The sequence below is a fragment of the Alligator mississippiensis genome, chromosome 15, assembly GCF_030867095.1.
Source record: "Alligator mississippiensis isolate rAllMis1 chromosome 15, rAllMis1, whole genome shotgun sequence".
Lineage (NCBI taxonomy): Eukaryota > Metazoa > Chordata > Crocodylia > Alligatoridae > Alligator > Alligator mississippiensis.
This window is the reverse complement of record NC_081838.1, coordinates 33479149-33551013: the sequence shown is the minus strand read 5'-3', so window position 1 is coordinate 33551013 and position 71865 is coordinate 33479149. Positions and strand designations below refer to the sequence as shown.

The window sequence follows — 71865 nt, the reverse complement described above, 5'->3', positions numbered from 1 at the left end:
AGGTTGTACACTATAGTATGAAGACAATAATTTCATCAGTTAATTATAAAAGAAACGTAAGTAAACCAAAATCATGAAACAAAGATGGGCATATTAGTTTTGGAGAGGATCATCCCATGCCTTTCACTTGGTTTTGTCACTTGGGGTGCCTATAGACATGCAGCAAGGCATGTGGGAACAGACTTGAGTCTGCTAGAGCTTGGCAAATACCATGCTCCAGGAGACTCCAGAATCACGTGTATCCTTGTCCCTACACTGAAAAATGGTGGCCAGGGTGCTTTAACAAAAGCTCTTTCAATGAGCCGTAGTTAAAGCACCCCTGTTGCACAAACTGCTAGTTTTGTGCCCCTGGAGGCTTGTCCAATTTACCTCAAGGAGAGGGTCACACACACAGCCTGGGTCCAACTCGAGTTTATTGTTTGCAAACAGATCGACAAGGGAGCTTAGTTACTCAAAGCCGAGTCGACCCCTAGCCACGCCCAAAGTTACATTTTTATACCTCTCATGAACAAGATTCCATTGTGGCAAACTGTGATTGGCTGTAGTTTTTTGTAAAGTTTAGTACATGCGTAGTCCTAAAACGGGCAAGTAACAAGGGTTGAAAAATTTATGTGCAAAGCAGGCAATAACTAATCTTTGTGTTCCCACAGGAATCTGAGCCTTATCACAAACCAAACATTTGTTCGAACTGTTCCTTACCATGCTACTGATTATCTAATGCAGGAAGAAAGAAGAGAAAAAGAAACAACTTACAGTTCTCAGCTGTGAGGCCCTTTGTGTAGTGAGATCATGAGACATTTTTGCCACACCCCCACTGCCATTTTTCAGCATGGGACACAAATTATAACTCCCAGAGCATCACATGCATCAGAATGGCTCTTGAAGCTTTGCGGGGCAGGGGGGGGGGGGGGGCTAGTGCTTGAGTTAAACACTCATGGTTTTGTCTCACACACTGCTGGACATCTTGCACACGCTACACGGACTTTGGCAGAGATGGCCAGGCTAGCCTCTGCCTTGTGCAAGACGGGGTTGTCTTGTCCTGGTCTCTCCAGCCTCGGGCACTGGGCACTATCAGGGATAGGATACAGGATATGCTGGACTAGATGGTGAAGGGGCTGCTACAGGCAGGGGATGAGTCCACCTGGGTGAGGCAGACCGTGAGCTCACAGGCATGAGTCGGTAGGAGATCAGCCATTGGGCCAGAGGGCAGTGACCTCATAGAGGGCTGACATCAGCCTGCACAACCAGTTCCAGAGCCCCAGGCCAGAGGCTCAGACCTGAACACACCTTCGTGGTGGCAGGTCTTCCTGGCTGAAGCTGATACAGGTGAGGGAGAATCTGATTCCTATTTCTAGTTGCAGGGCAACCCGTCTTATCTGCCCATCCCTCCTGCCCCACAGGTGCCACCCCAGAAGTTCTCAGGTTTGGGCCAAGCGGTGCAGTTGGGCCCCTCTCTCTTCTTGGTCCCAAACCCTTCCTCTGGGTTAATGAGTTCAGGGCTGTGGCCCTTCTCAGTCACAGGCTGTAATTCAGACCCAGATCACAGGGCCCTGGCACGCAAAAACACGAGAGTAACTTTGGTGTAAGAGCCAGTTATGAACTCTGCCAAATCTCAGCCAGTTCAGGCCCCCTGAAATGTTTGGACAGGGGATGAAATCCCTAGTTGTCCCCTTTGAATGGGTGGGAGCTTTGATCCCCATATTCCCCTGCAGCTCTTTCCATCTGCCCAGCTGTCTGCCACTGACTTGGAGCAAACCTTTAGTTTTCAGTACAGCAGTGTAGCAGAAAGCCCCCTTTTCCTCTTGCCTGCAGTTGCTCTCCCGTCTTTGGATATGTTTCTCCTCTTCTACCTTTTCTTCCTTCCTCTCTCTTTCACTTTAAGATAAGGAATTGTGTTTTAAAATTTATGTGTGTGCATTTTGTATCTCCCCTTGTATTTTGGTATTTTTATCTATTTGTGTGCCATGGCATTTGTAGCTTATATTTTATACTCCTCACCTTTCAACTTTCAACTGAATGTATTTAGTTTCATAAGTAAGTTATACATTGTAACAATGTTAACATGGGCACGAATCAAACTGCCCTTCCCTGTATCAGCCTGGCCCCTGAAAGAGCGAGTGAATCAGTGATTGAATGTGTAACACTGTAGCAGCAGGCAGCAATTAAAACCTGGGAAGCTGCAAATCAGCCAAGGGACGAACTCAATAGAAGACAATGTAACAACCAGGAAATCTCTAAACATCACTGATCAAGGGCTAGAAGCCCTGGCCTGAGTTAATCAACGCCGGGGACCAAATTTTGGGCTGAATATCTCCAGATAGGCCGCTCCCAGAGCCGTATTCAAAATTCATCAACGGACTCCAAAAATTGCACATACATGCGGATGAGCCCTGGGGCTGACAGATGCTGTCCAGTGGACACCAAGGCGGGGAAGTCCCACGAGGGTCAATGACCCCTGGATTGGGCAAACCAGAAAACTGGGGATTCACCAAAGTCTGCCAAGGACAGATAAAGGCAGTGAAAAGTGACCCTCACTGGTGCCTTCTTGATCTCCAACTCAACAAGACCTGTCCAGCCAGAAGGACCAGCCGGTGACCCCCTTAGATTCATAGATTCATAGATGTTAGGGTCGGAAGGGACCTCAAGAGATCATTGAGTCCGACCCCCTGCATAGACAGGAAAGAGTGCTTGGTCTAGATGACCCCAGCTAGATGCTTATCTAACCTCCTCTTGAAGACCCCCAGGGTAGGGGAGAGCACCACCTACCTTGGGAGCCCGTTCCAGACCTTGGCCACTCAAACTGTGAAGAAGTTCCTCCTAATGTCCAATCTAAATCTGCTCTCTGCTAGCTTGTGGCCATTGTTTCTTGTAACCCCCGGGGGCGCCTTGGTGAATAAATACTCACCAAGTCCCTTCTGTGCCCCCGTGATGAACTTATAGGCAGCCACAAGGTCGCCTCTCAACCTTCGCTTGCGGAGGCTGAAAAGGTCAACTTTATCTAGTCTCTCGTCGTAGGGCTTGGTCTGCAAGCCCTTAACCATATGAGTGGCCCTTCTCTGGACCCTCTCCAGGTTATCCGGAACCTTCTTGAATTGTGGTGCCCAGAATTGCACGCAATACTCCAACTGCGGTCTGACCAGCGCCCGATAGAGGGGAAGTATCACCTCCTTGAACCTATTCGTCATGCATCTGCTGATGCACGATAAAGTGCCATTGCCTTTTCAGATGGCTTCATCACACTGCTGACTCATGTTCATTTTGGAGTCCACTAGGACTCCTAGATACCTTTCCACTTCCGTGCCACCCAGCAGGTCATTCCCTAGGCTGTAGGTGTGCTGGACATTTTTCCTCCCTAGGTGTAGCACTTTGCATTTCTCCTTGTTGAACTGTATTCTGTTGTTTTCTGCACACTTGTCCAACCTGTCCAGATCTGCTTGCAGCTGTTCCCTGCCCTCCGGCGTGTCCACTTCTCCCCATAGCTTTGTGTCATCTGCAAACTTGGACAGAGTACATTTGACTCCCTCGTCCAAGTCACTGATGAAGACATTAAAGAGTATCGGTCAAAGGACCGAGCCCTGCGGGACCCCACTGCCCACACCCTTCCAGGTTGAAGCCGACCTATCCACCACGACCCTCTGGGTGTGACCCTTCAGCCAATTTGCCACCTACCGGACTGTGTAGTCATCCAAGTCACAACCTCTTAACTTGTTCACTAGTATGGTGTGGGATACCGTATCGAAGGCCTTCCTGAAGTCTAAGTATACGACATCGACCCCTCCTCCTCTGTCCAGGCATTTCGTAACCTGGTCATAAAAAGAGACTAGATTGGTCAGGCACGATCTGCCTGCCATGAACCTGTGCTGGTTTCCCCTCAGCATAATTTGTCCTGCCGGGCTCTCGCATATGTGAGCCTTGATAATTTTTTCAAAGACTTTGCCAAGGATAGAAGTGAGACTGACTGGCCTATAGTTGCCAGGGTCCTCCTTCCTCCCCTACTTGAAAATGGGGACCACATTGGCCCCTTTCCAGTCCTCTGGGCCTTGGCCCGTGTGCCACGAGCGTTCGACTATTCCCACCAGTGGCTCTGCAATGATGTCGGCCAGTGCCTTCATCACCCTCGGATGGAGCTCATCCGGGCCTGCCGACTTAAAGGCATCCAGTTCTTCCAAGTGACTCTGCACCATCTCAGGGTCTATGCATGGAAGCTGGCACCTTGCTGCTGCCTCTCTACAATCCCAGTGAGAGACTTGTCGTGCCCCTCACTTAGGAACACTGAGGCAAAGGACTCATTGAGGAGTTCAGCCTTGTCCCCCCTGTCCGTCACTAATTGTTTCTGCCCATTTAGCAGGGGTCCTATTCCTCCCTCGGTCTTCCTTTTACTCCCTATATATCTAAAAAACAATTTCTTGTTGTCCTTTACTTCGGATGCCATCCTCAGCTCCATGGTAGCTTTGGCCTGTCTAACTGCCTCCCTACAAGCACAAGCAGAGGAGGTATATTTGTCTTTGGTGATCTCTCCTTGTTTCCACTTTGTGTGCTCCCCTTTTGGCCCTTAGGCTGCCCTGGATTTCTGCGGTCAGCCAGAGAAGCCTCCTGGCCCCTTTCCCTCTTTTACCCCGCATGGGGATCGTCTCCCTTTGTGCCTGAAGGATCGTTTCCTTAAGGCACAGCCACCCATCTTGGGCTCCCATCCCTTCAAAGCTCCTACTCTGCATTGCGTCCTTGACTAATCACCTGAGTTCATTGAAATCAGCTTTCCTAAATTCTAGCACTTTCACCCTACTAGTTACCTTACCCACTCGACGTCTTATGGTGAATTCTATTATTAGGTGATCACTGTCCCCCAGATGGCTACCAATCTGTAGGTCCCCTACCATGTCATCCCCTGTTGCCAATACCAGATCCAGTATGGCATTCCCCCTAGTGGGACCATGTACCTCCTGTGTCAGGTGGAGGTCCTGTACACAGGTTAGAAACCTGCGTGAGCGGTGGGTCTTTGCCGTCTCCGTATCCCAGCAGATGTCTGGGTAGTTTAGGTCCCCCATGACTACCGCCTCTTTAGCTTTTATGGTCTCTGAGAGCTGCCTCAGGAGCCCCGCATCTATTTCTTCCCCTTGATGTGGGGGTCTGTAGCAGACCCCTACCACCAAATCCCTTTCTCCTTGCAGCCCATGTAGCCTAACCCACAATCCTTCTACTTCCTCATCCTTGGATTCCATCTTGCTGAGGGTTGACGTATATTGCTCATTGACATAGTGCGCAACCACTCCCCCTTTTTTCCCCACCCTGTCCTTTTTGTACAATCTATAACCCTCAATATGTACCACCCAGTCATGGGACGAATCCCACCAGGTTTCTGTTAGCCCTACTAAGTCATAGGTGTTTTGTGCAAGCAGGAGCGCTAGTTCATCCTGCTTGTTTCCCATGCTCCTAGCATTAGTATATAGGCACTTGAGCCCTGCGACAGGTGCCTTTGCTGCCCCCCAGCTCTGAGTCCCAAGGGGCCCCTTATTTCTTACCTTCTCATTTCTTACCTGTGCCATAGTGCTGGCCGCCCCGCATCTTGCAGGTTCCCGATGTTCTCTTTCTTCAGGCTGGGCTGTCCTTGTGGGTGCCACATGGTTTGGTGGTCCACAGCTTCCCCTGCCCTCATCTTCCCCTCCCCCCGGTGAGCCTAGTTTAAAGCCCGCCGGAGGAGATCCGCCAACCTAGAAGAAAACACACACTTACCTTTGGGGGACAGGTGAAGCCCATCCCAGCAGAGCATGTCCCTTGTCGTGATGTGCGAGTCATTGTCCAGGAAGCCGAAGCCTGCCTCGAGACACCAATGCCGAAGCCGCCAGTTGGTGTCTCGGATGCAGTTCTCATGCCGTCTTCTGCATCTGTTTACTGGTAGGATGGAAGAGAATACCACCTGTGCACCGAACTCCCTCAGCACACCGCCCAGAGCACTGTAGTCCGCCATCAGGTGATCGGGGATTCTCCTGGCCGCATCATTAGTACCCACATGGACTAGGACCATGGGGTAATAATCGGTGGCCTTGATCCTGGCCTGGATTACCTCCTTCACATCCCAAATCTTTGCTCCGGGCAGGCAGTATACCTCTCATGTTGAGGGGTCCTGGCGACAGATGGGCCCTTCCATACCTCTCAGGATGGAGTCGCCTATGACGAGCACTCGTCGCCTCCTCCTCTGGGTCCGCTTGGATCTCTTGACCTGTTCGGAATGTGAAGAGTGCGGTGTTTCTTCCTGCCCAAGGGTTTCCTCCTCCCCTTCCATCTCCTGCAGGGCCGCCAGGGCCTCGTACCTGTTCTCCAGTTGGACTGGAGGAACTGGTACCTGTTCGCTGAGAGCAGCTCCGGTCCTGGATGTGACCATCTGCCACTCTGCTGTGGAGGGCATTCCCTGGGCTGCTTCTTCCTTGGGTGCCTGGTCCTGCAGGGAAAGGAAATAGCTGTCAATTTCATCCTCCACCTCTCTGATCCCCCTCAGCCTGCTAACTTCCTCCCAGAGCTCCCTCACCTGTGCCTCCAGATCCCTAAGACGGGTACCTGCTGGACAGGTGTGGGGGCCCCCAATCTCTGCCCCCCCGGCCCTGCTGGGGAACCCCCACAGGCCAGGAGGTAGGGGGACATCAGCTCCCCCATGGGCTCGGTCTGGGTGGAGGCCTCAGACCAGCCCCGGTTAGCCTTGTCCCCCTGGGCAGAGGCCCTAGCAGCACTCCTTGTCGACACCATTCTAAGCTGCTGTTTGTAGATCTGTGTGGTGTCTACGCCCTACCCGTACAGTCTCTCTCCTGACCCTTCCTGCCCGCCCGCCTTCTGGAAGATAACACCACACTGAAAGAAGCCTCAATGACAGACTCCAGCGCTTGTAGGATAGGTGTACCTGACTCTGTAGCCTGCTACTGTGTGTGTGTATGTGTGTGCATGTGTGTGTGTGGGGACCAGCCCCAAGGTTTATGATTACAGTGTTTCAATACACCTAATAAACTAGAATTTTAAGGATCCCGAGTTGGACATTTGTAGCCAAAAGCAGCACCGGAGTCAGACTGCTGCACATTGAGCAAGAGCTCCCCCCACTCTCCTCTGACATCCACAGGGGCCTTTCCACCCTGCCTTACTTCTCCCTTCCCTTCTCTTCCTGCATCCTCTAGTCCTACCCCTGGTTGTGCAGAGCAGCTGTGCTGTGCTTGAAGGGATCTGGGGGGACTGGGAGGGCTCAGGTGGGTGGGCAGGAAGGAGAAGGGATGGCCAGGAGGAGGAGGGGGTGAGGAAGTCAAGCATGTGGCTAGGGACTCTGTCTCTCTGTGCCTGACACAGGCAGTGCAAGTGAGAAGGAAGAGGGTGGTGGGGTCACTTTTGGGGGTGACTTTTATTGGACCAGGTGTCAAATTTGGGAGTAATGTTAGACAAAAACACAGAAGAAAGGCACCTGGTGCCCAGAAACTTCTCTAACTAAGCAAAAAGACTGCAACAAAGAGAAAAACATGGCAGAAAAAATATAAATTGAAGTGGGGAATACTTTCCCAACTATATGGTGGTTCCAAGAAAAGATGTCACTAAAATCACTTTGATCCTTGCATATTGCCCAGACCACCATGGCTACAACAGTACTCCAACCCTACTGGGAGGAAGGATACGGCCTTTATTCAAATAAGTCAGGTGTAGTCAATCATGGGGCAGATCATTTGATGCTAGGAGACAGTGACCAGGGGGTTGCTTAGCGCAAGGTGATTGTGACCCAATAGGCTGTCCACCAGTTTAGAGAGAGGTGTGGGGATGGGGGGGACACACTTTATGAGTAAGGCTCACAGAAATTTGCTGAGAGCACAAGAGTGGGGAGTCTCATGGATATTCAGGAGTCTGAAGAGGGCTTCACTCGAGTGACCCCACGGCCCTGTGCACATTCTTTGCCCCCAACATGCCTGACCTCTGCTTTGGGGTCCCCTCCAACTTGACCTAGTCCCACTGCCATTTTTCCTCATTCCTGGCTCCCTGCCCAGCATCCAAGCACTCAGTTGGATAGCTCAGAACCCACTGCAAGGCATTACTATAAAATGGATGCAGAAGGTGACCTAGAACATCTCCTAGAGAAGAAAGAGATGGAGCGTGCTCCCCGTCCTGGCTCATCAGGGGAAGAGGCATCCTTCCCCTCTCATTATGCCTTTGCAAAGGCAGGACATGGCCCATGTTTATTCATCAGCAATACACTCCACTGTAACAGTTTACCAACCTCCAACCTCTGGTTCACAAATGGTATCAGCAACTTCTTGGAATCTGTTAAAAAAATCCACAATCCCTTTAGCAAAAAGAAACCCAGGTAAACGGAGGAGTGGAGCAGACACTGATTGCAGCACAAGTGATAGTAACCCACCATTTTTGTGTTTCTCAGCAGATTCAGCCAGGGTTTTGACGGAGTACAAAAAACTCAAAAGCTTCTCAGAAAAAAACTTTCAGATGGACGGACCTAAAAAACAACAAAACAAAAAAACCCACAACGTGCTTTGTAAAGCAAGGAAGGTTAGAAACAAAGCCACAGTACAATTTACATATATATGTGTAGATATCATATATACCTTAACAAGGTGAGCAGTAAATGGCTAGAGTCAATAGTAGCCTATGGGTCTGCTGGCAGTTCTATCTAGACAGTCACAAAAAAGTTGATGACTCCAGCCCCAAGCTAACAAGATGCACGTGCCTTATTTCAAGCATGTCTGTGATCCCAGGGAGCTCAACAGGACTGCTCCATGCTTGCTTCTTAGCAAGGTGCATCAATGTTTGCAGGATTAGGGTCCAACACAGAGCCAAATGGGCCCTGGTGGTTTTTAAATTTGATGCGCAGAGTGCTACAATGCTCCAAGGTCCTGATCTCCTGGTATTGTCTCCACTGTTGCATCTGTCTTTTCACTGTCTTTCCATTAAAATGGTTATGTACCTCGGGCAAAACTCTGGCTATGCCAAAGTCACTGTCAAAACTCCCATTTAATTCAGTAGGGCCAAGCTTTTACCCTTACTCACCCCCAGAGTTGGGCTTTTATAGCAGAGCCTGCGACACAAATTCCAAGACCTGCAAGCAGTTTACACTCAACAGTTCGGACTGTCCTAGACTGTACTGTTTTTCATGCCAGGTAACCAGCAGCCTCGATTTGTGCCAATTGCTAATAAAGGCACAAACAAAAGATCCTCCTCCCAGGTAAGAAGTCAGGGCATGGGGAGATGTCAGAACTGGAAGATTACCTGCACCTGCCATGAAATGTATTGTTGTGCAGGATTCCCCCGCCCAAATGGTATTGTTCCCCACAATCTTCCACGCTCTATTCAGAAACAGATGAGCAGGATATAATGCTAGAAGATGTGTGGTGTTGGGATGGGTTGTGTGAGAGATACCCTTTGCTTAACACCAAGGGAAACAATGGTGTGACCAAACTACCAAAGGCACTACAGCCCGCTGGCCACAGATTAATAGATAGTGGAACTGGGTCAAAGCTGTTAAGTGCAAAATGGGGGCAAAACTATGGTCTTCCTGTACTGAAGTGAGGGTGCTCATTAACAAAAGCCTGTGCCATCCTTGAAAAAAAAAAAAAAAGCTGCACAGCAGACAGTGTTTAGATGCCTCATCATGAGGAAGAGGAGGGGGCAGCACTGCCCAGGCAGAGCACAGCCTTTGAGTTTTGGTAGGAGATGGATTAAACGTCTGCAAATTAATTGATTCTTTTTCCATAAGGAGAAGCAAGCTAGCTGATAAGTACTTTCTCGGTGGAGGGGGTGTGGGTGAAAATTAAGTCATCTCTTGGTTCCTGTGGGGGAACCCTGGCCCTGCCAAAATCAGTGACAAACCTCCCCTGGCTGGCCTTCAAGATGGTCAGCATTTTCTTCCATGGTCTTCATGTCAGCCCTTCAGAAACAAGCTCAAGGAGAAGCAATGCTGACCCTAGTTGGTCCTTCACTGATCTTTCCTGAACTGGCTCTTTCTTTATTTCCTATATTTATTCTGTTAGATTTATATCCCACCCTGACCCCAGTGCTCTTTGCTGCATGGGCAGGGGGTCGGACTCGGTGATCGGTTGAGGTCCCTTCCGACACAAGCTTCTATGAATTGAGGTTGCTTTTCATGGGGGGCTATAATTATTTATCCTAAAAGTTTGAATTGCACCCAGGAGAGCGCTGTTGTCCTGTGCAGAAGGGAGAATGAAGGAATTAATTAACACTTTATTGTCCTTGCTCATTTGTTCCTGCTACAGAAAAACAAGACCAAAGAAATGGCCGATGCAGGTACAAATATAATGACATGGTTTATGGATGAGGTAACAAATATCCTCTATCCAGCCATAATGGAATATGAAAAGAGAAAAATAACCGAGAGAGATATGAGAGACAAGGAGGCCAGTGCCAAAAAGTGCGTCTGCACAGGCAGAAAGATAGCACCCGGCAGCTCACCAGGATGTGGGAAGAAAGGGAGTAGAGGAAAATTAACCTCACTTTTTTCTCAGCACGCACCTGGCCTGTCTCCAGGTCTTGGCAGAGAGGTTTGGGAAGACAACCTTCCTGAGCCTGAACCGGCAGCACTACCTCCTCATCTGGCTAATCATCTCTCCCATTTGCGTAGGGACAGTGCGTGCAGGGGAGCTCGGCTTGAGCATCCCAGGCAGACTTTCCAAGCTGAGCGATTTCCTCGTGGCCAAAGGTACTTTCAATACAAACTGACACAAAAAGATGGCCTATTAGAAACCCATCTCATTAGGGAAGATATTTCCTCTGATGTCGCACAAGATCGCCCTAAGACAGGCATGCTTAGAAAGTTATTCTCACCGATCAATGCCCAGGAACGAGTGCTCGGTTCCGGGGAACAGGTCCAAAGGGCCGGGCAAATGCCATGACAGGTTCAGGTCCCCGAGCTTGCAAACCCCCTCTCAGGGGGCATCAGCAAGGTGTGTTACCATGCAGGAGCTCTGGGGCTCAAACCTTCTCCATCCCCCCAGGATGTACTCATCAAGCCAAGGGCAGTCTGTTCCGGCACGACTCTACTCCAGTTCGGCAAACAGCTTCTGAGAAAGCCCTGTTTGTCATCATGCAGAAAAATATTCCCTGAAGAGGAAGCACCACTGCCAAGATACACCATTGAGCCTCAGCCCTGGCACTCACCTGCCAGTATCTATGCCGACACCTTTTTCCACAACACATATGATGACCTCATGAACAAAAGTGTCCCTTCCCAAAACTTCCTTGCTCAGGACAACGCGATCCGTGGAAGCGATCCTTCACGTTTCAGTACAGAGCTGGTCGATTCGGTCTTAAGTAAGCTGTCTGGATGTCAGGCCACAGCCCGGCAGCCTTCGGAGGATCAGGGTCTCTTCCCTGACATAGATACCTTGACAGCCCAAATTATTCACTCCAGTTTGTCTGACCTTCGGCATGAAAGTGCTCCTAAAGTCACAGCTGGTGAAAACAGGAAAAGCAACAGGAGTGTGTCAGCAGAGGGGTTAAGTGTTTTGCGAAGGAGAGAAATTACTGATCACCAACGCTTAGCGAAAGCACCCCCTCCAGCTCAGTACAAACCTCTAGAGCCTGGGAAAATGGATGAGAAGCATTTTGAGGATGCTACCAAAAGCACCTCCCAATGCCAAAGTCCCATACCATCTAATCTGGAGGTCTGGCTCAGATATTTGGAAGATATAATCAGCAGGCTTTTCTCTGATATTCTCCCTGCCACTGCCAGCACATCTTCCCCAAAAGAAAAGAAAACAGAGCTTGCAGGATTTGACTTGCTTCCCCTGAAGGTAATCAGACAAGTGATGGCAAAAATCTCTGAAGACGATAACTCTTGTAGCCAGCACACTGACCATCCTCATGCCAGAGAGGATGCTGTGATTCAAACCACTGCTGATTCGGTTTACGACAAGCTTTTAGCACAGTTTCAGTCTCAAGTCAGCATGCAGAACTGCTTAAGAAATGGGTGCCTGGTTCTTTCCGAAGCTCTTTGTGACTTGGTCTTCCAAGAGGTTTCCGGGAGTCCACTGCAGAGCTCTCTTTCTGGGGAATCACCACTTCGCCACCGTGCTGAAGCAGACAATATTGTTGGAGATACACCCAGAGATATTTCTGAGCCTCTGAAGAACCCAAACACCGTACCATCGGACCTGAGTAAAATAGTTCCTCTTATCGTCAAAAAACTAGCAGGAAATCTGTCCATGTTTTCATCCCTCTTTCCCATTGCAGAGATGGATGCAGAAAAGACTTCCTTGCTGAAGGATGCAACTGCTGGCAGAAGCTCACAGCACCAGAGACATTTATTAAGGGCCGAAGTGAGCGTACTTGCTGAGAACCTGAACCAGGCTGTGGAAGAACGCCTGTCCAGACATCAAATCAGCCTTGTGCCGGCTACAGGGGAAGAGCCACCGCGAAGTCCAGAGCAGGAAGGAGCACTTATTCCTGGAGATCAAAAGTACTACCTGATTATACCACAACAATCTAGATCTGAGCAAGACCTGTACAATGATGTAACCGGTTTTGATGCACATCTTCCACAAGAAGTGGTTACCGTCATAATTGAGGAACTCTCCGATTGCCCCCTTTTACTGGTGGTGAGCGACTGACTGAGCCAAAGCACGACTGTGGCGGTGAAGCACCCCCACAGGTGAGTGAGGGGGAGAAGAGGGGACCCACAGACCCTAGACCCCGAGAGCAAGCCCCCAGAAGGGCATACGTACCGGCAGAGGGGCAGCAGGAGGAAGAGCTGCAGCCGCGCGAGCCGCCATTACGCCGGCTCTGGCAACAGCTGTTTCCTGCGCGGCGAACAGCTGAGCCAATCCCAGCGGCCGGAGCGGCCGCTGCGGGAGGATTTAAAAATGCCGGCAGGACAGGGAGAGAGGGAGAGCCAGGGGGAGAGAGTACGGGTGCACGGCCCGTACTGCAGGCTCTCGCACGGAGCGTCGAGGACCCCGCCTGCGGGTCTCAAGCAGGCAGTGTAGGCAGGAGCGGGAAGCCTTTCGCCAGCAGCCAGGTGAGAGGCAGTCAGAGAGTGCACGCCGAGGCACTCTCTCTGCTGCGTCCTGAAGCGGCAGACGCACAGGAAGCAGGGGAGTGCCCTGCGGACTGGAGGAAAGGGGAGACAGCGGAGGCCCCAGGAGGGGGCTGGAACCAGGGGAAGCACCCACCAGCTCCCCCTGGTCCAGAGGAGTATTATCTATAAGGGAGGAGAGAGGAGAAACCCCTCTCTGCAGGAGGGAGGACGACCGAGAACCGGGGAACCAGTCAGAGGCCATCATACTGGGCCTGGCAATATCTGGAAGACATCGCCCAGTGGCTGGCATGTGGATGGGGTGTAGGGGAGGCGGAGCCCCGTGGATCACCGCATCCGATAACCGTGAGTACCACCGCCTATCGGGAGGCCCCACCCAGGATAAAGAGCTCCACTGGAGACCCCTCCAAAGGTAATTGAGTACATCCAAGTCGTGGCAGGCGAGTTGAGGGGAGGGGCCACACCCCGATAGGCCAGACGGAGCGAGGCGCAGGCTCCACAACGACACACCCAGACAGGCTTGCCAACGAGGCTCTTTCCCATGAGTCTATTAGTTCAGAGTCTAAGTCATGGCGTGATTAAGAGGCAGTCCTAGGAACAACTGCAGACAAGACCCCAACAGGGACAGAGGAGTTAGCCACACTGAGAGCTCTTCAGCCCAAGGTGGACCTCCTCGCACAACTGGCAGCTCACTACACTGAAGATGAGGAGGGAGAGGAGAGGGTGGAAGATGATCTTGAATCAGAGCAGCAGTGGGAGGGGGAAGAAGAGCTGCAGCAGATCAAGGAGATCACTCCAGTCAAATCCTCTCCGTATTTGTGGAGCCCGTTGGGTTCATTCACAGACACTGAACCATCAAGGTAACCAGCTGCTTCCAACTGTTTAGTTTGAAACATTGAATGTGTGGAATCAGAAAAAAATATATGCTTTAAACTTTGATTATTTTAGTTATAAGATGACATAACCGCTTTGTGGAGAATTGCTGGCTCTGTATAATAGAACAGATAAGGGAAAGTGTTTGTTCTTTGTAACTCCTCTGCAACTGCTTCGCTCAAAGCGGCCTTGAAGATAGCAAAAAGTATGTACAACTCTGATTTCCAGGTGCAAGAAGGAGGTTTGTGAACTAACGAGAGCCCAACAGGACAAATTATGCTGAGGGGAAACTAGCACGGGTTTGTGGCAGGCAGATCGTGCCTGACCAATCTAGTTTCTTTTTATGACCAGGTTATGAAACGCCTGGACACAGGAGGAGGGGTGGATGTCGTATACTTAGACTTCAGGAAGGCTTTCGATACGGTATCCCACACCATACTGGTGAACAAGTTAAGAGGCTGTGACTTGGATGACTACACAGTCCGGTGGGTGGCGAATTGACTGGAGGGTCGCACCCAGAGAGTCATGGTGGATGGGTCGGTTTCGACCTGGAAGGGTGTGGGCAGTGGGGTCCCGCAGGGCTCGGTCCTTGGACCGATACTCCTTAATGTCTTCATCAGTGACTTGGACGAGGGAGTGAAATGTACTCTGTCCAAGTTTGCAGATGACACAAAGCTATGGGGAGAAGTGGACATGCCGGAGGGCAGGGAACAGCTGCAAGCAGATCTGGACAGGTTGGACAAGTGCGCAGAAAACAACAGGATGCAGTTCAACAAGGAGAAATGCAAAGTGCTGCACCTAGGGAGGAAAAATGTCCAGCACACCTACAGCCTAGGGAATGACCTGCTGGGTGGCACAGAAGTGAAAAGGGATCTTGGAGTCCTAGTGGACTCCAAGATGAACATGAGTCAGCAGTGTGATGAAGCCATCAAAAAAGCCAATGGCACTTTATCGTGCATCAGCAGATGCATGACGAATAGGTCCAGGGAGGTGATACTTCCCCTCTATCGGGTGCTGGTCAGACCACAGTTGGAGTACTGCATGCAATTGTGGGCGCTGCAATTCAAGAGGGATGCGGATAACCTGGAGAGGGTCCAGAGAAGGGCCACTCGTATGGTTAAGGGCCTGCAGACCAAGCCCTACGAGGAGAGACTAGAGAAACTGGACCTTTTCAGCCTCCGCAAGAGAAGGTTGAGAGGCGACCTTGTGGCTGCCTATAAGTTCATCACGGGGGCACAGAAGGGAATTGGTGAGGATTTATTCACCAAGGCGCCCCCGGGGGTTACAAGAAATAATGGCCACAAGCTAGCAGAGAGCAGATTTAGACTGGACATTAGGAAGAACTTCTTCACAGTTCGAGTGGCCAAGGTCTGGAACGGGCTCCCAAGGGAGGTGGTGCTCTCCCCTACCCTGGGGGTCTTCAAGAGGAGGTTAGACGAGTATCTAGCTGGGGTCATTTAGACCCAGCACTCTTTCCTGCTTATGCAGGGGGTCGGACTTGATGATCTATTGAGGTCCCTTCCGACCCTAACATCTATGAATCTATGAATCTATAAGAAGGTTGACAGGTGCACAGGGGCTAAGAAGAAAGGCATGATTTTTAGACAAAGGGCCAATAGAGATGGAGACAGGTTCAGAGATGGGATGTGGGATAGGTTGTCCGCCTATACCAACAGCATTTACAGTTTCAGGAGAATGAGGTAGGAAAGGAAACTCAGTAGCCTTTAGCGTGGAGCGGGACGCTCCGGTGTCGACAAGACAGGAGACAGGTTTACCAGAAATAAGGCATTCAACAAACGGACCAGATTGGTCAGTAGCAAGCAAAGGAGCGATGATGTCACTGTCCCTCAGGCTGTCCTATTCAACACTGGGAAAAATGACAGGAAGAGGAGGTGGGGGCTGGGGGCTGGGTCCTTGGCCGGGGCGGTTGGGACATTCTGATTTCCAATGTCCTTCTTGCTTGCAATAATGACATTGGTTCCCATAGCCTGGGTTTTGTGGGCCTGAGGATCTATCTCTTCCCCTGAATCTACCCGGGCCTCCCCTTCCCCATCCTCGTCCCCTTCCTCTACCTGGACCCTGCAACTGGGAAATCTGTAAGGCCATTAACTGAAACTCGGCATTGTCTTTAGACCGTTCCAATTTGTTATGAAAATGGTTAGCTGCAGCAAGGACTTCAGTCAAATCTTTAGTTTCCCAGCCAATAATTACTGTTTGAATTTTCTTAGCAATTTTAGGGTTAAGTCCCTGGACAAATGCTGCCACTATTGCTTGTTTAGCATTTCCGACCAGGTCATCCATTCCTGAATATCATTCAAATTCCTGTTTGAGGTGTTTCAAATAGTCACTAGGGTGTTCATTTTTGTTTTGTTTACAGGTATTTATTTTGGTCCAGTCTGCCTTTTTTGGGCAAATTGTGAGAACTGCCTGAACCAAAGCATTTCTATTGTCAATAAAGTCTTGGCCAATCCCTGGGTTTTGATCTGGCCAAGTACAGGCAGCGTACAGACGTAGCATAGTTTCCTTGGGCAAAATCGATCACATGAGCTGATTAATGTCAGCCCATGTTGGATTATAACAATGTATAACAGTCTGCAATTCTTCCTGAAATTTTTCTGAGTCTTCCCTGATTTTGGGGAATTTTTTAGTTAAATTGTAGAGATCACCTGGAGTCCAGGGTGCATGCACAGTTACTATATTTTGTTCATCGGTGCCAATGCCTGGCATTTGTCTTAGGGGGTAAACTTGTGCAACTCGAGATCTAAGATTGATGGGAGATCTTTCCGTGCCCAGTCCCATTCTTCTAAATACACCTGTGGTGGGTTGTGACCCAGAAGTAAATTGCCACACTGGTGATGATTGAGTGGCAGATATGGTGGATGAGTCTGGACTATTAAGCTCCATGGATGAATTTACCGAAGGAGCTTTAGCTAATGGGTTACTAGCCTGGGCTGCAGCTTGATGTTGAACAGGTTGTTGCTGATGTGGGAGTCCCAGGAGAGCAGGGTTTGAACAAAGGTCAAGAATATTCTCTGCTGGCTCCGGCGGTGGGGGCGCCCCGGGCAATGCTGGATACATCGGAGTGGTGGCCGGCGTGTAATTTGGGGGAGCAGCCAATTTCTCCCAAACAGCTTTTAACTGCTGTTTTAATTTTTCTTGAGAGTCTTTTAGACTTCTAGTTTGAGATTCTGTCCGCCTTTTGGACATTTCATCATACCAATAAAAGAACGTGTCCCACTGGTTTTGTGGTGTTTTGGATCCACGGGACTCTAAAGCCCCTCTTAAGTGCACTATTTTATCCTGATCAAATGTTCATTCCTATAGAAAATGCTTCACAGGATCATCCCTAGTATACCAGTTCCACTTATCCAGGTACTTGCAAGCCTCGGGAGAATAGTGTGTGTACATAAAGTACACCGGAGTCCCCTTAGGGGGGACAGGAACTTGTTTAGACTGACTTGTTCCCATTTTCAGTCACACAGGGAGACGTAGGAGAGGCTTATTTAGGATGTCCGGGCCGCTCAGTGCCTTGCCCCACAGTTTTTCACTGCCCAGACAAAAGGGTTCTGACCCAACATCAGCTCATAAAGTGGAAATGGGGAGGGAAACACAAGAGGGATCCTTTCACTCATGCTCTCAGCAGAAGCTACTGGGACAAGGGATTTGGAAAAGACAAAATCATTCAGACGCCCTGTCCACTGGGTCACGAGGTTTCAGCTGGGCTCCCTTGCTTTCAACGCTACCTTTTTAGGCAGAATCGGGGCTGCTAGACCCAGCCTTAGTCTCAAACCTGGTCAGTGGCTCATTTTTCTAAATACACACACACACATTCATTCAATAGCCAGATAGAAAAAGACAAAATCACTTGGAAGCCCTGTCCACTGGGTCACGAGGTTCCAGTTGGGCCCCCTTGCTTTCAAAACTGCCCTGTCAGGCAGAATTGGGGCAGCTGAACCCAACCATAGTCTCAGACCTGGTCAGTTGCTCATATTTCTAAATGCACACACATGCGGATTCATTCAGTCAGCCAGACCTCCTCCCCCACACCGCCTTAGTTAATTAACTACAAGCCCGATGTGCTGTTGGATGAAGGTGCCTCAAACAGATTCTCCCTGAATAAAACGTACGTTACCAGACACAAAATTGGATCCTTTACAAGACAGAAAATTCTAGCCGGCAGTAAGGTTCAGACTGACCTGTTTTAAAAAGGTTCAGATCCAGTTACCACAGCCAAGTTGGGAGTCTACTGGCAGTCCTCCTCTGAAACTCCAATAGAGATTTTGAATTAGGTCTCTTACCTCTCCAGTTTGGCGCCTCGGGGTTCGCGGGGGGGGGGGGGGCAGTCTGCGGTCCTCCTTCCTCAACACGTGTTCTGGATCTGAGTCACGACACTAGGAACTGTCGTGGAAGCACAAGCAGCATACTTTTGGGTCAGGTCAGCAGAAGCTTTTATTCAAAAGAAACTACAGCTGTAGGGGGGATTACAAAGTGACATGGATTTCCCAAGCACTTGGAAGGGGTCACCCCACAAGAGCAAAATCAGGAGGCTTATATACTTTTTAACAGTTGCTTACAACTCATGTGATCATATAGTGAAATTAGCATGAAAAGCAGCTATAATATTACTTCATTACTTCTTTGCTGTAATCAGGATGGGAACTTATGGGGGAGGCGAGGTTATTCATAGATTCATAGATGTTAGGGTCGGAAGGGACCTCAATAGATCATCGAGTCCGACCCCCTGCATAAGCAGGAAAGAATGCTGGGACTAGATGACCCCAGCAAGGTGCAAATCTAACCTCCTCTTGAAGACCACCGGGGTAGGGGAGAGCACCACCTCCCTTGGGAGCCCGTTCCAGACCTTGGCCACTCGAACTGTGAAGAAGTTCTTCCTAATGTCCAGTCTAAATCTGCTCTCTGCTAGCTTGTGGCCATTATTTCTTGTAACCCCTGGGGGCGCCTGGGTGAATAAATACTCACCAATTCCCTTCTGTGCCCCCGTGATGAACTTGCAGGCGGCCACAAGGTCGCCTCTCAACCTTCTCTTGCAGAGGCTGAAAAGGTCCAGTTTCTCTAGTCTCTCCTCGTAGGACTTGGTCTGCAGGCCCTTGACCATACGAGTTGCCCTTCTCTGGACCCTCTCCAGGTTATCCACATCCTTCTTGAAGTGTGGCGCCCAGAATTGCACGCAGTACTCCAACTGCGGTCTGACCAACGCCCTATAGAGGGGAAGTATCACCTCCCTGGACCTATTTGTCATGCATCTGCTGATGCACGATAAAGTGCCATTGGCTTTTCTGATGGCTTCGTCACACTGCCGGCTCATGTTCAACTTGGAGTCCACTAGGACTCCAAGATCCCTTTCCACCTCCGTGCCACCCAGCAGGTCATTCCCTAGGCTGTAGGTGTGCTGGACATTTTTCCTCCCTAGGTGCAGCACTTTGCATTTCTCCTTGTTGAACTGCATCCTGTTGTTTTCTGCCCACTTGTCCAGCCTATCCAGGTCTGCCTGCAGCTGTTCCCTGCCCTCCGGCGTGTCCACTTCTCCCCATAGCTTTGTGTCATCTGCAAACTTGGACAGAGCACATTTCACTCCCACGTCCAAGTCGCTGATGAAGACATTAAAGAGTATTGGTCCAAGGACCGAACCCTGCGGGACCCCACTGCCCACACCCTTCCAGGTCGAGACCAACCCATCTACCACGACTTTTTGGGTGCGACCCTCTAGCCAATTCGCCACCCACCGGACTGTGCAGTCATCCACATCACAGCCTCTTAATTTGTTCACCAGTATGGGGTGGGATACCGTATCGAAGGCCTTCCTGAAGTCCAGGTATACAACATCCACCCCTCCTCCTGTGTCCAGGCTTTTCGTAACCTGGTCATAGAAAGAGACTAGGTTGGTCAGGCACGATCTGCCCGCCACAAACCCATGCTGGTTTCCCCTCAGCATAATTTTTCCTGCCGGGCTCTCACAAATGTGAGCCTTGATAATTTTTTCAAATACTTTACCAAGGATGGAGGTGAGACTGACCGGCCTATAGTTGCCCGGGTCCTCCTTCCTCCCCTTTTTGAAAATGGGGACCACGTTAGCCCTTTTCCAGTCCTCCGGGACTTGGCCTGTGCGCCATGAGCATTCAAATATTCCCACCAGTGGCTCTGCAATGACGTCGGCCAGTGCCTTCAGCACCCTGGGATGGAGCCCATCCGGGCCTGCCGACTTAAAGGCATCCAGTTCTTCCAAATGACTCTGCACCACCTCAGGATCTACGCATGGAAGTCTGGCGCCTTGCTTCTGCCTCTCTACAACCCCAGTGAGAGACTTGTCGTGCCCCTCGCTTAGGAACACTGAGGCAAAGAACTCATTGAGGAGTTCAGCCTTGTCCCCTCTATCTGTCACCAATTGCTTCTGCCCATTTAGCAGGGGTCCTATTCTTCCCTGGGCCTTCCTTTTACTCCCTATGTATCTAAAAAACAATTTCTTGTTGTCCTTTACTTGGGTTGCCATCCTCAGCTCCATGGTAAGCTTCTTGGTAAGGCTTTGCTGTGTAAACTGGGATGCGTGATTTATTGTAGCCCAGATGGTGTTTACCTTGAGGTACCGGAACATAGGGAAACCGAGCTTGTGGCTTTGCTAACCCAGGAGTACTCTGATCCTGACACTTCCTACTTGCAAGAGGAACTGTTGGCACGAGTACCTCCACAAATGTTTCTCGCTGCAGAACAGCAGACCTTCCTGGGTGCATCTGTCCCAGCACACATCGGCATCCCTAGCAGCATTGTCCGTGGGGCAGCACTCGGCCAACAGGCAGGCCACACCTGGGGTTTCTCCGCTTCTGACTGCAATACGGCTAGGACTGGGAGCAAACCCGAGGTTGATCTGCCCCTGCTTACCAGAAGGGCATTAACTGGTGTGCCCCCTTGCCCAGGAAGCAGCAGACATGGGTCTGAAGTCCTGCCGACCCAGAAACAGCTTGAACCTGCTTCGGCTTTTCCCAGCACCATGCTCTAACCACTAAGTCATAATCCAGGCCTTGCTTAGAGCTCTCCCCATCTCTCTTCTCCAAACTTGCTCCATTGGCAGCCAAAACAGGGAGGTAAGTGGGGATATGAGATGGTCCAAGGTTTTATCCTGGTTCCCAATGCAATGAAGAAACCCAGGTGTTATGTAGCCATTTCAGCCACCAAATGTGAAGCTAAGTTCAAAGGGCAGTCCTATTCCACCGCTGAGAATTACAGTCCCAAACCGCATAAGGGGGAAGCAATGCCATTTCACAGGTGAACAGTACATTGGACTGGGCCTACGAGACCTGTGAGATGAAGTGCATCACCCAAGACCACCCAGCAAAGCAGTGGCAGAGACTCAGGCAGCTTTCCAGCCTCTACGTCCCCAGCCATGTAGTATTTCAGCAGGACAGTGCCTTCACCTCCTGTTTCTAAAGCACGTCTTTGTGCTGAGCACGTTGTCAGTGTGGAGATCAAGAAACAAAGATGAAAAATACTATTGAAATGCTAATGTTACGGCCCTTTACTCTTGCTCGTTTCTAAATCCAAATGACTCTTTCCTTTTGTTTTTAGTGTGGCTGTTGGAGGACTATCAGCATCACTGGAAACACAGACATCACTTGAATGTATGCAATTAGCATTTTTTTTAGGATTTCATTTATTTCCCTTAATGTCTCTACAATTGTCTATCACTTCTTTCATTCCTTTCATCTCAGCGATCATTTGGCTGGTGAAAGACCATCTCCAAATACAGTAGTCTAGAGGATAGTTATGCTACCCATGTGGGGGATTTGTCCAGCACAGACTTTTTCTGGCAAAGGGAGTCATGTTTGAAAGGGAAGCTCGTCACACTTTCCACACGGTTTTCCTTCTGTCTGGCAGTTCCCTGCACAAACATCCCCACTAACAGCCTGCACAACGAATCTGAAGTTGTACCTGATCTGTGGGTGTGGAACAACCAGCTCATTCATATGGCATCCTCCACATGTGCATCTCTGTTAGGACAGCACAGCGGGGCCCTTGCTTCCAGGCACTAGGCAGTATACAAGCATGCCCCAGAGGTAGCACCAAAACACGTGAAAACAGAGACAAACCTGCTCCAGAAAAAAAAGAGAGCACGCACTGTTTCCTCCTAAGCAGTGGCCATGCCTGTGTGCTTCAGTACTGCACCAGGGATCGCCAGTCAGGTGAGCTGACTGTGGATGTATCTTGGTTTACAGGGATGTCTGTGGACACGTGGCCAGCCTGGGACAGAGAAGACTCATTAGACACAGCTGTGGTAAGGATCCTGTCAAGCCTCGGGTAACAACCCTGGGACACTGGCCTGCAAAAGGTCTTTTGGCTCCCCCAGCGGACCCCTTGCCTTTCGCAGGCTCCTCACTCTTTCATTCACTTCTGGTATCTTTTCTGTCATCTCTATGCAGAGGTTGCCTCTAACCATGCAGCGGAGTCTGTTCTCCAGCCCGATTGCTCCAAACTTGCTATCCCTGAAGTCAAGGAGTCTTTTTCCACTGGTTTCAATAGGAGTAGGGCTGAGTGCCTTTTGCTAATCTCGATCCTAACAGCAATTTGAGTGTGGGCCAAAAGTACCTCTATGTACAGAAAGTTTCTAATTGGTAAAGGCTTTTAAATCTTGCAGAGAACGCAGTGACTGGAAGGTGCATCTGGGCAGACTCATTCGAGGAATACGGTGCCCCCTATTTTCTTGTTACACACCAGGTTATTAACCACAGGAGCAACTTACCCGGGCGGGGGTATGATGAATTGTCCCTCACCTGAGGTCCTGAAATAAAGGCTGGGTCTCTGTAAAAGACAGGCTAGAGCATGACCTGAAATGAAGGATATCTGCACTGCCTCCCCTCTGCTCAGGCTGGCTGGTTGTGCTGGATTACTGTGGAGTATCTTCCCTTCCATGCAATCTGCAGCTCTAAGCCCTACAATACAATGGGTAGCTGGGATCTGCTTCCTTAGTGCTGCTCACAGCAATGCCAAGTGCCACACTTCATTGCTCAGGTGCCACATTCAAGAATTAATTGTGGGGGTCGAGCAATACTTCCTGACCCTGGTGATGCCAGCCCTGCCACCCTGGACACGCACAGAAAGGTGCAGAGAGGAGCTAGCAGAGCTCTTCTGGTAGGGAATGGAGGGTGGGCAGCAAAAGCAGTGATTGACCTACAAAGCATTTTCAGTGGGGGCTAGCGAGCGCAGCGGGAGTAAGCAAGAGAAATCCTGAGGAGCGCGGATCAAAGAGGACCTCGCCTGACTTTTCTTTTTTCCCCTCTTTCCATGGAACAGTTCAAGACACCATCTGAAGATGCTGGACCTGCCATACCAGATGACATGGGGGTTGACACAGGTATGCATGGGGAAGCAACACTGCCTAAGTTAGGTGATGGTGATGCTCTCAAGGTCACGCAGGAAGTCTGTAGTGAGACCAGGGAGTGACTCAAGGCCTCCTGAATCTGCATTCATTGAACTCCCAGAGACCATCATTGCTTCCGTACCCCCATCTCCCATGCAGCACTGCAGGAAAGAGATAGCTAGCACCTGACCTTCAAACATGAAAGTCTGCAGAGCTTGGATCCAGTCACGCTGGTGATCAGTGCCCCATCCTAACACACACCTTCCTAGCACACATGGCTTGTTCACTCTGCTTGTAGACGCCTTTGTGGCCAAGTGCCAGGGCTGAGCAATTACCAGAGTGGGTTGGAAATCCCAAGGTATTTTCCCATACAAAATCAAATCCTGTCCACAGGAGAGGCTTTTTTCTTGAGGAAGGGCATTGGACTGAATGACCTTTGCGGACACACTTGCTTTATTCTTCTATATTAAGTGACTGCTCTCTTTTCTCCAGAGCAGCTGCTGCCAGCGGGCCAAAAAAACAGTCTTCCTTGTTTAACAACATACCAAATGCTCTGGCCAGAGTCCGCTCACTCCTGTCACATTGCCTACCACACCCCAGGAAATTTTGGAAAATTGCACCCAAGGTTATTCCGCACTGTTACTTTTGTTTTAGGAAAAATATAGTTAGAAAAACTGGGGTCTGGTGGAGGCTGCTAACTGTAGTTTGAGAGTGTTTGCAACTTTATTCTTGTGTAGTCAGGAGTCTCCTTTTGGGATGTGTTATTCCAGAGTTAAGGTGCGCTCCCAAGTGGGTGGCTGTGCCTCCAGAAGGGAGTTGGAGACAGAGGTCAGGAGCTAGTCCAACCAGCGGGTCTTGACACAAAGGGCCAGAGCACTCCTTGAGACATCGTGGAGGTGCCACCTAGCAAGGGTGGGGGATTAAAGCCAGCACATAATGTCATTTGGAGAGGGCCTCATTCTCCGCCTGCAATCACTGGGTCATCAGAAGACCCCTGAAATCAGACGTGCTGACCCGTCCTTCTCCACACCACTACAGGGAACAGTTGTCTGAGTCTTTAGCTACAGCGCTGGGGGTGGAGCTCAAGCTCTCTAAGCAGAAGAGCAGCATGGCACAACTCCCTGCGGGGAGCAAACACCCAGGACTGAGGACTTGCTGGTGTCCCTAACCCCTGCTCCCCCTTGGGAGCTCAGGGCCACCAGGGGCCACCTATGAGTTCCTGCACAGTAGCATCACGGTTAGTGCCCCCCATGCTATGTTGCCATAGCTTATTGCTATTGCAACAGAGCTTTTCATGTAGACGTGCCCAGGGAGTGGCTGCTGAAAGGCACAGTGACCAGTGCATGACCAGGGATTTTTTCCCCACTATTTCTCTCTTATCTCCAACCTCCAGCATTTAAGATCCAGGTAATTTGAATTCAGAGGCTGTGCCCCTAACTTCTGTGTCTGTCACTTGGTCACTTGGGGCACCTATAGACATACCACCAGCCTGCTCTCATGTATTGTCATTACTAGAGACTCCGGTTTTCCATTTCCATGAAAAGACGGAGTTGACCCCTGATGTTCTCTTTTATCAGAGGCATGCATTTCTTGTTTTACAAGAGCACCCCATGGATTTTGCCCGCAGGCTGGCCACAAGCATGGACATGCATGTGGCTCCAGGCAGCCTGCAGACTAGGTGCAACAGGTAGGGGCGGGAGGGAAAAAGAGGGGGACTGAGGCCCCTATAAGAAGGGATCTGGTTAGGGCTGGGGCTCCTGCCCCACTGGGTATGGGTTGGGGCTTGGGGCCTAGGGCTCCTCTGCTCCCTGCTGTGCTGGGTCAAGGGAGAGGGAAGCAGGGCAGCACAGGGACACTGATGCAGGTGATACTTTGGGAGCTTTGATGGCTGACTGCCCGGTTGCAGGCAAACCCCACTGGGGATGCAGCCCAGTCTACAGGGGGGGACTGCCTCTTCCCCAGGCAAACCCTGGTGAGGACTGAGGCCAAGGAGGTGTGTTAAGCACCCCTTCTCCTGCTCAAACTTCCTGCAGGCTGCAACTGAGGTCTACAAATCTCAGAAGCACCTGGAAGCAGGAAGAGGAGGTGATAAGCAAGCCCCAGCACTACAATGAAAGGCAAACCCCCACAGCCTGTACCAGTCTGACAACCAGGGAGAATCCCTTCCTCACCGTTGTGGCAGCCAGCAATGCTCCAAAGCATGAGAAATACCCCAGTATGGCAAAGGCAGAGCTATTCCTAGTCATCCCCGATGAGGCTTATCCTTAATTTTCTTGAATACCTCCAGTGAATGAGAGCCCACAACTCTCCTAGACAGTCCATCCCACCGCCTCACTGATGCCCTGTCATTGATGAGCTGATCACCCCAAGGGGAATTTTCAAACAACATCTCTCTCAAGCAGTTAAGTCCAAGGCAGCAATGGGATCACGATTGCCCCACTGAAGTGAGTCAATTGGCCCCTCTCTCAGCTCAAGATTTAGGTGAAGAGTAAGACAGAAGTGAATCCTTTTGATGGCTGACCCAGGTAAATTCAAAGCTCAGAAGATCCTGCCACGCCAACCTGTTTGCATCCTTTGCCTTTGATTCCTGGGTTGCAGTCACACACCTCGAGATCCTCTATGAACCTTGGCCTGTGTTTGGGTTGCTCTGCCACTCCAGGGGAAACACAACATCCTGCCACATTGAGCAGGCAATGCTCCAAAGCATGAGAAATACCCCAGTATGGGAAAGGCAGAGCCCATCACCATAGACCCACATGAGGTCACCTGGCGAGCTTAGGGCTGCAACACGGCTGGCTCCCTTTTGACATGTGCAAGGAGGGTTTCTAGTGCTAGTCCTACGATCTTGGTGCATTGCCCTTGAACAGACAGTTCGAGGCAGTGTCCAAGGTCCAGGGCCTGGGCACAGAGAGGACAAGGGTTGGAGGTTGTCAACAAGGACATGCTGGTGTGGGATGGGGGGGAATAGTCTGAAGGGCAGGATGGTTTCCACTGAGCAGGGTGTAATCCCGCTCTCTGTTATTCCCCATTCATGGCATTGCAAGGCAACGCAGTAAGGGAAGCCCGCTTGGATGTTCCTGTTGGTGATGCACGAGCTGAAGCGGAGTCCCGTTGTCAGTGTGATTGTTGACATCAGAGCAAGATGATGACACTCTCACATACACGGGGGTGGGGAGGTGAGGACTCCCTGGGCAGCCCCTTTGAAATGCACCCATTCTGTCTGGCTGTGCATTGCATTTCCCGCTAGGAATACTGCACCAGACTGCTTGGCAGCAGGGCATCAGAAGGTGGGGACCGACCGGCTGCATGGGAATGGACCTCTGCAAAATGGACCCATACTACAGAGTGTTGGAGAGGAATGACTGAGGTCACCTCCCTGTGACCTGCTACCTGATGCAGGGGGGACAGTATCTGAAACAACCTCTGTCTCTTCCTAGAAAATATTTCCTAACTCAATCACCAGAACGGGGCTGGATGCAGAAAGCTCCCTGGCCTGAGTAATGCCGGCGCTTGGCTATTACAGCCCTGGGGGCCCTGAACTCCCCGCAGCGATCTGGTTTCACTCCCGGGCAGTCAGCGGTGGTTCTCCACCCTTGTCCCTCCCAAATATCAGTATGTTCTCGCAGGGCAAAGATGAGCTGAATTTCTAACATTCAAACAACCTATCCTGGACACATGGGAGGGAAAGAATCTGCCCTTTAAAATGAATGAATGAATGAATAAATGAATCAATCAATCAATAAATCAGTCAATCCCTGGGGCTTTTTGACATGAGAAATTCAGAGTTGTGCACCCTGTGGCCCTTCAAGCCAGCTCTCCAGCACGGTGTGGGCGGGGCCTTGAAGGTCTCATTGCAGACTCTGCAGAAGGCATTTCCACCACCGTTACCACTGCAGAGGAAGAGCGCTGTGTTGTTTCTTTCTAGTTGTTTCCCACATCTGTCATGTCTCTGAGTGCAGGTGCCCAGTTCCAGGTGTGGCTGGGGGATTTTCCAGTGAGCCCCAGAAAAGCCCTGTACAATGGGATATGTTGTTTCCTCCAGCAATGCCAGGGAGTCTTCCACTGTCTCTGGAAAGTCTGAGGGCTGGGCCGGGCTGTCTGGGGATCAGAAAGCCTTTGCACCCCCATTGGTGGATCCCAGCTTGTTCCCTTGCAGGGCTAGTGCACAGGTTGCCTCAGTTTCCCCTGTGAAGGGGGTAAGAGCATGAGCAGTCCCAGCAGGTTTTCCTGTTATGGTCACTGCCAGGGCAGTCCTAGGGGAGTGATGCTGGCAGAGCAGTGATACGGAAGTGGCCTCTCTCCTGCCTCCTCATCTCCAGAGGCAGCGTTGGGAGTGAGTGTATGTGCTGGATTGTCCCGGCTGAATGGGTCTGTATCAGATGCCGCTATATCCCATATCCCCACAACCTACTCTCCAGGGGTTTTCATGCAGATGCTGATGGGGAACCTGGATGGCAGAAGACATTAGATTTCCCTTAAATCCTTGCTAACTTGTAAGCTGGTTACCAGTGCCCAGGACCAGGTGCTATTTGTTGATGGCTTCCCGCTCCCTCTCCCTTTATTTCTGTCTCATGTGGTGGTTGTTGTGGCCTCTACCCCTTGTTTCCTAGTGGGGCACAGTGGGGCTTCTTTAGCCGTGGAACAACCTATGCCCTGCAGATCCCAAGGGGCTTTGTGTAGCAAAGGAGCCACTGCCAAGGTTGGACCCCAGAATGCAATGCACCTGCTGATCTAGACTTGCACAGCCACCTATTCCCATCTTTGCCTCAGCTGCCTGGTTTGGGAATGGCTACCCCCATCTGAAGCTGAATCAGAATCAAGGTGACTGTGTAACCAGGTGCCTTCCACCCAGGCTGCCAGGCCCTACATGCTCTTTCCTGCAGTAACACCAGGCATCTCCTCAGTCTCAGTGCCCTCCCCTGCAAATGCACTAGGCTCCCGAGGCTGTCCCTGGAGGCAGAGGTGCCCTTTCTTGCATTTTAAGGAACTAGAAGTGTGTGGAAGAGGGAGAGGGGGAGCAAGAGAGAGAAGGAGGGAGGCTGCCTCTTCTTTCCTGCACTAGCAGCACCAGGAGACCTGGATTCCACCAGGCTTGAAGGGGAAACAGCCCAAGGCCTTGGAGACCCTCTGCTCACCTGCTCCTTGATTCAGGCCATGTCCTGGGGCACCCTGTGCTGGGAGGTCAGCACTGGAGCACTGTCCCCATGTGAGGTGGGTCAGTTGTATGCACAGACAGTGTCTCCCCAAACAGGGACATGACAGCGTTCCCTGCAGGTTGTGAGGGAGTTTGAATGGCAGCCCCTGGCCACTGGCCACAGCATTGACTGGTGACACTCATGCAGAGACTGCAGGGGACCTCGAGGCAGTCTTTGGGTCTCTGGCCCTCAGGCAAGGCTGGGGTGGGTGGGGGAGGCTGAGAGATGAGAAGCAGTGCTCAGGTTCGCATGTGGGCTATTGGCCTGACTATGACCATGTTAGTGTGAGATCCAGTCCCTAATTCATAGAGAGTTCAGTGCCTGGGAGAAGGGGCAGTCTGAGTTGGGGTAGGAGACCAGGCCTATATGATTGGCAGTCTAGGTTCAGATCCAACTTTTCCATTTCCCACAGGAAAACAGAGTAAAATGTGGATTCCCCCCCTTTACCAAAGGGAAATGTGTATTTCTCATCTGACCTGAGAAACCCATGGATTTTGCAGTTTTGCAAAGAGGTCTCTACTGCCTGGCAGAGGTCCATCCTGCCAAGGGTTGTGGGGAGCAGGAGGAGGGCTGTCAGGCAGGAGATACCATGTGCATCTATATGGACACAGGTGCCAGGAAGCCTGGAGAGCATCTCCCGCAGGTAAGAGGTTGAGGGGGGGACTGAGAGCCCCAGAGGGAGGGAGTTGGGCATGGTTCTCAGCAGCCACCACTTCCTGCTGGGGGCAGGGAGCTGTGGACCCAGATCCCTGGCCCCATAACCCTGGCAGCTGGGGGCCCCTCCAACAAGGCTAGGGGGACAGGGAGCAGTGGATGGGGGGTGAGAGACACCAGCAGGCCTCGGGGAGGCTGTGGAGGGGAGAGAAGGGCACCAGCAGGGCCTGGTGGGCTGTGGAAGGCCTTTAATTTTAATCACAGATTTGGGTGTTTTTATCAGAGAATTTGTGAATTGTTTTAATTTTAACTTTTTTTTTTTTTTTTTTATCAGGGAAAACCAGGCTTCCTGGTGATGGCAGTCCCTGACAGCCGTGAGAGGGCCATACTTCCCACGTAGGTGCAATGTTGCCTCCACAGAATCCAGGCTCAGAGGGTGTGGAGGGTGTCACAGGGCGGCTCACAGACCCCGTTAGGTCTGGGGCAGGGTCCTCACCCTCTCACAGCAGTGCTTCCAGCACACCTGGGCCTGCTTGCTGACATGGGACTGTGGTGGAGAAAGGAAGATCTGGCGTTGACAGTCATCTCATGAGGGAAACTGAAGCTTCTCTACCAGTTTCATCCCTTTGGGCTGCACCTTCTAGATAAAATTACCCCGGTTCTGCTCAGCAGGACCTGAGCTGCCTGTGTCCTGTTCCGGGTGTCCTGGGTCATTCTGGATCATCAGCTGTGAGTTTTGGGGATGAAATAGGAGGAAGAAGGGAGCATCTGCTAGAAGTGCACCAATACATCGGTCCATATCATACTGGCACCGTTAAATGAAAATTGACCTTATCGGCAACTGGCTTTTTTGGCTGATGTGGCCAGAGCTTGTGCAGGTGAGGTGCAGAAAGTCTCCAGGTTTCCTTGCAGCCCCTCTACGACAGCTGCCCCTGTGACCAGGCACCTGCATGGAGAGTTACTTCTAGCCAGGAGTGTGTTATGGTGAGTGAAACCAGGTGTGTCAGTCTCACCAAATTTCCTGAGGGGGAGAAAATACCTTCCAGAGCTGCTGCAATGAATACCAGGTGAATTTCTGGTGGAACTCAATCAGAGATTGCAGGTTCTCAGTCCAAATGATGAAGATGTCATCAATGCATCGTAAGTACAGCAAGGGTTTGATGGTGCAGTTCTTAAGGAAGTCTTCTTCCAGGTGGCTCATAAAAAGGTTGGCATACTGTGGGGCCATTTTAGTGCCCATAGCTGTTCCCATCATTTGGAAGAAGTGTTGATTATTAAAAGTGAAATTGTTGTGTGTGAGGATGAAGTGTATAAGCTCAGTAATAACTTTGGGTCTGTATTCTGGGTTGTAATCTTGTTCCTGTAGATATGTAAGGCAGGCTTGGATGCCATCCTGGTGTGGGATGTTGGTATATAGGCTGGTAATGTCCATGGTGGCTAGGAGTGTGTTGCTGGGAAGGTGGTCTATGTTTTTAAGTTTCTGTCGAAAGTCTGTAGTGTCTTGTACAAAACTTGCTCTGTGGGTGACAAGCGGTTTTAGGATTGATTCAACAAAACCTGATATTTCCTCAGTTAGGGTCCCATGGTTAGATATGATAGGTCTGCCAGGGTTCCCTTGTTTGTGCATTTTAGGGAGCATGTAAAAAGTCCCCGGGTTAGGTAGCGGGGGGGATCAAGGTCTGTAGTTTTTCTTGTAATCTTGATGGAAATGATTTGATGGTATTGTTGAGTTTTTTGGTGAAAAGGGGAGTAGGATCTTCTTGTAGTTCTTTGTAGTAGGTGGTGTCAGAGAGCTGTCTCTTGCCTTCCTTTATGTAATCCTCATGGTTTAGGATGACTATGGCTCCTCCTTTATCTGCTGGTTTTATTACTATTTGGTGGTTAGATCTTAGAGATTCTATGGCCTTTTTCTCTGGTAGAGAGAGGTTGTTGTGGTGGCGTGTGTTGCTGATTATTTCATTGTTCACTCTTTCCCTGAAGCAGTCAATGTAGCGGTCCAGGTTAGGGTTTTGTCCACTGCAAAGTGTCCAATCTGATTTTTTGGGGGGCTTTTTGGCATTGTTCCTTTCCTGAATGTTGTCAGAGAATACGTTGTTTTTGGGAGTGGGTTCAGTTTGGTCGTGGAAATATTCTTTGAGGCGCAGGCAACAGAAGAATTCTTCTAGTTCTCCACATTGAAGTATGTTATTAGGGTGTTTTTCTGGGCAGAAATTTAGGCCTTTAGAAAGGACAGATTTTTCAGTTTTGGTAAGTGTGTGTGTGGAGAGATTGATAATATTTTTGGGTTGGTTGCTGCTTTCAGTTTCATCGAGTCTGAGGTTGGAAGGTCGTAAGGTGTTGGTGTTGTTTCTCTGATGGTTGTTTTGTGGCTGGGGAGCTTGTTCTTGGAGTAATTTGTTCCATTTCTTCTTTTTATGTAGGATGAATGCTGTAGAAAGTTTTTCGTAGTCTCTTTGTATCCACTGTATATTGTCAGGGAAGCTGCATGGATTTCTATCTTTTAAGTTGTTGTAGTATATGGCGATATCCTTCCTGAGTTGGTCTCTTTTGGAGTAGAGTAGGTGAAGTAGATGATTTCTAATTTTCTCTGAAGTTCTTCTGCATAGCTGGGAAGCATATTTGTGTCATGACCCAAAGGTCTGATTTTGTGTGTGCTTCGGCACTAGAATTATCCCCGTGGGATTACAGCTTCATTGCACGGAGGAGTTCTGCTGCACAGAGAACCCGCGTGCAAAGGAGAGAGTTCCCGCCACTTGGCAGCTGTCTTTGCAGGGTGCATTTTCTTTGCAACACAGAAATGCACAGTGCAAAGTGTTCCCGCTCTTCGAATGCAAATTTGTTCCCCGCTATTGGCTAGTTCTAAATTATTCCCACGTGGTGGCTAGCGATTGGCCTGCTAGCCGTATAAGAGGCTTGAGCAGTTTCCACCCAAGCCGAAGAGGACTCCACATCCATCTCGTGGGGACTCTGGGTACGCGGCAGGGTAATAGAAACCCTGTGTGAGATCCAGAGGAGTTTGGTGGCCTGATCCACTGCCCACCTCTTCCCGTCTTCGTGCGGTAACCTTTTATAAGACGTATCTACAAGTTTTGAGGCACGCTTGTCCTGGACATCCGGAGTTCTGTTTGCGTGGAGCCTAGCAAACTCCACATGACTGTTTGTGTTCTTTCTGTTTGTAACTGCAACTCAAGCAAGTTTTCAGCCTGCACCGCGACCATCTCGGTGTAAGTAAACAATCTTAAAACCAACCATTAAGCATTTGTGCCTAATTCTAGCTCGGCGCCCGCCCTCTCCGACCCGGCGTGCCCGGGCTGCCAGCCACAGCCCGCATGCAGCGCGACAAGGGCAGCGAGTTCGCACCCGGCCCGCACCATTTGGAGTTGTGTGTAGTAGTCAGGGGATTGTACATGTTCAGTCCTCGGGGAATGATGTTGTGTTTCTTGCAAAGGCTTCGAAAATATATGTCACTGTTGAGTTTGGCTTCTTTCTTTTTCATGTTGTACAGTTTCCATTTTAGACGGCTCCCCAGCCCAGCCAAGCCCCTGGCTTGTTTACTTTTCATTCATCCAGGAAGAGCACACACCAAATGCTGAAGCTTCCTTAGCCTGATGAAGGGTTTTTGAACCCGAAAGCTTGCTTAATAACTATTCTCCAACCATTTGGGTTGGTCTAATAAAAGATATCAAAGTCACCCAAGGAACCTTGTCTGCCTATGTCCTTAGACCAACACGGCTACAACCCAAACCCCTGCCTTTATATATATATCTATTTCTCCATCTCTATCTCCCTCTATATATAGATTCAGCATCTTGACCTCTGCAGTCATGCGTATGTTAAGTCAGGGCTGGTAGAGCTCTTTCAAGTGCCAGATCACCTGAAAAGTGTCATTTCTTCCTGTGCCCTCTGTTAACACTGATGGAATCACTCCTGGCCAACACTGGAAATGAGAGGAAAGTTTAAAACAGGGTTTTTTTGGAAATATGAAAAATACGAGGCCAGAATCATTCATAACACATGTATCTAAAACAGAGGTACCCTCATGAATACATTTGGCCCACTGTATTTTTCTCAGAACAGGACCAGCCTGATCAGTAACTGGCGTGGATAAAAAAGCAACATGGAGTGCACATCATACAAGCACTGTATTTCTGTAGGTCTTCACAGAGCACCCTGCCTTTTCTACAATCTAATTCTTAAGATGAAAAGTGTCTTTTGTATCAATGTGCTGTTTACTGGACAGATGGGCAAGCTGTGAGGAGCCTCTCAAACATTTGGAATATCTTTCTCTTCTATCCTTGCACATACTGGAGGAAGAAGGTCACGAGAACACTAAAGGGAAAAAGGGTTTTCTTTGTGAGCATCAATCACCTGAAGCGGGAGGGGAAATTAACGTCAATTAAGGCTTGACATCAACTCAGCAGAGTTTACCCTTTGTATAAAATATAGTCCATGAGAACCTTCTTTGCTTTCATACTAGGTGCCTCTTAGTTTTCAGAGGTGCCAGCAGCTTAAAATAAAATCCTACAAATAAAAGTCTTCTGCCTCTGGAGCAGAAAACATCAGGCCAGATAATCTTGAAAGGTTTACATTAGGGTAGCTATAGTGATGGAAGTCTACTTAAGCAGCTTACACAGCTCCCATCATTCTGCTGCCTTACTTTTTTTTATTTGTTTTAATTCTTGCAAACTCCCTGCATGGTAAGGTAGTATATAAGAGTCCTCAAGGCTAGGTCTGTGCAGCAAGTGAAGGCACAAGCATAGACCAAATGGTCATGCCTATGCTAGCTTTCATCCGGCAAGTAAAGGCAACAAGAGTACTGAAGACATGGTGGCATTGCTGTGGGCTTGCAACTGGAGTTGCTATCAAGCTTATATAGCCCGTGGTCATCCCAGCACTGTTGTGGATTCACTGCTAGTATTACTTATGCAAGCTCAAGTCAGTGCAGGCCTGCCTCCCTTTTGCTGCAATCACGCCTTCATGTGTTGTGTAGCTGTATCCATGTCCTACCAGAGCCTCGCTTCCCCACGTGTAAAATGTACGTGACAGTCCCTCCATTTCTTTCTCATGATTTGTGCTGGAAGCCTCAGTAAAGAACCAGGAGCCCACTGCGCTTAGATGCTTTACAGACACAAAATGAAAAGATGATCCCCTGTCCTAGGGAGTGGAGGTAAAGGGCAGGTAGAGTGACTGGAAAGTGCTTGGGTTATTAGAAAAATAAATTTCTAGTTGGCTTTATGAGGCATTTTGTGTACAGGAAACCAGCATTTTTTTTTTTTAATTGAACAACATATGCAGACAAACCAATGGCTTCCATTTGTAGTTCTTGTACATGGGGATATGCCTGGAAGCTTGACAGGGGATATGAAGTGTGCGGTTTAACGAGACCTTGGGTTACTTAAGAAGATGCAAGAGAATTTAGAGAGTTGTTGAATTTAATATAGAAAGAGGACTTGTCCTTTGATTGTTGAGCCTTTCTGTAGCGTTATAGAGCAAGGACATCGTTTTCCATTAAATTCTATATGAGGAGCAAAAAAAATCTGTTGATGTTGAAACATTTTGTCTTCAGCGGAAATCTCCTTGAGGAAGTGGCTGTTTTTCATAATAAGCTTGATCAAAAGCATCAAGACTGCACCTCCTGCATAGGAGTGCCAGGAAAGTAATAGATAACTGCAATAAATGCATCTTTATTCTTTATCAGAGCGGTATCAATACACATATTCTGTTCAAAGCAGAGGTCAAAGTAGCAGGGTCTCACCTTGTTAGCAACAGTGAGTACAGGATGATGGTTGTAGCCTTGTAGGATGATCCCACAGAGTATTTATATAGAGATTATGTGGATTTTCCTCTGATTTCCATGCTTAAAATCAGCTTCTTTTTGGTTTTATGAGCCTAAAGCTCTTTCAGTTGCCTTAGCAAATGCAGCAGCTCCCTAGGTAGGAGTGACTTTATATGTAACAGTTGTAATCATTTTTTCAAACGTACGGTTTGCAGCCTTAGATAGCTCTTCAGTTGCTGATGTGCTTAATTCACTCTGAGTGCCCACAGGGATATCATATTTCATACTAGCTTTTGACATTTTATATTTTACTTAAGTTTACCCTGTAGGAAGGAAGACACTAACAACTAGGGTTTCCTCACTAGTACAACATGTCACCTGGAATGAAATGTGCTGGCTGTGACCCTTCTAGAGCCACACACTTTTGTTTGGCAGAAATGTCCCAGGAGAGACTAAACATATTGTGCACAACTCCTAAGCTTGCAATTATTGAAAGCAGGATACACTTAATTCCTAGATTCCTCTTTTGCACCTCCATTGGGGATCAGAAGGAACAATTATGTAATTATACCATTGTATATACCTTGGGGGAAAAAAATAGATGGCAAAAAACCCCACATTGCTCATTTTAGAGAAAAGAACTAGCATTAAAGAAGTTTCCGAAACAGTGCACAGAGAATGGCACCCCAAGTTTTAGAGGAAGAGGAACCTTTTAGTTACTGCACCCAACTAAGTCTTAGGAGATGTGCGTTAATTTAGATAGGGTTAATTTAGATTTAAATTTAGCAAATTTAATTGGACATCAGGGAAAAAATTCTTTACAATGAGGGTTGCCACAATATGGAATACCCTTGCTGTCCCCTTCCTTGAAGGTATTTAAGAGGAAAATGGAAAAACATGTGGCTGGGTCATGTGACCCCAGTGGTCTTTCCTGCCCAGGGAAAGGGGTTGGACTCAATGATCTAACAGGTCTCTTCCAACCCTAAAATCTATGAAATCTAGGAGAATTTGGAAATTTCCCAGCTCTTTCATGTAATACCTCTGTGAGGCCTATGGTTACCAACCCTCCCGGATTGGCTGGGAGTCAACTGGAATCGTCATCTGTCTCCCAGTGACTATTGAAACCCATCTGGGAGATGGATATTATGAACGGGTTGAACAGTACAATTAATGACATTACATCATGTTGAGGGAAAAAAATCTCCTGGAATAGCGTCAGTCAGATTTGGCAGCCCTATTGAGGCCCCAGTTAAGCAAGGTGCTAAAGCAGATGTTTAGTATGAAATACGGTCACGTTTTCACCTATTCTCTGAAGTTAGGCATCTGCTTTGGGACCTTGCTGACTCCAGGCTTATTTTAAAGTGCCCTAAAGCCAGACAAGGTTATTTGGATAGATCCGATAGCCTACACCTCTCAAAGTCATCATGGGCTTCAAAGTGGGGTTATGATCAAGTAGAATTTTGCATCTATAGAAGATGGAGAACAATACTGCCCTATTTCAGGGAGTCCTAAAATACCACATTGATTAAATATAATGAATTGATTTGTACTGCTTTAGTGTGTAGGAGCCCCTGTCACAAACTACAATCCTATTTTGCTGGGTGCAATTCCCCAAGTTTCAAAGAGCTTGCAATCTATGTAGAAGATCAGACAGTAGAGACAGATGAGGGACACAAGGAAACAACGGATAATGGTAGTCAATGCAAGAGGCAGTGGTCTCAGCATATTCTCAAACAGAGAAAATAGAAAATTGACATCATAGCTGGAAACAGTGCTTTCTGCTTCCCTTTCTTTGGGTTCCACTTAGCTATTGGTTGAGATTTACACTGTCAGGTGCCCTGCCTTGTGGAGGAGGGAAGAGAGGGACCAGGTGTGATTTACCTCCATATTCTCTGTCAAGGGTTTCTATCAGAGATGTATTACTTATTCATCCCAAAATGTGCCTGTTTATCGTGTGGAAAGTAGATAGCAATGGCAATGAGAGGACACATATAAATATAGCTTAACCAGCTCACACAATGTCAACACAATCTGAATGCCATTCTTGTGAAGTTGTCCTTGTATTGTTCTTTTTATCTATTTTCCCCCCACGTGGATTGTGGAAGAAGGATGATAATGCCAGTAAAGAAAAGAACTAAGATCCAGGCTCCTGATAACAATTCCTCACTTTGCCAACTGTTTCCCATGTGTACCTGGGCTGAGTCACTTAGTGGTCTGTCTCTGTGCCTCAGTTGCCGATCTGTAAATCAGAACAATGCTGCTTCTTGCTTCACCATGGTATTGGAACACATTTCAAAGGTGTTCAGCTTTGATAGGGGGGAGGGGAGCAAATATATTCTCAGAGAGCAAGTACTTTTAAAAGGTAGAAGACTGATGATCCCAGGTGGTGAGTTTCTCCAGCTTCAGAAAAGGTATAGCAGCAGGAGTGGAAGTCCATTTTGAATCTGACACCTCCCTGTTTGTGCTGCTACTTAAATTCTGGCCTCTTGGTATACACATTGCTATTATTTAGACTGACTTCAGGCATCTGAATGTGGCCTGGAGAGTTCAAATTACTTGCTAAAACCCACTCAGAAATTGTGTGCGCAGAACCTAATACATGCATAATGGTATTGCTGCAAGGAGACACGAGAGGCAAAATACCACTCAGAGCAATCATTCCCCACACCCCCTCACCCCCCGCCCACTTAGCCTTGGTTGCAATTGCAAGCAGAATTACAGCTGTAATGTGAACCACTAACAGCAATAGGGACATACAGGTTTGTGTGACCTAGGTATTACTCTGATGGGCATGTACACAATTATTACGGTAGCTAAAGATGTTGCATTTTACACAGAATCCCTTGAAACCATGTCTCACAATGACCTCTTACAGAAGCTGTTTTGACCAGTTTAAATTCTACCTCCGAAGACAAAACCACTTTAGTATGAAGACAGAGTTGGCACATGCCGCATTATTCCACTACCTCTTGAACTTATTTTTCTGATGCTAAGCTACATTATATCTTTCATTTTTTGACCTGAAGTGTTCAGGTCACAGATGTCTGGTAAGTGATGAGCAGCACTTACCTAAATGTGCAATCCTATTTCCAGCAGAATACAGTGTGACAAGCCGATTTCAATGTCCAGGTCAAATGAATCTTTTCACTTGACTGCATCAATTTAATTGGACACAGTTGTTATCTTCTGTGTTAAGGTCTCACACTGTGAGGTGCTCAGTACTTCCATTTGCCACTGACTTTCGAGGGAGCTGCTTGTTCGGTGCTTTCATGGATGGGTGCTTCCTGTGGCAAGTCACTTTGAAGAAGCTGATATGTGTCCTGAAATAAAGGTAGCTTAAAACTTAGGAATAGTGATGTTAGTTGGAAAAATTCTTTGCAATCTTTCGGGTACAAGCAAGCTTCATCAGGCTCAGGCAGCACTGGCAGTTTGTCTCTGCTCTTCCTGAATGGTCTATAATCCATCCAGGGAGAGCATGGGCCAACTGCAGATGCTTCCTCAGCCTGACAAAGGGTATTTGTACCCAAAAGTACCCCAACTATTTGAGTTGGTCTAATAAAAGATATCAGATTTACCCAACGAACCTTGTCTTTTAAAGTTTCGGTGCGCTTAAATATATTGTATTCTGTTTATTTAGCTCTTGTATTCATTTAAGCTTGGATATACATTTTCCAGAGAGGGCTTTCCCAAGGCACTGAACACCCGGTATGTGCACTTAGGCTAGGGACAAACATTAAAAAAGCCTCAGCCTGAATTGATTCAATCTTTGCAGGTTAGGTTAACCTGGCTAGGCTGAATCAGTTTGTAGCTGCACAAACACCCCCTATGGGCTGAAAAAATGCAGGAAAGAAAGAACCTTTTCGTGCCCTGTGCTGTCCACATAGTAGGACACAGCTTTGAAGTCTTAACGCTTTGGCTGAGCAAAGTGCTTCAACAGTCAGTTAAGGTATCTGAATTCAGTGGGACTGCTTTGTACACTCAAGTACCTTGCTAAATCAGGGCTCTGACTTCTATAAGCAAGGACTATGTTTATGGATAGAACTAAGCACAACTGTAATGCTAACAACAGTATATCTATAACAGCATATTATTTGCAACAATAACATAGCTGTCAGATTACCTGTAAAACTCGCAGTAGTTGTTTTGATGGAGATAGAGAAAGCTTTGATTTCATACATGTTTGTCATACTCCAGCTATCTTAAATTACTTGATGAGTCACTTCCAGCAACTTCAATGACATGACAAGATCTACACTTGTTGCCCAGGCCAATAGAGCAAACAGGACTTTAAGTTTAATTCTATAAGAGCAAAAGGGAAAGCAAATGGAGCAGTTCATACAGGGGAGTTATGCACTTACATTTGGTAAGAAACATAACTTTGTTGTCTACTTAATTGGATAGATTGAAAGTGAGAGCAATAAGTGGTCAGAGAGGAAGACCTTTTGGAAGGCAGTCTGGGAATTGAGAATGCTGACAAGCTTTATTGGCATCACAAGGGAGATTTTAGAAAGCTTGTATATGATCGTTGGGGATCTAGAGGATGATTAGTTGTAATAGCTTATCACTTTACATTAAACCTGAGGTTCTGAGAAGTTGAAGATGAAATGTTTTTCAGAACTGAGGAAAAAGAGAAAACAAGTTTTGAAGGGTAGATTTTTGTGTCTTTAGCATTGAGATCATTGTCCGACAGTAAGCAAAACTCCAAGATGATCATGAGCCACCAATGCCAGACCGCAGCCAGCAAGGCCAGCCATACCTTGTTGTGCATCTCAAGCTGGTCCAGAGAGATGATACTCCCCCTCTATGAGACTTTGGTCAGGCTGCAGTTGGAGTACTGCATCCAGTACTGGGCACTGCACTTCAAAAGGGATGTGGCCAGCCTGGAGAAGGTGCAGAGGAGGGCCATCCGCTTGGTGAGAGGGCAGCAGGACAGGCTGTACGAGGAGAGACTGAAGGACCTGAACTTGTTCAGCCTCAGCAAGAGGAGGCTGAGGGGGGACCTGGTGGCTGCCTACAAGCTCATCAGGGGAGATCAACATCAAATAGTTGATGTTGAGGGAGATCAACATCAAATACCATTGTTCCTGGGGTGACCAGGAACAATGGTAATAAGCTGATGGAGAATAGGTTTAGGTTAGAGACCAGAAGACAGTATTTTACAGTTAGGGTGGCCAAAATCTGGAACCAACTTCCCAGGGAAGTGGTCCTCGCCCCTACCTTTGGCAAATTCAAGAGGAGGTTGGGCGATCACCTGTCTGGGGTCTTGTGAACCCAGCATTCATTCCTGCCTGTGGCAGGGGGTCAGGCTAGATGATCTGTTCAGGTCCCTCCTGACCCTAGCTACTATGAAACTATGAATCTGTGGCTAAAAAAGGTTTTCTATTGTAATAGGGTTCACACCATGAGTGCATCTTGTACGACTGTCCATTTCTGACACTGTTAGCCAAGCGCAGAGCTAGTTTTATGAATTGGACTTAGTAGGATTAAGAGCTCCTCACACATGTTATTTGGACCTTGGGTGTGAGCTAACAGGAATAAATGGGTGATGCATATCATAATTCATACCTTCACCCCTTAGGGGCTGGAGGAAGGGGAAAGAAAATTCCCTGCTTGGGGACACAGCTCTGCATTGTCATTATTTGTTGTTAGTATAAGCCAGCAACAAATGAATAAAGTACACCCCCTTCCCACACTCAGAAGGAAACGTGACTCACAGGAGTGTCTTTGAGTCATGGTGCTGCCCCCAAAGATTATCCACCCACTTCTGCTCAAGTTTGTCTCAAGGTCCATCTAATCATCTCTGTATATATATTTCTCCTCATCTGTCTAGCAGGATGTCACTTCCTGCTTTTGACAGCTTATCAGAGCCTGGGAGAGCTATTCCTTTTTATTTTGGACAGCCAAGTGGAAAATGCCTCTCAGATTCAGTCTCTTCCCTTGTTTGGTTGATTACAAAGCCAGTCCTCAGATTTCTTTTCTGCCCGCCTCAGGCCTCCTGGTTTCTATCTCCAGCTTTTTTTTTTTTTTTTTTTTTTTTTTTTTTGATCACTGATTCTCTGTCTGGTAAAAGCCTGACTGCCTGTGTTGCAGCCCACCTGATTATTACACTTCACAGTAATGAGTTAGAAACCAGTACCTGGCTGACAGTAGTCAGAGAGATCATTATGTGCTGAGCAAGAGCTTAGATGTCTTAGGTGTGTTTTACTGAAAAGCAGTTCTAGACAGGAAGTGTTTGCAAAGTCATTAGGGGAGTTATAATTTCCATGTGGGCAGCCACCTGAAACTTCCTCTAATCTTCCAAGTTAAAAACTGTTCCCTACAAATGCAACACTGCCCTTAAGTCTTAAAAATTCATGTTTTTCAGGATTAAGGGGTGTCTGTTTCTATGATGGCTAGTAGTAATAAAAGGAAGGAGAATGAATGAATGATGAGGTAGGGATCCATGCATTCAGTCCACTCAGATCTTCCACTCACTCAGGTCTGAACCTGATGCCTTCCACATCCAGACCGGGGTCAAACGAAGTTGTGTGATCATCCCCATCGTGTTTACCATCTACCTGACCGTCATCATCCACCTCATCCAAGATGATCTACCATCTGGCGTCCATATCCAGTATCAACTGGATGGGAAGCTTTTTCATCTTGGACACTTCTGGGCATAAATAAAACTCACCACCAAGGACATCCACGACCTTAAGTTTGTGTCTGCTTGCTGCATGATGGCTCACTCTGCACAGGATGTGCAAGCGACCCTAGAGCTCTTCAACACTTTGTATAAGAGACTTGGCCTGTCCCTGAACGCTGCCAAGACGAAGGTTTTCCACCAACCCTTCCAAACAGTCTGAAAGATTGCAGTAATATTTATATTTATGGATCTACTCTTAAATGGATGGAGAAGTGGACTTTCTGAAGTCATAAGCAAGAAGCAGAAGCCTACCACAGATTTTTTTTTCTGTAATACAAATAGTTTCTATAGGTGTTTTGGATGGGCAGAGCAAGGATCTCCCATTGATACTTTCTCTGTTTCTGTTCTCAGAGGATTCCAGGATGGCCAAACCACCTAGCACTTCTTTTCATCAGCACTAACTTTATTTGGAAAGAGGTAAATGAAGGGCGAAACAAAAACTAAGTTAGAAATAAAATGCGATTAAATAATTATTGCAGAAATAAAAGGGGGTGCTAATGTCAAGAAGACTTCTGAATGCATCACCCATTCTTAGAAGTCACAGTATCATTATGAACAGCTTTTTAGTGAGGAGCAAGCATGGTTGCTTCTGATCAGCAGCATTTTCTAATAACGGAGCAAGGAGAGGGATGGGCTATAATGTTCTCTCTCCAGCACTGGACAGCATATTTGAAAAGGATCTTGAGCCCAATAATCCAAAATTTGGGGCATCTCAGAGATGTTTCTGATGGTAGGAGAGTGTGCTGCTCTAAAGTCAAGTGTAGTGTACTCTTGCCTTTATTAACCTAAAATGACATTTCAAAAGTATACCAAGGCCTGCTTTGCTGACCTTCATAGAAGCAAGGAGTGAGCAATATCCTTGCCTAGAGGAATCCCAAAATCTGGCTGTACAACAAACCTCAAACACAGAAAGCTGTATTCGCTTCCTCAGGATTGTGCTTGCCTTCCTTTGTCTAGCCTTTCTTGTGGCCCAAGCAGACAGGTTTCAAACAGATAATCTACCCCCTGTGCGTGTAGGCAGAAAACCCCATGCCAGGATCCAGACAAGACTATACCTCCTGCCACACAGACCAAGATAAAGCAGGAAACCCTTGATTCTTTTAAATGACCTAGTATCTCCTGGTCCAAAAACAATAATAGATGATCAAGGCCCCCAATCTTGCACTGTTCTTTATGGAGCACCATCCAAACAGTACACCATACTATCATAGTATTACTTCCTCTTCCAGTGGTGGAAGGGGTGTGTGTGGTTCATCCTTCAATAAGGTACCTAGCTCTTCAGCTTAAGTAGAAACTCCTGCTTTAAGTGAGATTCCAGAGCTGCAGGAGGAACTAGTTGGAAGTATTTTGGTAAGACATTTCATCAAAAAAATACCATTTTTAACAACCACGCATGCACACACATGCCCTGTGGACAAAGGCTGACAATTTAACTTGGAAAAACTTTTAAAATTGTTTAAAGGAAAAGTTTGTTTTTTGTTTGTTTTTTAAGGACATTTCATTTTGAACTGTGTTGGTTACAACAGGTCACCAGTGGTTGGCATTAAAGAAGTTTCAAGACTGCTGGAACATTGTTTCGATACAAAAAAACAGAGAAAAGCAATGCTTGAGGGGGATATAATAAAGGTTTACAAAATACTAAATGGGGAAGAGAGAGTAAATAGGGATGCAGTATTTACGGTCTCTCACAGTACAAAAACTACAGGTCATAAAATGAAACGCCGAGGTAGTAAGTTCTTTTTTGCATAGCATGTAATTAAAGTGAGGGACTCATTGCCACCACATGTGGTGGCACCTGACAGTTCAGCTAGATTCAGAAAGGGATTGGACACATGCTGGGAGGAAAGGTGCGTCACTAGCTATTGAGCATGGGAGTTAGGGGTACAGCCTCCGAATCAGAACTTCCTAGACCTTAAATAAGGGGGGGGGCAAAATAGTGGATCTGGCCGGTGGCCAGACTCCATTTCCCAGCAGCCCCTGCCTGTGTGGCTGGGGCCAGTTTCCATGGAGATGCCAGCAGCAGCTGCACTGTGATAGCAGGAGGGTGGGGTTTCTGTGGAGACTGGCCTCCGTGGTACGGGCATGGCGGGTGGCAGGACGGGGGAGCTGCTACAGGGCTGGGCTGGGATGCTGTGGTGGTGACAGCATGGCCCGGAGCCAGAGCAGAGCCATGGGCCACTGCCTGCACACCCCTGCCCAGGACACGCAGGCTGCAGATCACGGCTCTGCCCTGGCTGTCACTGCCGCTAGATCCCAGCCCAGCCCCAGAGCAGCTCCAAGCCCTGCCAGCAGGGGAAGCGCTGGGGAGGGGCTTGCGGGAGCTATAACCACCACAGAATTCCCAATAGCCACTCCTTCCAGTGCCGCTGCCACCACCCGCTCATCACAGGTCCCCCTCAGCCCCCCGACCAGCAAGAGGTTGGCACTGCTAGTGCTGCCAGTGCTGCTGGGGCCAGTCTCTATGGAAACCCTGCCCTGCTGGGGGGGAGCGAGGGTAAACTTACCCCCCCAGTTCCAGCCCTAGCTTCAGAACTTGCAGGGCCCCCGCTCAGGGATGCTCTTAGATGAGCTGATGAACACTTACTGTGTCTGATTCACTGTTATGAAACACTCCAAGGACTGTAGGTTTCTGATGGGGTTGCTAGTGACCGTTTATTCCTAGCTCAGGGAAGCACAGACTGGTTTGACACAGTTTAAGCACTCTGAGATGGAAACAGACTCCTGGCAATGGGGTAAGAAGTGCCCTTCACTCAGGGAGTGACAAGTATCCAGTCTATCACTTTGCATTACACAGACATCGGAAGAAAAGAAAAGGTCATATGCTTCTTGGAGTGTTGCTCTGAGTCGCCCTGCTCTGCCATTCACCCAAACCTGCCCCTGCCCTGTTTTTTTAAAGCAAGGACCCATCTTTGCAGTGATACCAACAGACAAGTCTGTATCCCCTGCATTTGAAAAAGCATCGAGCCAATGTCTTCAAATTCCCTGCTCTTGATTTTACCCTGACTGAAATCAAATGTAATGTTAACTCTGGTCCCATTCAACAAATCTCTAGTGAAGTCCTATTAATTTTCAATCAAACTTCAAGAAAACCAATTAGCATTTTCATTTCTACAGAGCCACAGAGGCAGAATGCATAATGAGCCTCCCCACCTTGTTCACAGAGGAATAAATGGCATGGAGAGACTCCTCAGTCCATCTTTCCTTACAGTATATTGCTTTTATCCTGCCTCCCTCTTGGAGGCACCAGATGGGATGTCTTTAGGTGTCTGCAGCCCTACAGTCCCTCTTCTCCTCCAGCTGCTTTTGATGTCCCCCACCCCACCCCAGTCACTGCTGGCGCCAAAGCTGTGCCCTGAAAGCACAGTGCCCCCACGCTGGGCATTGCGCAGCCTCCAGCCCCTGCTGGGATTAGCATTGCCATGTCTTAAATATAAAATGATCATATTAGAAGTTCAAAATTATCATCTTTGCTGAAAAACTATTGTACACTGAAAATATGCAAATAAATATACAAATAATCCTTTTTCCTATTTACTGTATATTGTCAGTGAGTGGGTGAGAACTGGGTCCTCAGAGTTGAAGCATTACTTTATTTTGAGGCAAGCAGTCACAAGAAAGTGTTAACAGCAAACCCAAAAGCCAGCTAAGACATTCTGAGGGGGACTTGGGTTTTGTGTAAGCTGCCCTAATGAGTTGCCTCACAAATTATCATACATTTTGAACACTTTTACTAGTATTGCTGGTACATCATACAAGGGTGGAAATTACCATGCATATATGACAATTATTGTACACCTGGCAACACTGGTTGTGCTCTCTTCACGGCTGCTGCCTCCTTCCTGCCTGCACCAGGAGCTGCTTGCTTGCATTCACACTCCTGCAAAAGGTAGCGCCCCGCTCCTGTCCCCTGAGCTACTGCCCTGCACAGAGCCAATGCGGGGCTCTTACCCCTGAGCTTTCCCCAAGCCAGCTCTGGCCAGGGACTCAGATAGGGCCCTCCCTCAGGTGCAGGCTGGACAGGGGCTCTTGGGCTTGCACTGTCCCTCTCTCCTCCTGTGGCCGGCTCTCAGCTCCATCTCCCCCATGCCCATAACTTGCGGTGCATTGATTCTCACAGCAGCCCTAGGGGCCAGAGGTGTGCTAGTGTCCCTAGTATGATGTGGGGAGCATTCACTGAACACCGCAATGTCTCACAACCAGGCTTTGGCACCTCAGTGAATGGCGCTTCAAATCCTGTGTGGTACAGACATTCAGAAAGCCCTCGGCTCTTATGCAGGATTGTGTAAACACAGTATAGTTTAGCCTCTGTTGTTATTAGTATTATTAGTATTATTGCTATTAGGGATACTTTTCCTTTCCTTTGTTGTGTGCTTGGGGGACCGTTGGCCAAGCTTTCAGGTCCAAAGTGCCCCTCTTCATACTGAACCCAGATTTGGAGAAGGCCATGGAAACCTTGTCCAACATCTCTCCCAGCTGTACAGTTGGTCCAGCTGCAGATGTCACAGCTCTCCCACCCCTTCTCGCCTCATACATTTCTCGGACCATCAAGGCTCCAGTGACACTCCCCCTGTTGCACATGGATGTCTTCCTCAGTACTCGGACAACGGCTGCCAAGGTTAAAGACTCAGGGGTGCAGATGGTAGCTGTATTGGTCTAAGGACATAGGCAGACAAGGTTCTTTGGGTGAATCTGATATCTTTTATCAGACCAACTTAAATAGTTGGAAAAAAAATCTTCTTTGCCAGCTTTCAGGTATAAATACCTTCATCAGGCTAAGGAAGTGTCTGCAGATGGTCTGTCAAAAACAGAAGGTTAAAGCCTGATACTTAGTTAAGACACTGAGTTCTTTCAACGAGTATGTGATTCAGTTAGGGTTTTTGGCAGACCTGAGGGAATCACATTGGCAAGTTGTCTGCCCTGTTCCTGAGCTTTATCTCCTATGACATGAATATCCAGCTCCATAAGTAAATATGAAGAAAAATTGCTTATCATTTTTGAAAATGCAGAGCAGCAAATACAAGCCACCTGAAAGCAAGTCTTACAGCCCCCTGCTAACAGACTTTGTCTTGCAGTATGTCAGTAACTTCATCCGCCTCTTTTATGTAACTTCTCTTATTTTGTGAACAAAATATATCTGCTGAATTGGAAGGAAGTAAAGCTAGAAGACACCAAGGTTATTTTATTATAATAAAGCTATTATCTCCAACAAATGCTGCCCCAAAATCAGTTTGTTTCAGAAGTGCATCCCCAGTATTGCTTCAAAACAGCGTGCAATATTTAGAAACAACGCTGTTCCTAGACAAAGGCCTAATTAGGGTCCCTGCCTGTTTTGCAAAATGTTTTGTGAGTTTGAAAACAGAAGGAGGGGGGCGTTGTGCATGTGTTTTGTGAACACACAGCATGCGGGCTCTGTTGTGCATCTGTGATTCCAGAACGTCCCTTCACACCACGGTATTTCTGGTCTTGCTTTCTGTTTATCCACTTTCCCTGGAGAACAGTTTGTGTTGCTTATTTCCTATCAGGGTTGCTGGCACTGACATGGCCCTAAAGGATCCTGTCTCTAGGAGGAAAGGAAAGGACTAAAGCAGAGCTTTGGAACTGAACCCACCGCAGCTGAGACTCGTTCTGGCCTTGATTAAAGGCTGCCAAAGGGGATGCGGGTTGCTGCATGTTTGATCTTTTTTTAACTTTTGGGTTTGTTTTTTTCATGTCTTTCTCTTTTTGGGGAAAACACTGCCTATTAGTGTTGGGATGAAATAGTTTGGGCAGTGGGGCATTTTGCTGAGTGGGTATAAGCCTGTTTGTAAAGTTTGGGATGAGATGGCTAGTTTGGGAAATGTCTACAGTTGCTCTTCTCTTACTATCAGAAAGAGTATTTGGTGAGAGCCCCCCAACAGACAAGAAGAAACAAGCAAGCATCCACCCTTGGGTAGCCAAGGTCCATGTCTGCTAACTACAAGCCTGACAACTACATGGCATTAAAAGGGGTGTAAGTTGTAGCCCTGTGGGTCTAAGGACAGGGGCAGACAAGATGCTTTGGGTGAATCTGATATCTTTTATTAGACCAAGTTGAATACTTGGGGGAAATTTTTTTTTCCAACTATTTAAGTTGGTCTAATAAAACATACCAGGTCCATCCAAAGAACCTTGAATGCCTATGACATCCATAGATGAGCTGTAATTGTGGGCCCAAAGGCTGAGGGTGCAGATTTTGCCTGAAAATGCAGCTTCTTATCAGCAGCTCTCTTCAGAAGTGTGCAGCTTGGATGCCAAAAGCATTTTGTTAACAGGAACATTCTTAATGTGAAACTGTGCAAGTGAGAAGGTTAGAAGTGCTGAAGTGACTTTGGTGCTTCATTGTTAGGTTTGTTTTTTTGGGGAGGTGGAGACTTCTTTGTTCATTGTGTTTCTTCAAGTGGTGTTTGAGTTCCTAACTAACTTCGGGCACTTCTGACAACTGTACTTGCAATATAAAAATACAAATAAGGATGATAAACATCCTAAATGTGTTTTCAGCTCATAGGGTCGAGTCTCAACTGGTCTATTTGAGTGTAGTTCAAAATAAGGAGTTGAATTATGCCACTGCCACTCTAGGACCTGGTTCATTGCCATGACCCAGTATTTTCAGGCCTCCCAATGCAAAAGCTACACCTGTCTTGCAGAGAGAAAAGGAACTTTCTCTTAGTAAAAAGCATGAACCCTGTAGCACAGGTCACTTCTTACCATTTAATTAGTTTATTCAATGTAAGGTCATGGTCAGGATCAAGCCCAGGTTTCTTCTGTACCTTTTTTGGTGGGGTTGAAAATGATGTATATTTGTACACAAAGCAAAGCCAGGAGGTGGTTTCAGTGCCAGCCAGCTTGAAAACCAAAACCCAACCAAAAAAAATTTTCTGGATTTGGATCTTCACAGATGCCAAGTTAAAGAGAGGCCTTGAGATGTAAAGCAGCACATAACAGTAATAAAAAACACACTCTTGTGTTGAAGTTGTGCCTGATCACTAATGAGCAGACAGTTGCTATGCTATTCCAGGTGCTGTTAATAAAAGCCTCTTTTCCTGGCACCTGTGACCCTGGGAACAAATCCAAAAAACTCATGTGTGGGCTACGTGCTCCTTGGTAGGTGTCCCGGACAGGTAATGTAAGCCTAATGAAATAAAACCAAATCCACAGCACAGAGGGCTGTGTGGATTTTTTTTCTGATGAGTCTGTCTGTGAAGCAATGATTCAGTCCTGAGAGACCTGCCACATCACTTCAGCTTTGTTCTGTTTTCTAACCGCTTTCTGCCCCTCTCCTATTTTCTGTTCTGAGTGAAGCAAGAGCCTTTTCAGTCTCAAAGTTTTGGGTCTCTCTGAAAGGCACCCAACGTTTGATTTGCACTCATTCATGGCAATGCAACTCACTCATTTTCAGTGTAATTTTTCCTGATTTGTGCCCTTTTTAAGTGAAAGGAGAATCAGGCTCCCTTTTAAGAAGGAAATCAGTCCATAAGACTTGCTAATGTTGAAGCATATAGCAAACTTTTATATATGGCAGTCTTCTACTGCTGATATTTAGTTATTTTTGTTTTTGCATCATTTACAGTAAACTTTTAAAGAAGTTCATAAGGTGTCTTTTTTTTTTTTTTGAAGTGTTTCTCTACTGAGCACCTAACTTATTTCTACGTAAGATGACTTACTTGTGAAGAATAAAATGTCATCCAGTGCTAACAGAATCTGTTGTCTTTCTATAACAATTACTACTATCAAATGTGTATCCTGCAAATTAAATAGAGCATTTAACTTCTTTGACAGAAAATGTTTCTGTCAAAAATGTCCATTAATATAAATTTCTAATTTTCTGCTGCAGGATCTTGCTTTTGATACATTTTTTTGTTTAGAAAAATTGAAGAAGTCCCTTTCAAAACATTTTAAAGAAGTAACACTTCTGTTTTCCAAAAGAAAAATGTATTTGAAAACAAAAGGCCTTTCTTTTTCTCAAACAGTATAAGGCAATATTTAGAATCACTGTTTGGGGATCTCAAAATAATCGTTGCTTTCTTTCCAGTCTGTGATTTCCTTCCCCCTCCCTTCCCCCAATATTTTTTTTTCTGGAAAAGGTTGAATTTCAATTTTCTCTTCCAGTTAGGAACAAAAAAATAATAATTTTGCAACTGTTTATTTCCCATGAAGCAGAAGTTCTGCCAAGCTCCTAGGTTTAATTAAGTTAATATGAGATAGTAGCAGATTGCTATCTATTCCCTTAGGTGAGTCGAGAGAGGTACTTAGTTGTGTCAGGCATGTGCTTTCCATCATTAGGGAGGTAAGTATGTAGTGGTGTCTGTCTGGGGCATGGTTCCCCCCTGTGTTCCTTCTGCGTAGCTGTGGATCCCCTCTTTATAGGGCTTGCTGGCAAAGCAGGAAACTAGCTCCGAGTCTAGACACACTCACTTGTGAAAAAGAGGTTTTGCAAAACTGTAACAATCGAAGTACTTCCATTACTTCTTACAATGTGCAGAATCTATGTTCTGTTACATATAAAGCATAGAGATTGGACATCTATGGGATAGATGACAAAAACCATTATATGTGCTGAAGTTTTTTTGTGTAATGAAAATGGTTGAGGATACTAGACACCTTCTTGTTTTAGAGCATTAACCAGTCTGGCTAATCCTGGCATGTACCTGGAATCCAGCGGTAGATTCTGGAGTCCAGATTCTCTGACGAGTACTTTGTCTATTTTTTAAAGTCACATCAGATGGAGTACATCACACTACTGTTTTGATGTTGTAGTGTTGCAAACTCATTTGTCAGTGATTTGAATGCCCATACTATGTGCATGCCCATGGAGAATTAAGCTTTGAGTAGCCTGTGGCTCCTGCTTTTCAGGCTGCGACAATGTGTCCCCTTAATTACACACAGATGTTATTATTTATTTGATGTAGTATTTTGCAGTGATGGCCTTGAGCCAACTAGCAACACTGTTGGGAACTCTGTTTGGATACATTATTAGTCATAAGTATTACTTTTTGTATTTTGAACCACTTGTTTATCCTTCAGCAAAAGCATCTACATAATTATAAATGTGAATTATTTGACACGCGAGTTTCATAGATTTCATAGACATTAGGGCTGGAAGGGACCTCGGAAGATCATCAAGTCCAGCCCCCTGCCCAAAGGGCAGGAAGTCAGCTGGGGTCATAGGATCCCAGCAAGATAAGCATCCAGTTTCATCTTGAAGGTGTTCAATGAAGGCGCTTGAACCACCTCCGGTGGCAGGCTGTTCCAGACCTTGGGGGCTCGGACAGGAAAGAATTTCTTCCTTATGTCCAGCCTGAAACGATCTTGAAGTAGTTTGTGACCATTCGACCTCGTCATCCCTTGGGGCGCTCTGGTGAACAAACGTTCCCCCAGATACTGGTGGTCACCCCTGATAAACTTGTAGGTGGCCATCAGATCACCCCTGAGCCTGCGCTTTTCCAGGCTAAAGAGCCCCAGGGCGCTCAGCCTGTCATCGTAGGGTCTGCTTCCCTGACCTTTGATCATGCGCGTGGCTCTTTGGACTCTCTCAAGCTTCTCCACATCCTTTTTGAATTGTGGAGCCCAAAACTGGACGCGGTACTCCAGCTGCGGTCTCACTAAGGCCGAGTATAGGGGGAGAATGACATCCCGGGATTTGCTTGAGAAGCATCTATGGATGCAAGCCAGCCTTTTGGTCTCTTTACTAGCTGCAGCATCGCATTGCAGGCTCATGTTCATCTTGTGGTCAATGATGACCCCCAAGTCTCTTTCTTCCATAGTGCTAGCCAACATAGCACTGCCAAGCCTATAAGGATGCTGCAGGTTTTTCTTCCCAAGGTGGAGAACCTTGCATTTATCAGCACTGAACACCATCAGATTCTCGTCCGCCCACTTGCTGAGCCTCTCCAGGTCAGCCTGGATAATCCACCTGTCTTCTGGTGTGGATGCTTCGCCTCAAAGTTTGGTGTCATCTGCGAACTTGGCTAGTCCACTTCTGGCTCCAGTGTCCACATCATTAATGAAGATGTTGAACAGTATGGGTCCAAGGACAGAGCCCTGGGGGACCCCACTGTTCACAGGACACCACGATGAGTGACTTCCATCAATTACTACCCTCTGGGTCCGACCCCGGAGCCAATTTTCCAGCCAGTGGATTGTGGAGGACCCAAGGCGACAATTGGCCAGTTTCTCCAAGAGACGATCATGGGACACCAGATCGAAGGCTTTTTTGAAGTCAAGATATATGACATCAATCTCATCTCCCTTGTCCAGGTGATAGGTCACCTGGTCGTAGAAGGAAATGAGATTGGTCAAGCAAGACCTACCCGCAACAAACCCGTGCTGGCTATCCCTTAAGATGTTGGTGTCGGCCAGTCTATTAAGGATGGCCTCCTTAATAAACTTTTCTAAGATCTTTCCTGGGATAGAAGTCAGGCTGATGGACCTGTAGTTAGCTGGATCCACCTTCCTCCCTTTCTTGAAGATAGGTACCACATTGGCCTTCTTCCAGTCTTCGCTCACTACACCAGAGCGCCAAGAGTTTTCAAAGATCCACGCTAGAGGCTGGTCTATGATGCTCGCCAGCTCCTTGAGTACCCTGGGGTGAAGATTGTCAGGGCCGGCTGACTTGAAGGTATCCAGCTTCTCAAGATGTTCCTTCACGAAGTCAGCATTAATGGACGGCAGGGAATCACCCTCACCCAGACTTCCCGGACCTGTAGCGGGCATGGGAATCCCATGGGGCTGATGAAAGACTGACGCAAAGTACCTATTTAATAGGTTGGCTTTTTCCTGGGCATCACTTGTCAGTTGCCCCATCTGGTTCAGCAGGGGTCCAACGTTGCCCCTGCTTTTCCTCTGGCTCCCCACATATCTGAAAAAGGACTTTTTATTGTCCTTGATGCTCAAAGCTAGTTGGAGTTCAGTTGCAGCCTTGGCTTTCCTGGTCTGCTCCCTACAGGACTGGACCAGTGCAGAATAATCCTCCTTGGAGGTGACTCCCATCCTCCATCCTTTGTAGGCCTTTCCTTTTAGCCTCAGGAGGTCTGCTAGGTCCCTGGAGAGCCAGGGGGGCTGCTGTGCCCTCTTGCTGCCTTTCCTCCAAGATGGAATAGACTTAGCTTGTGCATTGAGGATCACTCCCTTGAGGAACAACCACTCTTCTTGAACTCCCCTCTCCCTGGGGTCACAGTCCCTTAGGGCCTCACTGACAAGCCTCTTGAGCTTGTCAAAGTTGGCTTTCCTGAAGTCAAGGACTTCCGTGTTGCTGACCGACTTGCCAGCTTTTTGGCGGATGGTGAAGGTGATCACCTCGTGGTCGCTGTCACCCAGCTTCCCATCGATCACTAGGTCGCCGACTAGGTCATCCCCAGAAGCCAGCACCAGATCGAGCAGCACTTTGCCTCTCGTTGGCCCATAGACTTCTTGAGTCAGGTAGAGGTCATCCACGCATGAGAGGAAGCTCTGCGACCGCTCAGATTTTGCTGAGCGATCCTCCCACGAGATGTCCGGGTAATTGAAGTCACCCATGACAACCATGGTCCTGGAGCAAGCTGCCTCAGCCAGTTCCTGGGCAAACTCCTGGTCAAGCTCAGGACTTTGGTTGGGAGGTCTGTAATAGACTCCCACCATTGTGTCCCCTGTGCCGTGTTCCCCACGGATTTTAACCCAGAGGGTCTCCAGTCGTCCACCCTGGTCACCAATATCGGCTTGCAGGGACGCGTAGCTTTCCTTAACATAGAGACCTACACCCCCGCCCCTTTTCTCTACACGATCCCTCCTGTACAGGGTATAGCCATCTATCCCCGTGATCCAGTCATGGGTGGAGTCCCACCAGGTTTCCGTTATCCCTATGACATTGTAATTGTTTGCACTGAGCAGGAGGATGAGCTCCTCCTGCTTATTCCCCAAGCTCCTGGCATTAGTGTACAAGCAGGCAAGTGCCCCCTGGGGGGCTCCTTCCTTGCCCACAGATTTTACCAGGGCTGAGGCCAGGGTGGGCTCCCTTGAGTGCCATGATCTGCTGGCTTTGCAAGGATTGCTCAGCGGGCCAGCAGTGGTGGTAGTCCCCCCGTCCCCCAACAGGCTTAGTTTAAAGCCCGGTGGAGCAGGTCAGCCAGTCTGGCTGAGAAGAGCCTCCTCCCCAGCGGAGAGAGGTGGAGACCATCTCTTCCCAGCAGCTCACTGCGTCTCTCGCCAAAGAGCAGCCTGTGGTCATGAAAGCCAAAGCCTTCCTGACGACACCAGCGCTGCAGCACCTGTCCCTTCTCAGCCCATAGCCTGAGACTGGGAGGATCGACGAGAGCACCACCTGTGCCCCCAGACCCTTAAGCCCTGCTCCCAAATCCCTGTAGCGCCTCATGACCTGGCTGGGAGTGCTCCGAGCCGTGTCATTGGTGCCCACATGAATAAGGAGCATGGGATAGTGGTCTCTGGGTTTGAGGAGCTTGGGGATCCTCTCCGCAGTGTCCCGGATGCGGGCCTCTGGGAAGCAGCAGACTTGCCGGGCTAAGGGGTCGGGGTGGCAGATTGGCCCCTCCGTCCCCCTCAGGAGGGAGTCTCCGACAACAAACACCTTACGTTTTGTCTTGGGGAGAGCAGGGGCGGGAGCTGCAGTTAGGCCCATGTTGCCTGTGGGGGCCGGCAACTCAGCAGGCTCTGCTGGGGCAGCAAGAGGTGTGTACCTGTTGCTCAGTTCTGGTGGGGGAGGGGCCTTGGTGCGGTGGGCCTTAGGGCCCTTGACCACCTTGGTCCATGCCCCTGGCTGGACACAGCAGGAGGTCCCAGAGTCCTCCTCTGGCCTGGAGGGAGATTGTGATCTACCCTCTGCCTCCCGGGGGAGAAGGGCCTGGCAGCAGGAGTCTATCTCCTGCTCGCAGTCCCTGATGACACACAGTCTCTGGACTGTGGCCTGGAGCTCCTCCAGCTGGCGCACCAGAGACCCCAAAAGGGAGCAGACCCCACAAGGGGAGGTCACCATGCTCCCAGGCCCCAGAGCCTGAAAAAGGGACAGGCAGCCCCCTCAGCCAAGAGCCAGGGGCTCCGTCTGCGTGGAGCCTGGAACCAGGGGCTCCATCTGGGTGGCCGTCTCTGAGGTGCCAGAGGCGGGGGCCGCGGAGCCCGAGGGGACCCTCGGGGTGCGGCGCGTGCCTATCCGTGTCATGTCTCTGGTAGGCTGGCTACGGCTGGGGCTGTCTACCCTGGGGGGTGTGCAGGCAGGGTCCGGCGCCCTCCCGCACACCCTCCCGTGTGAACTCCGCGCTAACTCACGCGCCACCAGAGAAGCGCGCCTGTTTGCGCAGCCTGTTTGCGTGGCTCCCTGGGGGGCCGGGCGAAGTAGAGGCCTGGGCGGGGCTTGACCCGGCCTGGCTCCACTCAGCCGCCGCCTCCCACACACATACTAAGGGGTTAGCCCCCTCTCTCCATGGGCCCTGCTTACCCCGGCTGTGCTGGGGGTCGGCAGGGGGCTCCGCGGCTGCTGGAGGGTTTCTGGGGGGCTTTGGGGGAGCGGGGGCGCAGCGAGCTATCACCCGCGCGTCTCTCGCCACTTCCGATCCTAACTGGGATGAGTTAACTGAGATGCAGAGAAGTTGAGTATACTTTTCTATGGTTTTGGTGACAAAGCTGCATAGAAAACACAGAAGTCCTTGCTTTCAGCATCCTTTGCTAACTATTATAAAACATCATAATCAGCCTTTGTTTTTGCTTTTTTTTTTTTAAGAGTTGCCAGCTCTAAAATTCAGCCTAAGCAAAATGCTAGCAAGCAATCAGGGAAGGATACTTTTCATTTCATCGATGCTTTTTCTTTCTCACCCAGACAGAGAAATGCGTCTGCAGAGGATAATACACAACATGGCCAAAGGTTTAAACAGCCCAAAGAGAGAGCACCATTTGTATATTCTGCTACAAGGTACGCAAAGCAAGCACCTCTGTTAATCAATCTAATTTATAATATTCAGACTGCAAACTAGAGAAAATAATCAAGTGAGAAATATTGTAATTATGCAAAATCAACCAGTGAACTAATTGAAGTGACAATCTATCAACAATTCATGTATTTCAACACTGCTACATGCAGTAATTATAGAGGGTTATCCTGGTGAAACCCTCTCGTTTTTTTACTGTGGGGGAACAAGGGGAAGTACACTTCCAGTGCTGCATTTTTTTAAGCCTCACTTGGAAAGCAATAAGATGATGTCAGTATTCATTTGAGGAACAAACCAGTGCCTATTCCAGTTAGCTAGAGCCTTTGCAATAGGCACTGGATCAGATGCTGGAAACTGCGAAGTCATCTTCTGTCCAATCCTGTGTCCCTGGATTCTAGCAGAGGAACTTTTGTGTCAGGAGGTCTACAGTATCCAAACCGAGTCACTAGAGCACCTTACTGTTACATAAAATGTCATTCAAAACTGTTCCAGGTGGTATCATGTGCACTGTTGGGTTAGTTTTGATAAAGGAATGTGTGCTTCCTGTTGAGGATCAGGACTGAGAGACTGGGAGACGGCACCCATGTCATGAGTTTTGCCTGCCTGTGGCCAGAGGTGCAGGGCCCCAGAGCCCAGACTCTCCCTGCACCTGTCTCCTTGAAACGTGGCAGGCTTTGTGGCCTAAGCAAGAGCTACCATCCCTGCAGTTTTCACCCCACTGTGGCTTAACACACACACGTGACGTGAGTTTTGCTTTCAGGAATTTGAGGTGCAGTTTCCCATAAATGCCTGCACCTATCACCTTGAAACTTAGCATGCCTCATACTCTCAGAAGAGGCTACTGTCTCGACAGGTTTCATCTAAATCAGCCAAAATCCAATGAAGTTATAGCTACTTCATTGGTTCCCCATTATACTCTAAGGCCGAATCTCCAAATCGTGTCTGGATCTTCCGAAGCGATGCGGCCGAATCGAACTGCAAAAACAATTCAGATATTTGAATTGAAACTCTGGCATCCAAACTGTCTGAATCCGAATCGAATAGTTCCCTAGTCACACAGGCCTAATAGGAAATCTCTAAACAGCCTCAAAAGAATGAAAAGCCTGCAAAGAGTTAATCTTTTATTGGGAATGACAACTCTGCTCGCCATCTGTTTTAGTCAAAATTGATGATAAAAACATGTCACTGCTTTTAAATTAATAAATACTGTGTTAGAAGAGTAATTGGAAGTTGCATGAAATATGGATTTGGAACGTTGGATGTAAATAATACAGCATATCATTTTGATGATGTCTTTAAAAGATTTCTATAGAAGTGCACATTTACTTTACATTTGTCTTCCTGTTGTCCACAGATTTGCCCTAGTCCCATCACTAATATGGATGTGATAAAAAATAACAACAACAAAAGCTGCAAGATTATGTAAAAAATGGCAGCAATTATGGTGTTAACATAATGAGAACAATTAGTATAGCAAAACCTAAGTTTGAATTGGAATGCAGGCATAGATCTTCTCAGAAGGTCTCTGTGGTATCTTTGATCTACCTTCTGATTGTTATAATGTTCTGCTTTCTGCTAGCAGAAGTGATTGCCATGTGAAAGCATTCAGGCGTTATTATCCAAGGTTCAAGTGTGGTAAAATAAACTTGTAGTTAAAGCGGCTGATCATGGATCAGGCTAGCTGAAAATGCTCTAAAAAAAGTCTTTCAAAGAAAAAGCTAGGTTTTGGATTAAACTAAAATTCTCATGGAAAGTGTTTTCATTGGTCAAAAATGTTTTTTGTTCATTGGCAAGAGGAGAAAATACCTGCAAGCCATTTTTCCAAATTTTTTGGCCTTACATTTTTCAGATGTTAGAATGTAGTGGCAAAAGTTGAAATCCTTAGTCTAGGAAAAAGAGTACCATTTTTTGGCGATCACTATTAAAAACATCTGTATACACTTACTTCCTCTGTGATTTTTGGATACAACAGTTAAATCTCTTGGGATCAAACAGAAGGGAAGAGGCAGTCCCTGTATGAAAGACTGAACAGACACCAAGTTGATATCACTCCTAGAAAGACACAAAAGCCTATGGCATAAAACATTTTTGGAAATCCAGTCAGTGACATTAGAGTAGCTGCTGTTAAACAACAAAACTTTAAAAAGCAACCAGACTATCAAATTGTGGAACAATGATTCATAGATTCATAGATGTTAGGGTCGGAAGGGACCTCAATAGATCATCGAGTCCGACCCCCTGCATAAGCAGGAAAGAGTGCTGGGTCTAGATGACCCCAGCTAGATGCTCATCTAACCTCCTCTTGAAGACCCCCTGGGTAGGGGAGAGCACCACCTCCCTTGGGAGCCCGTTCCAGACCTTGGCCACTCGAACTGTGAAGAAGTTCTTCCTAATGTCCAATCTAAATCTGCTAGCTGCTAGCTTGTGGCCATTGTTTCTTGTAACCCCCGGGGGCGCCTTGGTGAATAAATACTCACCAATTCCCTTCTGTGCCCCCGTGATGAACTTAAAGGCAGCCACAAGGTCGCCTCTCAACCTTCTCTTGCGGAGGCTGAAAGATCCAGTTTCTCTAGTCTCTCCTCGTAGGGCTTGGTCTGCAGGCCCTTAACCATACGAGTGGCCCTTCTCTGGACCCTCTCCAGGTTATCCGCATCCCTCTTGAAGTGCAGCGCCCAGAATTGCACGCAGTACTCCAACTGCGGTCTGACCAGCGCCCGATACAGGGGAAGTATCACCTCCTTGGACCTATTCGTCATACATCTGCTGATGCACGATAAAGTGCCATTGGCTCTTTTGATGGCTTTGTCACACTACCGACTCATGTTCATCTTGGAGTCCACTAGGACTCCAAGATCCCTTTCCACCTCTGTGCCACCCAGCAGGTCATTCCCTAGGTTGTAGGTGTGCTGGACATTTTTCCTCCCTAGGTGCAGCACTTTGCATTTCTCCTTGTTGAACTGCATTCTGTTGTTTTCTGCCCACTTGTCCAACCTATCCAGGTCTGCCTGCAGCAGTCCCCTGCCCTCCGGCGTGTCCACATCTCCCCATAGCTTTGTGTCATCTGCAAACTTGGACAGAGTACACTTCACTCCCTTGTCCAAGTCACTGATGAAGACATTAAAGAGTATCGGTCCAAGGACCGAGCCCTGCGGGACCCCACTGCCCCCACCCTTCCAGGTCGAAACCGACCCATCTTCCACGACTCCCTGGGTGTGACCCTCCAGCAAATTCGCCACCCACCGGACTGTGTAGTCATCCAAGTCACAGCCTCTTAACTTGTTCACCAGTATGGGGTGGGATACCGTATCGAAGGCCTTCCTGAAGTCTAAGTATACGACATCCATCCCTCCTCCTGTGTCCAGGAATTTCGTAACCTGGTCATAAAAAGAGACTAGATTGGTCAAGCATGATCTGCCTGCCATGAACCCGTGCTGGTTTCCCCTCAGCATAATTTTTCCTGCCGGGCTCTCACAAATGTGAGCCTTGATAATTTTTTCAAAGACTTTGCCAAGGATGGAGGTGAGACTGACTGGCCTATAGTTGCCCGGGTCCTCCTTCCTCCCCTTTTTGAAAATGGGGACCACGCTGGCCCTTTTCCAATCCTCCGGGACTTGGCCCGTGCGCCACGAGCGTTCGAATATTCCCGCCAGTGGTTCTGCAATGATGTCGGCCAGTGCCTTCAGCACCCTCGGATGGAGCTCATCCGGGCCTGCTGACTTAAAGGCATCCAGTTCTTCCAAGTAACTCTGCACTATCTCAGGATCTACGCATGGAAGTCTGGTGCCTTGCTGCTGCCTCTCTACAACCCCATTGAGAGACTTGTCGTGTCCCTCGCTTACGAACACTGAGGCAAAGTACTCGTTGAGGAGCTCAGCCTTGTCCCCCCTGTTCGTCACCAATTGTTTCTGCCCATTTAGCAGGGGTCCTATTCCTCCCTCTGTCTTCCTTTTACTCCCTATATATCTAAAAAACAATTTCTTGTTGTCCCTTACTTGGGATGCCATCCTCAGCTCCATGGTAGCTTTGGCCCGTCTAACTGCTTCCCTTCAAGCACGAGCAGAGGAGGTATATTCATCTTTGGTGATCTCTCCCTGTTTCCACTTTTTATGTGCTCCCCTTTTGTCCCTTAGGCTGCCCTGGATTTCTCTGGTCAGCCAGGGAAGCCTCCTGGCCCCTTTCCCTCTTTTGCCTCGTTCGGGGATCATCTTGCTTTGTGCCTGAAGGATCGTTTCCTTTAGGCACAGCCACCCTTCTTGGGCTCCCATCCCTTCAAAACTCTTACTCTGCAGTGCGTCCTTGACTAATCGCCCGAGTTCATTGAGATCAGCTTTCCTAAAGTCTAGCACTTTCACCCTACTAGTTACCTTACCCACTCGACGTCTTATAGTGAATTCTATTATTAGGTGATCACTGTCCCCCAGATGGCTACGGATCTGGAGGTCCCCTACCATGTCATCCCCCATTGCTGATACCAGATCCAGTATGGCATTACCCCTAGTGGGACCATACACCTCCTGTGTCAGGTGGAGGTCCTGTACACAGGTTAGAAACCTTCGTGAGTGCTGGAACTTTGCTGTCTGTGACTCCCAGCAGATGTCCGGGTAGTTTACGTCCCCCATGACTACCGCCTCTTTAGCTTTTATGGTCTCCCAGAGCTGCCTCAGGAGCCCCAAATCTATTTCTTCCCCTTGGTGTGGGGGTCTGTAGCAGACCCCTACCACCAAATCCCTTTTTCCTTGCCCCCCATGTAGCCTAACCCACAATCCTTCTACTTCCTCATCCTTGGATTCCGTCTTGATGAGTGTTGATGTATATTGCTCACTGACATAGAGCGCAACCCCTCCCCCTTTCTTCCCCACCCTGTCCTTTCTGTACAATCTATAGCCCTCAATATGTACTGCCCAGTCGTGGGATGAATCCCACCAGGTTTCTGTTAGCCCCACTAAGTCATAGGTGTTTAGTACAAGCAGGAGCACTAGTTCATTCTGCTTGTTTCCCATGCTCCTAGCATTAGTATATAGGCACTTGAGCCCTGTGACAGGTGCCTTTGCTGCCCCCCCGCTCCGAGTCCCAAGGGGCCCATTGTTTCTTACCTTCTCGTTTCTTACCTGTGCCGTCGTGCTGGCCTCCCCATGGCTTTCAGGTTCCCAAAGCTCTCTTTCTTCAGGCTGGGCTGTCCTTGTGGGTGCCACATGGTTTGGTGGTCCACAGCTTCCCCCGCCCTCATATTCCCCTCCCCCTGACGAGCCTAGTTGAAAGCCCGCCGGAGGAGATCCACCAACCTAGAAGAAAACACACGCTTACCTTTGGGGGACAGGTGAAGCCCATCCCAGCTGAGCGTGTCCTTCGTCGTAATGTGCGGATTGTTGTCCAGGAAGCCGAAGCCTGCCTCGAGACACCATTGCCGAAGCTGCCAGTTGGTCTCTTGGATGCAGTTCTCATGCCGTCTTCCGCGTCTGTTCACTGGTGGGATGGAAGAGAATACCACCTGTGCCCCGAACTACTTCAGCACGCCGCCCAAAGCACTGTAGTCAGCCATCAGGTGATCAGGGGTTCTCCTGGCCGCATCATTAGTACCCACATGGACTAGAACCATGGGGTAGTAATCGGTGGGCTTGATCCTGGGCTGGATTACCTCCGTCGCATCCTGAATCTTTGCCCCAGGGAGGCAGTATACCTCTCGTGCTGAGGGGTCCTGGCGACAGATGGGCCCTTCCGTACCTCTCAGGATGGACTCGCCTATGATGAGCACTCATCGCCTCCTCCTCTGGGTCCTCTTGGATCTCTTGACCTGTTCAGAGCGTGAAGAATGTGTTGTTTCTTCCTGCCCAAGGGTTTCCTCCTCCCCTTCCATCTCCTGCAGGGTCACCAGGGCCTCATACCTGTTCACCAGTCGGACTGGAGAAGCTGGTACCGATTCTCTGTGAGCTGCTCCAGTCCTGGCTGTGGCCGTCTGCCACTCTACTGTGGAGGGCATTCCCCAGGCTGCTTCTTCCTTGGGTGCCTGGTCCTGCAGGGAAAGGAAATAGCTGTCAATTTCATCCTCCACCTCCCTGATCCCCCTCAGCCTGCTAACCTCCTCCCGGAGCTCCCTCACCTGCGCCTCCAGAGCCCTGAGATGGGCACCTGCCGGACAGGTGTGGGGGCCCCCAATCTCTGCCCCCCCTGGCCCTGCTGGGGAACCCCCACAGGCCAGGAGGTAGGGGGACATCAGCTCCCCCATGGGCTTGGTCTGGGTGGAGGCCTCAGACCAGCCCCGGTTAGCCTTGTCCCCCTGGGCAGAGGCCCTAGCAGCACTCCTCCTAGACACCATTCTGAGATGCTGTTTGTAGATCTGTGTGGTGTCTACGCCCTACCCCTACAGGAGTCTCACTCCTGGCCCTTCCTGCCCGCCTGCCAGAGCGAATGCCTGCGCAAACGCCGGAGCGCTCTCACAGAGCGTGCCTGTTTGCACGCTCTGTTCGCGCTGCGCGGCTCGGGAGCGCGGCTCAGGAGCACGGCTCCCTACCAGCTCAGCTATATGGGACCCGAGGGGCTTCCCCTCCGAATCTGGCTCAGCTACGCCGGTTTCCTCCACCCCACTTACCTTTGGGGGATCAGCTGCTGCTGCCCCCACTGCCGATTCCTCTGCTGCTGCTGCCACCGCCGCCGCCTCCGGTCAGTCAGTTGGTTAAGGGGGCACACGTGCGTGCGGGACACACATGTGCCTGACTCCTCTCCTTCCCACTGCTGGTTCCTGAGTGCAGGGAACTACGTCACCCCGCGACTTTAAAGCCCGCGGTTTGAATTACCCACCCCTGCTCCAACGGCCAATCAGGTGCCCCGGTCTACCCGGAAGTGCCTACCAGCAGTTCCGCCCCGTACGCTCCCCTGCTGGGGGGATCCACTGCCGCCAGAGCCTGCTCCCCAAGGGATAACCCCGGGGGTGCTCCCTGGCCTGGGGGGACAGTCCCCTCCCTAGCTCTCCCTGTTTGCACACTCTTTTCATGCTGCGCGGCTCCCTACCGGCTCAGCTATATGGGCCCCGGGGGGCTTCCCCTCCGGATCCGGCTCAGCTGCGCCGGGTCCCTCCGCCCCACTTACCTTCAGGGGATCAGCTGCTGCTGCCACCGCCGCTGCCTCCAGTCAGTCAGTTGGTTAAGGGGGCACATGTGCGTGCGGGACAATGACTCAAACTGAATAGTGATAAGTATATTCTCAACAGAGGTTATGGAGTCTTATCCCATTAACTGGCATGGCTTTTATAACCCCTATTATCTCTGAACGGGTTAACTCCTTTGTTTATCCTTTGATCCTTTCAACTCACCATCATCTCTCAGCAGAGCCCCTGCTTTCCACCCCTCTTTCCCCATCTGGGGTATGATGATAAACTACATCCAAGTGGAGGGCCTGATGGCAACACAATGGGATCACGTGTGGTGGGATAGCTCCTATAAACACAGGGAGTCAAATATGCCAGCATTCAAATAGATACTTAGTGGGATCAGACATTTGCATGCACATAATGACATTGAGATTGAGGCTGCTCTGAGTATCTTCCCTTATTGTAAATCAGCTAACAGAACTTGGCGCATCTTTAAGCACTGCAGGAGGCTTCTTTGCTGGGAGTTTTGCCAGGGAAAATGGGACTGAATCTGGGTCCCATGGAGATCTACAAATTAAACTCATGCTGACATGCTTTGCTGGATCAGTGCCTTGATATCCTGGTATTCTCAGTATGATCTACAGTGATTGCCTTTTCCTTTCTCATACCTTAATAGTTACCACCACTTCAGTCATTATGGGCTTTTCATCCTTGTTGCTGTTAAAGGCCAAAGGTGTGTGAGAAGTTTGCATGGTGAAAGACATCCCCTGGACCGAAGGTACATAAGGGAAGTTCTGCATAGACTCTGCACTAGTGGAGCTACCCAGAATGCAGTAAGCTAAGCACGTGATAAAGTTTTTGCAGCATTGGGGTCTATGGAAATGAGAGAAAGGGGGAAGAGACTATCTCAGGGGGAGGCAATTATTTGGCCTTGTGGGCCGTATAAGGAGTTCTGTTGAGCTGGTGTGAGCTGGGTCAGCACCCCACCCTCTTCACCCTGTCCCCACTGCACAGCAGCTCAACAAAACTCCCTGTGCATCCCCATCCTGTCCACTTGTCCATGCACTCCGCTCATGTCGGGTCCTGGCCGATCTCCATGGAGACCCTAGGATTGTGGAGCGGCAAAAGCATGGGGCTGGGGCCTGGGGCAAAGCCACAATCCGCCCTCCGCACACCCCTGCCTGGAGACCCGGTGTGCATCACAGGGGTGTGTACCACAGGAGTGTGCAGGCAGCAGATCATGGCTCTGCTCTGTGCTCAGATGGAATAGGGCCATGGGACGGTGAGGAGTGGCATCCAGGAGTGAGATGGGCAGGCAGGGTTGGGACTGCAGGGCCCTAGCCCTGCCCTGTTGCTGGCCCATGATCCCAGCCCTGGCCCTGCCTACCCACAGCCTCATTACAGGCAAGTGTGGAGCAGAGCCATGATCTGCTGCCTTTATGTCCCTGCAAAGGATGCTGGTTCTGCAGGCCAGGGTGTGCAGGGAGCAAATTGCAGCTCTGCCCTGGCCCTGTGCTGTCAGTGCCCTGCAATCCCGCCCCATGATCTTGTTTGCTAAAAACTTGTTTTCTAGAAATCAGGGTCAATGGGTATGTATGTTATTATTACACCCCTTTAGTTCTTGAGTAATCAGGTTTCCTATCAGCTGTTCCCTTACTTTGCCTAGCGTAAAATCCAAACTGACAGGTTCAGCCCATTTGACCGTTTTAAACTTTGACACAACATTGATTTCTGTACCTTCCTTTGCAAGTAGGCCAGGTGTAACAGGAGTTATTGGGAAAAAGAACATCATTAAGAGTCTGGAGAGCTTCTTGACCAGCTTTTAAAAAATGCTTACGTGCAGGTTACCTGCACCTATTGATTTAAAAATGTCTAACTACAGTAGCTTCTGTTTAATATCTTCCTTAGCTGCTGCTGAAATGTAAAGTATCTTATTATTGTGACCATCATATAATAGGAGTTAATTATATGATGTGAGATACTCTCCAGTAAAAATTGAATTATGTTACACTGGGCTCCAGTTATTCAACAAAAACACATTGGCATGTGCATTAGCTGAAAAATGTGTCCTGGAAGAAGTTCCCTGGAAGTCATAATGAGAAAATCAAAACTACAGCATTTCACCCCAACTTCCTCTTTTGGTCTCAAGTCAGGCAGCACTCAAACAGCCTTGTAAGCACTGATTTAAGTGTCTTTATATCAAATACACTCTCTGCCCATTATTTATGTGCAGTCCTCAGCAGAGTAGAGCCCTGATCTTTTTGAGGGGACTCTAAGCAATAGTATAATGCAAATGATAAGCAGTTTCAGTAACAGTAGATGTCTGGAAAAGATTTTAGAAACCCATATAGTTATAAATAATATCTTTAATGTGCCTTGCGATTCATTTCCCTATCCATAAAATGATTCGAATACTTCCTTATCTCACCAGGGTAGTGATGGTGCGTGATGCATTAGATGGTGTTTAGACAGTCCGGTGATGATGTTCATGTAAGCAGACTGACAGATAGATTGCTTGACCATCGCTGTCTTATTATTTCCTTGGGCTCCTCAATCTGTCCTCCATTATCCACCTGTTATCTCTTGTCACATACGTGGATGATAAGCTCTTTAGGTCAAACATTTTGGTTTGGCCTTTATTCCGTATCTTGCTAATTTGGGTCTTGGTAAGTGATTGGGGTTCATAAATGTTACTAAAACACCACCACCATCACGCAACAACATTACGATGAAGATGTAATACCTCTTATTTCTTCAGGATGTTCAGAGCTTTTCAGAATAGCAAAGGAAATAATTTCTCTAAGATAACAAAAGAACGTGAGCTCATAGGCCCTAACGCAGCCCGTTGGAAATACAGAAGGACATTGATGATTTGCTGCTAAATGCTCTCCCCAGTTCACTTTTTTGGGCATACATCGGGCAGATTCTCAGAAGGGTCAAAGATGAAAGATGCATCAGCTTATTGATCTATGGGGCCAGTCTTTCTGCAGAGGGTGTGGTTTTTACCCTATATCAGTGCAATTACTCCCATGAATCTGTATTGAACATCTGTTTATAAATATATGGAAAGGCTGATTTTGAAAACAAAAGGCCATCTGGGTACTTGTAAGTGTAATACAAGATAGCAGATTCACCCGAAGAACCTTGTCTGCCCACGTCCTTAAATCAACATGGCTACAACCCCTGTAAGTGTTTGGCAGACACGCTGCCCAATGAATAAGCCGTCACTCCAAGACAAGGCTTACTATCCTCTGCGCTTATTGAGACAGTTGATCAGGTTTAGTTATGCAGCGCGGTCTCAACATTTTCTTCTAGCAGAGGTTTGTGACAATGCAGTACCTTTAATTCCACTTGGCCAAAAGGGAACTTGTAGGGTAGCCTCTTTTTATAAAGCGCAGGTGTTATTGATCTTTACTAAGCACATGTTGCTACATGGCCTTTTTGTTGGCTATGGCACATAGATACAACCTGCTGACACAAGCTTTTCACTGAGCCATGGGGTTGACAAATGGGGAGAGGGTTGCTAGTGTCACACCAGCTGACAAGATCTAGTGTTGTTCTGTTGCCAAGTTTTTTTTGTTTGGGTTTTTGTTATAGGGAGGTGGAACGGTTGCAGAGAGATTCATAAGCTAATGCCTATTACTTATATTCTGCTGCATTGAAACTTGAGCTGCCAAATTCAAGGGAGGAAAAGCATTGCAACTGAAAATAAAAACAGGGGTTAGGTACAGACATTCAAAAAGCCTGAGGCAGACTCAATCTAAGATGCATGGTTTTCTAAATAGCATAGATTAGCAACAAATAAAGCACACTTTTGCCTGGGGCAGCGGGGTGATGAGGCTGCCAGAAAGGCAAATAAAACTCTGGCATGCATCAGCCGATGTGTGACCAGTAGATCCAGGGAGGTGCTCCTCCTTCTCTATTTGGTGTGGGTGAAGCCTCAGCTGGAGTCCTGCATCCAGTTCTGGGCACCACACTTCAAGAAGACTGTGCATAAGCTCGAGAGGGTACAAAGAAGGGTCACCTGTATGGCTAAGGGCATGGAGGGCAGGCCCTATGAAGAGAGACTCCAGAAACTGAGGCCTGCTCAGTCTGAGGAAGAGACAGCTGAGAGGTGACTTGATAGCTGCCTAGAAGTACATCAGCGGGGAGCAGCAAGAACTAGGAGAGCAACTATTCACCTCCAGGGAGGACGAGGACCAATGGGCATGAACTAATAGAGGGTAAATGCAGGTTGGACAAAAGGAAAAACTTCTTCTCTGTAAGGGTCACCAGAATCTGGAACACATTCCCAGCAGAGGGGGTGCAGTCAACCTCCTTGGAGGTGTTCAAGGTGAGACTGGACAGGTACCCTGTAGAGCTCATCTGAGCCCAACAACTTCCTGCCCCTGGCAAGGGACTGATCTTGATGATGGTCCTTTCTGGGTCTGTGTTTCTATGATTTTATGCACTGGCCAAGGCCAGGAAGCTGGGGAGTGCTCCTGCACACCTCCCAGAGCTCCCCAGGCTGCTGGAGATAGCCGAATGCCTGGGCCACCCCTGCCACTTCATCTTCCAGCCATAGGCATCTGTCAGCTGCAGGCAGGCAGCAGGAGTGGGCAAGGAGGGCATCTCTTTTCCTGAGCACCTGCATCCCTGGACCATGCCTCTGCACCCCACGATGTACACACAGACCTGACACAGAGCCCAGGAAAAGCCCTGTGCTCAGGCACAGCCCCAAGCAGCCCAACCTGGCTACTGGGCATGGGTCAGCAAGCCTTCTCCTGATGCCATGTCATCTATCAGCTGCAGGGAGGCAGTGGGAGGAGGCGTGCTTGTCCATGTCCTGCAGCCCAGTCAGACTCCATGGGGCTGCACCCAAGCCCAGAGGTTCATGTCAGGTCTGTGTGTACATCACGGGGTGCTTCATGCAGTGTGGAGGCATAGCTTAGGGATGCTGGTGCCAAGATGCTGGGGCTTGTGCACAGAAAAATAGATGCCTCCCTTCCCCACTTCTGCTGCCTGCCTGCAGCTGAGAGCTGACCAGAGTCAGGAGGCAGGACTCTGGAAGGAGTCAAGAGTGGGGCAAGTGCTACTGCACCTCCCTGCGAGGAGGGGCTAGCAGGAGCCACAATGGAGCGTGGGATGCCAGTGGACAGTGACCTAACTTGCACTGATAGGGGATCTGGTACAGAAGTTAGATTCACTGGTCTAACCTAAATTGATAAAGTTTGAGAGCACATCAATCCAGGTCTATCTTAGACCAGGCTCCACCATTTTTAGACCAGTCTATGTGCAATTAACTTCTCTTCTTGGTTTCAGACTGGTTTCTTATCACTTAGGGTATCTTTACACGTGGTCTGGGGGCGGAGGGGAGGTGCTTTAATTTGAGAGCTGCTCTAATGAAAGCACCCTCCCCCGTGCTTCAAAATGGTGCTGGGGGTGCTTTAATTAAAGCGTGATAAACTAATTAGCATGCTTTAGCAGACTTAATTGAGTCAATTATTCCGTGTACATCTGCAGACACCCTCAGACTGTACCTGGCCAGAATTTGCCATGCTTAGACCAGCAGGGTCTACAGTCTCATGTTGTGTCACCAGAAGAAGGCAGCAGAAGAGGAACCTGCAATAAATACTGATGTGGGCAATTATGAAATAATTTGCCTGAGGGACATTCTTTTGCCTATTATTTATTTGCACTGCAGTAAGTACGTAGGATCCTGTGTGTTAAATGCTGTCCAAAGTCAGATTGTGCCCCAAAGCACACTCAGTCTAGGTATTTATTTTACGGTAGTACTCAAACTCCAGCTGAGATGGGGGCTTACATTTCATTCTGTGTCAACTGATGGTGAGTAATAATCTGAAGAGAATAGAGAAGGGCATAATGGAAGTATGACCATCTCCTTGTTGCAGATGGGGAGCTGGGGCAAAGACAAATTGACTGTCCCAAGGTCACATTGGGCATTTAATGGCTGGTTAAGGCCCCTAGACAAATTGGAGGGTTGGGCCGAAAGAAATCTCATGAGGTTCAACAAGGACAAGTGTAAAGTCTTGCATTGAGGATGGAATAATCCCATGCACCAGTACTGGGGCCTGCAGGTCTGCAGAAAAAGACCTGGGGGTTACAGTGGACAATAAGCTGAATATGAGCCACCAGTGTACTCTAGTTGCTAAGAAAGGTAATGGCATAGTGGACTGCATTGGTAGGACCATTGCCAGTAGGTCAAGGGAAGTGATTATTCCCCTCTATTCAGCACTGGTGAGGCCACATCTGGAGTAGTGTGTTCAGTTTTGGGCCTTCCACTATACAAACGATGTGGACAACGTGGGCAAAAAATGGTTCAGGGGCTGGGGGACATAACTTGTGAGGAGAGGCTGAGGGAACTGAGCTTATTTAGTCTGGAGAAGAGAAGATTGAGGGGGGTTTAATAGCAGCCTTCAACTACCTGAAGGGAGGTTCAAAAGAGGATGGAGCTGGACTGTTTTCCGTGGTGGCAGATGAAGGAACAAGGAGCAATGGGCTCCAGTTGCAGCAAGGGAAGTTTAGGTTGAATATTAGGAAGAATTGTCTCACTAGGAGGGTAGTAAAACACTGGAACAGGTCACCCAGAGAGGTGGTGGGATCTCCATCCTAGGAGGTTTTTGAAACCCAGCTAGACAAAGCCTTGGCTGGGATGATGTAGTTGGGGCTGGTCCTGCTTTGAGTGGGAGGTTGGACTAGATGTGACCTCCTGAGGTCCCTTCCAACCCTCATTTCCTAGGAGTCTATGATTCTTGCCAAGTTGGGTTACATGAGGGCAAAAAAGTAATGATTTAAAGATGGAGCTTGGTCATTTAATTAACAGGATTACGTGATGGGGTTGCTTGCAATAGTAAGGCATACAGCCCAGTGATCCAGCAGGTCATTTCCAGTCCTATGTTCCTAAAGCCCAACCTGTACAATTGTTTCAGGACCATGTTATTAAAAACTGTCATTATTTTCCATTCCCCATAATGGCCAATTTATCCAATGTTTCCCTTAGGTAGAGCTGACTTAGAGAATGTGTTGGCTTCCTCCATACACCAGTACCAATCACTTCCAATGGGCTGACAGTGACTTTCACTGGAACACTGGCCTGCAGGGACCTGTTGAGGGGGACCTTTCAGCTCCCATGTAGCAATGAGATGCTTTGAATGAGCTTCTCCAAGAACAGGGCAATGCTATACATTGTGTATAAACTGCCAAAGGTACCAGTGCTGTTCCTACAAAGTTAGGCTATAGCTTAGTTTAATTGCAGGTATATCATACGTCCTAGGAATCAATCCATACCTGTTCTTCCATCACTAACCTATTGTATCTACATATTTCATGGTTTCCTTGGCATTCAGAGCAAGCACTTTGTTTTGATCAGATTTCCTTGCTTTTGGATTTAAAGTGAAATAGTCATCTCCTTGTGAATGGATGGGCTCCCATGCTGTTGTGTTTTATTCTACCTGGTGCATAAATCGAGAGTGTCCAAGGCTGTTAACACCCTGTCGGGAATTGCTGACATGACATAAATGAGATTTGTTTATTCTATTACTTTTAGAAGTAACCAGGTCAAATAATATTAGGCTTGTCATGAGAAAATAATGTACAATCCACTAATACTTCAGTGTGTGTGTGCATGTATTACACATATAAACCTACTGTAGAATTATCAATAGTCACGTACATGCTCATGCAAAGCTCTGTAAAAACTGCTTAGGTGCGAGGATGAATTCTCTAGTCTGTGAATCCCTTAGTTGGCATTACACGGTACTTTCTTCAGAACACTTTTATTTATGAAAGAGTTATGCTGCTGGGGCTAAATACTGAACTATGCTAGTAGAAGCCCTTATTTAAGTCAGTTGGAAAAAAAGGCAGGTACAGACAGCCTCACAGCTTGCCATTAGAAACAAATGAATTGTGAGTAGTGGCATGCATGTGTCCTGTCTGAGGGTCTTAGTGCACATACTCACTAAACTGTTCATGGGCTTAAAGTTAAGCACCTGCCTGGTTCTTGTGGGACTGAGGCCTGGTATAGGAGATGAGTGTGGCCCACCGGTGAAGTTTTCTAATACCATTTAGTTCCTTATCTGTTGGACTGTGTATCTGCTCTTTGCCCCAGATGTTTCAAATACTTAGGGGTATACTTACTTTTTGAGCCCATTCACAAGTAGTTGTAGGATCAGGGCCCGAAAATAAATAAAGCAGGTGCAAGAAAAGATTAATAATTATTTCCATGTTGCAAGAGGGAAGTTAAGGCATTGAGATTAAGCCACATGTCCAAGGTCATCTGGGTACTCTGTAGCAAAGGCTGAAACAGCACCTCAGTCTCAATCTCAAATCCCTATGCATTGCCTTACCCATGAGAACATCTTTCTCTCAAGATACAGCACACGATGAATCAAGTGTTGCTCTGTGTTGCTTTCATATAAATCTAAAGTCAAAAGTGTTACTCCAGAGTGACAAACCTAATTGAAAGCAAACGTCAGGTTGGTATAGCTAGCACCACGAATACTCACTAACATGGTAGTTTAGGTATCAGTCACATTATTGGGTCCTTCCACCCAGTGCAATGTCAATGGAATCATTATAATGCAAATGTGGCTATGTTACCTCCCAAGACCCCCCTGATAAAACTCATTATACTTGTCCAGCTACTGTTCTAATGGTGTACAAATTTCAAATCATCCTTGACATTTAAGTAATTCTTACCATTTAGAATCATTGCAAAACTCCTACCTCATTCCCACAAATGTAACCTCTTATTTGTTTCCAGGGCCTATGAGAGATTTCATTCTATTTCCCCAAAGCAAGCACTGTGGTGTGGTTTTTATTCTTTCAAAAAAAAATCAATGTAGGCAGCCAAAATACACAAATAAACTGCTGGTAATGAAGGAAAGCAAGTTCTCCATGTGGGGAAAGGGAATGTCATTGAAGAAACTGATTTTGGTTTCAAAGGTATGAAATAAAAGCATTTATAAAATATAAACAATGCATACATAATCTTTGTATTTAATTTTTCCTTGCATTTAATTTTTCCTTGCTTCTTTTATTTTTTTGAAAAAGGGAGAGAGAATATAAAGAAAATGGCAAAATATTACATAAATCCCAGATACAACTGGGAGGATTTACTTTTCCACTTCCCACCCCACTGGCACTTCCAGAAGTATTTTTAGCCTGAACTGTTTTGATTGGAAATGTCCCAAAATGTGAAAGGATGAGATTGTGGAAAGCAGAAGTTGTCATGAAAATAAACATTTCTACCAAGGAAAATGTCCAGACCAAAGACACCAGATGTTC

At 48.2% G+C, this 71865-nt stretch overlaps 1 long non-coding RNA gene across 1 annotated transcript; it reads left to right on the top strand.

Moving 5' to 3' along the window:
• Positions 1 to 48651: 48651 nt before the first annotated feature.
• LOC132245807 (uncharacterized) lies at positions 48652 to 57406 on the top strand. The gene is made up of 3 exons (XR_009457551.1): positions 48652 to 48690; positions 55388 to 55480; positions 56851 to 57406. It is a non-coding gene; the product is annotated as an uncharacterized LOC132245807 (long non-coding RNA).
• The last annotated feature ends 14459 nt before the right edge of the window (positions 57407 to 71865 follow it).